The following is a 71,227-nucleotide window of genomic DNA, read 5'->3' on the forward strand; positions in this document are numbered from 1 at the left end:
TGTTTGTGCCTGGTACCTGCAGAAGACAGAAGATGGCATTGGAGCTCCTGAACTGGGGGTACATACAGACTGCTCTGAGCATTCATGTGGATCTGGGAACTGAACCCATGACCTCTAAAAAAATAGCTACTGCCCTTGACCACGAAGTCATTTTTCCAGATCAATGCTAGAGATATTAAAAGAAAAAAAAATGCTGGACTATGATAGCATATACCTTTAATCCCAGCACTCAGAGGCAGGTGGATGTCTGAGTTCAAGGCCTGCCTAGTCTATAGAGTAAGTTCCAGGACAGAGAGAAACCCTGCTTTAAAAAAAAAAAAAAGCAAACACATACACACACCCTTCACCTTATGTGATTTTCACACTTTGTGAAATGCTGTATTTTTGTGAACTCATAAAATAATGGCCTATGAGAACATTGTGCTTTAGATATTTACAATTGAAAGTTAATCAGCAGCAGAGACACTAATTTAGTTTCTCTGCACTAAAACTCAGTTCAATTCTGGACACTTGATCAACTTTCTGTATCAGCAGAGTTTACTAATAAACTGATTCTAAAAGCCAAGCAGAGTGTAATCGCAGCTGAGGTAGGAGGGTTACCTGTGCTGTTCTTTTGGAGACAAGGCCACGCATGCGCAGAAAATACAGCCTCTAAGTGGACTACGAATCCCAGCGGTACAATGGAAAGCCACACATGCGCAGGACATTTTCTCCCAGACACACCTGAACTCCCCCTTAAAAACGGGGGGACACCTTAACCCGTCCCTCTCTTTCCCCCTCTTTCCTTTCGTCTCTTCACCCCCGTCCCTTACCTGTTGTCCCCATTAAAGTTCGCCCACGTGGGACCCCGCGTGTCTCGTCTCTCCTTCCCGAACCCCGCATAAATAATAACAACCTGGAGTTTGAGGCTAGCTTGGGATATAGCATGAGTTCAAGACTTAAGATAAGCCTCTCAAAGGGTGTGTGTGTGTGTGTGTGTGTGTGTGTGTGTGATTCTAATGATTTCTTCAAATGTTAGACATTTTGTCCTATTTTTATTCTACAACACACAATTAATTAATTCCTTGAAAAATCACTTCAAAGTAAATGCTGTTCTCTGTTTATATTCAGGCAAAGATGATATACAACCAAATTTCACATCTCCTTTAAGGCAGATGTACCAGCCAGGTCCTCTATGATGGCAACATTCCATGGTGAGTAAGTTGTATGTACTTTGAAGCTGTAGCTGCTCAGTCAGCTGGTTCATTTTCTCAAGCAACAAAGACAAAGATCAGAAAACCAAGTAAAGAAAAGTGACAGAGAAGCATTTGCAAGACAGTTGATAAGAAGTTAACTTTTTATTACTTACGAGCTTTTATGATGAATAAGAAGACCAACATTCCCCAAATAAAACCACCAAACACTAGAGTGAACATTTTATATTACAAGGACTACAAAATAAGAAATACTGAAAAAGAAGCTTTGCTTTAGTCTTGACAAGGGAAAATAAAATTAACAGTGAAAATCCACTTTCACTGACCAGAAAAACAAAGACAGAAAGCTTGTTGAAAAAGTACAACGCTGGCGGTGATGTTGGCCTGTCAATCTTCCTAGAAAGCATCATTATAGTATCTACTAAAATTTGAAAGCATGAAGATTAAATGTGACATTTAGTTTTTCACTAATAACTGTCTCAGAAAGTCCAATTTCTTAGATTTCTAGCCTTATATTTTTTATAGTGTGATGCAATTTGTAATTAAACATTTTCAAGTTTGACCCCTGTTGATCATAAATTCTAAGGTGTTAGTGGCTAAGGCTAACTTACAGACTTCTCTACAGTACTTACAACACACAAAGCACTATTTTCCTCTTTACACAAGAAATATTTGTGCAGAGAAAATACCTTTCAATGCTGGTGCTCACAGCCGATACAAAGGAGTGACCATAACCCACTTCTGAAAGCCTCCCCAGTCCTTGCCCTTGCCTGGGTCCCCAGCCTGCTGTCTTTGCACCACTGCTCTCCTCAGACACAGGCCAGGGCCCAACCTGTCTTGTTGGGTTGAGTTCATTTCTATTGACTTTAAGCCAGAAGAGTTCCACGTGTCCAGAAACACATTTGATGGAAATTATAAAATCATTTGAAAATTAGATTTCTATGTATTGATACAAAACATAAGATGTACCGTTAAGTGAAAGAAGTGGTCCTTCCTGTATATAGTGAGGCGTAGTTTCCATAGATAGAATGTGCAGCTGTACAAGCACAGCTTTCACCAACTTCCTTCAACTTCCTTTGGTGTGACCTGAAACAAGTTACAGCTCTGAATGAAGGTATCCTTCCATACCATACTGCCCTTCCAGATTCTGGAACCCACTCCATGTTGTCAACTCTATAGGGCTTACTAACGTTTTGAGCCTTGTAAAGGAAGCTTTGGAAATGAGGTGAGTTAGTTTGGGTAGTGCTACAATATCGGTGTCAGTACATATCAATGTCCCTATGGACAACAAATGCCTGGCTGTAGATCATAATCGCAGCTCACTCTGAGGTCTTCCTTAGAAACAAAAGACCTCGTCATATGCTTTGCACAGTCTTATCCCCTGTATCTCCACAAATGTTCTTTCTTTCTAGGTGGTCCTAATCTATTCTTTGGAAGACTTCAGCACCCTGAATCTTAAGCCTTTCTATATTTATTTATGGATAAACCCTGTGTCCTTTTCAATCAGGAGTTGGCCAATAAAATCAAGCTTTTCTTTGTAAACTACCAGCACTTGTTATGAACACACACATTTTAAAATTCAAAACTGCAGCAGGCATTTGTTGATTGTCTATCTTCCCTGCCCAACATGGTATTTTCAGATAACCACGTCCTCCTTATGTGGCCTCCCTATTAATCATAGTGCGGTGCCCCAGAGTAAGCTATTCTGTTCATCAGGCAACAGCACTTATTCCAAGCAGATATGTAAACTATGCCAATCAACTAAGGCAAATCTTGTTAAGAATACCACGTCAGAAATATTCTTTCCTGGAAGTGACCTTGGAAACCCTACTAGTGTGGCCCTGTGGGGAGAAGAATGGACTACAGAGGCTATGGTGTGATCCCTGGGTACTGGTAGCTGAGGGCAGGTGCTCTTGAGAAACTATACACAGGACCCACACTTTCCTCACTGTGATGAAACAAATGGGGGAAAAGTGGTATTAAAACAGTCTGAAAAGGTAATTTTGCAGAGCAATTTCTGGGAGGTGTTTACTACAGTCTACCTGAAGTTGGAACATGATTGAAAAGATGGATTTGGTGCTTTGGAAAATGTGAGCTCTTCTCTCATCTATCATGAGAGGTAACTGTGTAGTTAATGAAGAACTTGCAGAAAACCAAGAGCATCTCAGCAGATCTTGTTTAAAATGCTTCACAAAACCGGACTCTCTGAACATGGCGGACAATGAGAGCTGATGAGAAGCCAAGGACAATGGCACTGGGTTTTGATCCTACTGCATGAACTGGTTTTGTGGGAGCCTAGGCAGTTTGGATGCTCACCTTCCTGGACCTGGATGGAGGGGGGAGGACCTTGGACTTCCCACAGGGCAGGGAATCCGGACTACTCTTCAGACTGGAGAGGGAGGGGGAATGGAGTGGGGGGGAGGGGGAGAAAAGTGGGGGAAGGGGGAGAGGAGTGGAAGGAGGGGGAGGGAAATGGGAGGCGGGGAGGAGGCGGAAATTTTTTCAATAAAAAATTAAAATATGGAAATACTAATTAAAAAAGAATAAAAAAATAAAAAAAGAAATATAACCCTTCAAGCTACAAAAAAAGTTAAAAAATAAAAAAAAAATAAAAATATGCTACACATAAAGATGATTCTAAATACTTCACTGGAAGAACTCAGTAAAGAAACATGAGAGATACACAAAAGTCTAGAAATAAATATGACATCGTAAACAAACTACTGTGAAACAACTTACTCCAATAAGATTGTCTTAAATTAATAGTGGATAAAACTTTCAGTAATGTAGTAACATACATGGAGAAGAAACTACTCTCAAGTACTGCTTCTGGGAGAAAATACCTCAGCTTCTTAATGACTGCAGGTAAACACAATATATATGAAGTAGATCTATATATCTACTTTCAGACTAAACTAGGCTCTGATGTTCAAAATTTATGAACTCATCTTTCAAAAAGTGGTTATAAAGGTTCTATCATATCAATAATTTAAGCAAGAGTACATATTAACAAATTACCAGAATATTGTTATCATTAGCCTTAAATACCATTGTAATTTGGTTATATGCATCCCATTTTGGCCAAACCCATGATCTTCCCTTTGGCAATAAGAGGGATCAGAGGAAAACTGGCACAGGGTCAGAGAAAGAGCAAGACTCTCCTAATTTTACAATGCACAAACAGCTGATGGTGCTACTTTCTTATTATGAAGAAACAGCATTGAATTAAAGTAAGAAAACAACCAAACACTTCAAAAGGAAATATTCTTTCAAGAGATTTGGCAGTTCTTTCTTTCTGTAAGGGAAACCACTCTAGAAAACGAGTCAAGGAAAAAGAGAAAAAGCCCAAATTCTATTAACATTATGCTGGAAACATAGGTCCTAGGCTTTTCTGTTACAAAACTCAGTTTCTTTTCACCAAGTCTGGTAACTACAGCCAGCAGAACACAGTCCACTGAATCCAGATAGGTCCAAATGGTTATTTTCTCGGGTATAGCTCTCAAGTTCTTTTTGTCTTTCCGGGGCAAATGACTCCAAAAGGTATACTCCTGGGGGAATCACAATAACAGATGGGGTGGGGCACTCTTCCGTTTAGTAGTACTAACTTTTGTTCTGCAAAATACCTTGCATATGCACAAAACCACAAAAGAATATGGAAGACAATTTGCTTGTGGAGAGGGGGGTGGGACTGGAGTGACATTCACCTTTTCACTCATTCCCTGAAATGTTTGTAAAACTTTCTAGTGAAGTCTCAAAAAGTGTTTCCCTAGGGTACTTAGAAGCATAGTGAGCGCAGTATCACTGGGGAACCGTAGAAGCATTTACTATTATTTTCGCCATACAAAACCTTTGTTGTTTAAAAGTCCCGCAGAGCAACAAGCAAGTTTTCACTTGTCATCTTTCCCTTTCGTCTTTCTGTATACCATTTCTCGAAAACTGGCTAGGATCTTACTCTCTCTCTTCCGCCTCTCTTCCTGGTTAAAGGATGCAAGGGCTCTTTTTTCATCAGCACTGTAAATCTGGTTCTCTTTCCGAAGCCTTACAGCCTCCATCCGGCGATGTCGGCTACCACTCATGACGTAACCCGAACCCTCAAAGGAGGCGATCTCTTCACTCGTCAACCCAATTTCACCCCTTCGTGGGATACGCTTTCCAGCTTTTACATATTCAGCCATGGCTGCGCCTTCACCTGGAAGCAGGGCGTGGCCATAATTCAAAGGTCTCTCATCCTGAGAGGTATGTATTACCGGTGCTTTGGGGCCTATTAAATCCAGGGCATCTGCACTCACTGACTGTTCCATCCACGCATCTTCTGGCAATTCCCTTTCTAAAGCTTCGCAGCGTATCTCGCTGGATTCTTTCCTAGTCCTCCTTTTCTTCTTGAGTTGTTTTGCCCGGTGTTTCTTTTTCTTCTCTTTCTTCCTGGCTTTCACTTTCCTTTTATCGCCCCCAGAGCTAGACTGAACATCAGAGTCTGAATTGCTGTCACTGTCACAATACTTTCTACGTTTCCTTTTGGAGGGCTTTTTCTTCTTTTTTCTCTTTGTTGAATGACCGGTCTTCGTGCTTTTTTCTTCACTGGCCACGTCTGAACCGCTGCTCTTCGGGTTCTTCACCTCCTCTTCAGCTGGTGTGTGTTCATCCGAATCTGGCTCAGGAAACTTGGGTGACAGTCCCCACACCTCGGGCGCGCCCAGCTCTCCTATCTTCTCTCTTTCCTTCAGCCTCCTTTGCCGATAGCTCTCCTCCTTTTCCTTCTCCTGGTCCTCGGCCCACAAACGCTCTCCCGCATAGTGGTGGTAGCGGTAGCCGCCAGAGACGGAAGAGGTGGACCAAGAGGCGGCAAACGTGCGGATCCCTGGCGGTGGCGGCCGCTCCCCAGACCTGGGGCCGGGTCTCTCTGGACCCCGCGGAGGCCAGAGCCCTTCGGACCCGCTGAGCTGAAGACCGAAACCGCCTCCCCGAGGGGATCGTCGAGTCTGTAACACCGACGGTGGGCTGTCCGAGGCACGCCGTCGTTTCTCAGAGCCCAGAGTGTCCTCATTAGGGCGGGATCGGGACACGGACGACATTGGCGAGGGCGGTTACTCCAGAAGCCGCGTCATGGAGAGCACTTGACTACCACACACGCCGGCGCGCTAGGAACTGCGCACGCGCACTAGGGACGGCGCACAAGGCTCAATTCTGCAGTGCGACCCAGGGAAGGGTTAGTACATTCCTGGTGCCAGTCTCTGATGGAAGGGAAAGCGGCCAGGGGTCTGCGCAAGAGCCCCTTGTCAGCCTCAAGGAAATAGACACTCACTCGTACCACATTTCACGATTTACATTCCCTACATTGAGCTCCTCGGGATAACAAATGGAATTATCATTAATAGTCTTTCTGCTGTATGTATGAATGCATGTATGTACTTTCTATCATCATTATTATTACTATTATTATTATTAATTTTTTTGAGACAGGGTTTCTCTGTGTTACAGTTCTGGCTGTCCTGGAACTCACTTTGTAGACCGGACAGTCCTCGAATTCGCAGAGATTCTCCTGCCTCTGCTTTCTGAGTGCTGGAATTAAAGACGTGCACCTCCACCACCACACTATTTCCTATTATTATTAAGTGGAGCATTTGCAGCCCAGCTGACTTGGAGCTTGCTAGGTAGAAAAGATGATCTTGAACTTCTGATCCTCCTGTTTCTACCAGGCAAGCACTAAAATTAAAGGTTTTCATCACCACACTTGTGATGGTTAAGAAAATTTACCTCTATATGAGTCATCTCTTTATTAGTGTTGTGCCCAGTCCATGGGGGCCCCAAAAGACCACTAGGGAGACCAACTCACCAAGATACAAAAGCAAGGTTTATTAATTGCAAGCCAGCAGGGACCTCTTCAGTGCATCAGTGAGAGGAGGTACCCCACCCTTCTAGAGAGCATTATTTAAAGGCAAACCCCAGGAAAGTTACAAATTAGCAGGGTTTGGGGTAAAGGGTTCAATCCTGATTGGCTCATATGTAGGGACTTTTCACAAATTTTCATTCTCAAACCTCGCCTGTTGCTTGTCAAGTTTTCTTATCGGCTGACCTTCAGACAGGGACATTCATCCGTACTTTTGAGACGGTTACCCTGTTACTTTTGCCCCTAGCCATTTCTGAGTACTGGAATGTTTTACGGGAAACAGCTTACACAAGACACAAGATGGAAGCAGAGGACAAAATGGAGGAACTTTAGTTCTTCAAATAGCTGTTGATCTTTGCCCTAAAATTCCCCTAGGTTCCTAGTGTTATGATCTGCTGGCCTGGGTACCCTGCCCCTTTAAGAAACAAGCCCGGCCCACTTCCAGTCCTCCCCTTCTGCAGAGGCAAGCTAATCTCCTGCCTTCTCCAGCCTGCTCTCTCTCTCTCTCTCTCTCTCTCTCTCTCTCTCTCTCTCTCTCTCTCTCTCTCTCTCTCTCTCCTCTCTCTCTCTCCTGAAGAGGTAACTTCTGCTCTCTCTCTCTCTCCCACATCATTTCCCCTCTCTCTAATTCTCTCATACTCTCTCTCTGCCTCTCTCTCTCTCTTCTTTCCCCTTCCCTTTCCCCTCCATAACCTACTAAGTAAACGCTATATCCAAATTCTCTCTCTGCATGATGATTTATCTCTCTGTCTCTCACCGACCATAGTCTCCTACCCACCAAGGTGGCCCACTGAGCCCTCAAGTCACCCATCGCTGCCCCTCATGGGACCTCTGCCCCTTGTGGGACCGACCCCCCCATCCTTATATCTTTATAAAAGAGTAACACCTAGCATAGCTGTCTGCATCCTCTGCAGAATGATGCTACTGCTGTGAGATAGGGATGAAAGAATGGTGTACTTGCTATGAGATAATTCACCACTTGCCTGGCTTATCCCTGTGGGAAAAGGAACAAAGCAGTTCTCTCTATCCCTGTATAATGGGAGTGAGAGACAGTTAAGGGGAGTAGAGCAACTTCCCACGCAGCTGTGGATTCCACAGAAGCAAGATAATTGTAATGGCCACCTTAAATATGCTTTCCTTAACCATCTATGGCTCTCGATTTGGTTATAAAATGCCCGTCCTTCCTGCTACTGTGGGACCCTCACCCCTTATTCTCAAAGGGGCAAGAAGAAATTTCCTAGCAGAATATTTTAAAATTAGAAACCCCAGGCTAGCTTCACACTCCCAGGAAGGGTAGTGGCCCCTCCCGACTCAGGAGACTACAAAGCCTAGAGTCAGGATGGGACCATCTGGTGATAAGGATGTCCTGACTCAGGAGCGGCGTGGCCTTGCTCCCTAACAAAGAAGGATGGAAAGAAGCAAAGACTTTGCACCCGTGCCAGACCCTCCCACCCCGAACGCCTAGAAGGGCTGCTTGTGATTCTTGCCTTTAGAATAAGCTAACCCCACAAAGGAACTTTTAACTCCTCTCTACCTCACTGCAGTGGGGTCAGAGATGGGTTCCAAACATGTTTGTATTATGCTAATTAAACCTTGCTTATTACAGTCTGGGCCTCTTTGGTGGTCTCTCTCTGGGAGTAATAATCTGGGCACAACACTACCAGTAAGAATAAATTCATCTGATTTTAATCTAAATTTAGATTAAGTCTTGTCTTTCCCAGTGGATTTGAACTCTCTAACACAACCGTCTCTTCTTTTGGGTTTTTGTGTTTTACCGCCACGTGGTTCACCATTCCACTTTCATTTCTGCCTCCACCTTTCTGCTTAGTGAAGGACTCCTGTTTACTCCTATCCCCTACTCCAAAGGCACTAGTAAGCCACCTCGTGTTGCAGGTCTGAAGCCTAGCAACTAAGAAAACTGCGGCAAGGTAATCGCTGGTTCAGGGTCTTATGGCAACTTGATGAGATTCTGCATCAAAAAGCAGAAGAGTGTTGCTTAGTAGCGGTGGAGTATGCCTAGTGTTTGTAAAGCCTAAGGCTCAGTTTCTGGTGACTCACCAAACAAGCCTGTTTGTCCCTATTGGAAGCAAAATCCAGATTACTTCTGGAACCAAAGTTCGAGCTTAAGTTTCTGATAATGGAAAATAAGTAAGTAAATAGGTAAAGGATAATTCCAGAGTCTTGTTTTCCTTAGTTTCACAGTCTTCTGCTCCAGAGATATAGATGCATTAGTCCGGAAGCTTCCTCTTTTTTCTAGGGATATTTCTTCAGAAACACAGTCATTTAGAAGTACCCCCTGAAGGCACTTTACATCCCAGAATCTGAAATGGCAAACTTTCATGGATGATATCATTCCCTAATCTGACAGTCATTGCAATCTAGTAGGCCGAGCTGAAAAATTCCCAAAGTAAGGTAAGTCAAAATCTAGGAATGATGCTTTGCTGAGGCTCTACCTGGTGTTTGTTTTTAAAAGGGGTTTTGTTTATGTGCGTGAGAGAGTATATACAACTGTAGTGCTGGCAGAGGTCAGAAAAGGATGCTGGGCCCCCAATAACTGCAGGTATGGGCAGCTTTGAACTGCCTTGTGTGGGTACTGGGAACCGAACTCAGGCCCTCTGCAAGAGCAACAAGCACTTTTAACAGCTGAACTATTTCCTCAGCCCTCTGTTCTTGCTAATTTTTTTTTTATTTGAGACAAAGTTTCACATAGCCTAGCCTGACTTACAGACTCAGTAGGTAGCTGAGGCTGACTTTGAATTCCAGATCTTCCAACCTCTACCTCTGAAGTGTTTGGATTATAAACATACGTCACCACACAGCTCTGATACTAGGACTCCTAAACAATAAAATAAAATTAAATTGAATAGAAATGGTACAGGGTATACTGTTCTAATAATATCCTTCAAATAAAAACATGTTTTAGGATCTAGAACCGGGCTGGAAAGATGTTCAGTGGATAAGCACGCTGGTTGCTCTTCCAGATGACCTGAGTTCAGTTCCCAGCTCTCACGTGGCAGTTCACAATAGTCTATTTCCAGTTCCAGGGAATCTGATGCCCTCTATTGGCCTCTCAGGCACCAGGTATGCACTTGGTACACAGACATATATGTAGGCAAAACACCCATGCGCATGAAATAATAATTGTAAAAATTGGAAACAATCGAGAATTCATTTAATGATTGTGGGTTGTATATAATCTCTTTAATCTATATTCTCTGCCAAATCTCCATAAATGGCTTGCATGTTTGTTCTTTCAAATTCATATGTTGAAACCTTATTACCAGTGTGTTGGTGTTAGGAAGTGGGGCCTCTGGAAATTATTAGCGTGAGGGCTTAGCCTTCATGTTTGGAGTCAGTGCTGTTAAAAAAGAAGTCTGAGAGAGCTGCCTTGCCCTTTCTCTAGATAGATGATGCCTTCAGTTGGGAACGAAAAGTTCCCGCAGCTTCTCATATTCCAGAATCATAAGAAATAAATTTCTGTTGTTTATAAGCCATTCAGGTTATGGTATTTAGTTATAGTAATCAAAAAAACTGAGATATATGAACCCTGCTCAGTTCTGGATACACTAGTTTTTGTCTCTGGAAGACTCCTGTTTCGTGTGTTGTGTATTGTGTGTGTGCGCGCACGCGTGCACACTTATGTGCATATGTTCTGTGTATCTGGTGTCTTAGTTTGCTTTCTTTTCCTGTGATAAAATGCCATGAACAAAAGTAACCTGGGAAGTAAAGCCAGAAGCCTGGAGGCAGAAACTGAAGCAGAGATCAAGGAGGAACACTGCTTGTTGGTTCGCTCCTCATGACTCACTTGGCTTGCATTTTTATACAACCCAGGGCCACCTCCTCAGAGACGGCACTGGCCCTAGTGGTACAGGCCTTCCCACATCAAGAATTAATGAAGAAAATGCCTTCACAGACTAGCTTACAGAGACTCTGAAGGAGGCACTTGCTCCACTCAGTTTCTCACTTCCCAGATGATCCTAGTTGATGTCAAATAGCTAAAAAACTAACCAGCACATCTGGATACCTATGTTTATTTCCAGAGGTTACTACAGGTAGTGAGACCTTGATTCACACTGACATCTCAATCCCAGTCTAATACTATAGGATGCATTTTGAGTTTTGCCAATATTTATAACTCCCAAGAGAGTAAAAAGGTACTAATATCTTTATCATTTGTTTGGCTAATTAATCTTGTTTATATCAGTTTCCACATTTTTTTTTCAGTTCTCTCATTGGGCTCAGTCCTTATATGTTATGACCGGTGTGGTAATTAACTTCATTAAATTAAGATGTGTGTGTGGTATGCATGTGTGTGTGTGTGTGTGTGTGGTGCTAGCACAACCCAGTCAGCAAAGTGCTTGCTGTGAAAGATGAGGACTTGAGTTTGATCTCTAGAACTCAGGTAAAAACTATTGTAATTCCAATGCAGAGGAGGTGGAGATGGGTGGATCCCCAAGGCTCATTGGGCAGCTAGCCCAGCCTACTTTGTGAACCCTGGATCAACAAAACTTAAACGCTTTTGTTTTTCTGTGGTCTCCACATTCGGAAACATGTGCGCAAGTGTGTGTAACACATACCTATTCCAAATAAGCAAATACCTGGTAGTACTAATTCAGAGTACCCTTGGTTGTGTCTGTTGTGCTGGCTTTTCCCGAAAGGACTGGCTGAGGAAGAAAGGACCACAAAGGCTGAGGAGTGGCACTGTCCCATAGGCTAGAATCCCAGATGAAATAAAATGAGAACTAGAAGAACAGCAGATGGACATCAGAATTCATCTTTTCCTGCTTCCCAATATTGATATGCCAAGATATAGACATGACTAAGTAGCTTCCTGCTGTTTCTGCTGCCATGGTCCTCCCATAATGGACTGCACCCTCAAGCTGAGAGCTCAAATACACTTTTCTTAAGTTGCTTCTTGTCGTCAGGTGTTTACCGCAGCTATGAGACAGTCACGAACAGCACTGGTATATTAGTTAACTATGTGAAAGCAGCTTGGGAAGAAAGATTTATTTTGGCTCATGGTTTTAGGTGGATTTCAGTCCCCTGAGGCAGAGAAGGAATGGTGGCAGTAGCATGAGGCAGGGGCTCTTCACATGTGTTGGCCAACTAGGAAGCAAAGAAAAAGAACACAGGAAGGAGCCAGAGAAAGACACAGCCCCTAAGGACAAAATCTCGAAGACCTTCCTACTCCAGTTAGGCTTTCCCTCCTGGTTACCACTTCCACCCAAATTACATCATCATGTAAGGAATCCATCAAGACATTGTACTGTTTGTGAGGTTGTAGCTTTCGTGGCCAATCTAGAAGGTGTGTGTATTATTGATCTCCTAGGTTCTTCTGAATCTACTCAAACCGACAAGACGAATATTAACTGGTTAAGCCAGAATGGATTTTCACTCTGGGATGAACTGCTATCTCCTTTCCCATCTCTTTTAGACTTACTTAATAGTTTTTGTACTTAACTATTCACTAATCAAGGAAGATAGGACTTTGTTTAATTAAAAAATTACTGTGGAAACATTTTTGTAACTCTATACAGAACATTACATTGGATCCCCATATGCCTCTCACCCAGCTTCAGCAATTACCATGATTGTGTCATTTGTTTCTTTCTTCCTTTTTTTGATAAGTATTTGCTTCAGCAAACCTCAGACATCATATTGTCTCATCCGTCTATACAGATATTTCAATATAAAATTCTAATGAATGATTTAAAAAATTATAGAGAGGCAGGAGAGATATCTCAGTAGTCAAGATCATTTGCTTTTCTTCCGGAGGACCTATGTTGGTTGGTTTTTGCCAATTTGACAAAACTAGCATCGTCTAAGAAGAGGGAATCTCAGTTGAAAACAACGCCCCTATCATATTGACCCATAGACAAGTCTGCGTGGCATTTTCCTGGCAGATGATTGATGTGAAAGAGCCGAACCATTGTGGGCTCTGCCATCCCTGGGCAGGGAGTCCTGAGTTGTATAAGAAAGCAAACCAAACGAACCAGGAGAGCAAACCAGTAAGGAACATTCTTCCACGGACTCAGCAGCATTCTTCTAAGGACTCTGCTTCAGTTCTCAGTGTTCTTGCCTTGAGTTTCTGCCCTGACTTCACGATGGATTATGATTAGAACTTGTAAGCCAAATAACCCCTTTCCTCCCCAAGTAGTTTTTGGTCATGGTGTTTATCACAGCAAAAGAAACCCTAACCATGACAGTGAAAGACCCCCGGAGTGGGGGACTCTTACTCAAGTGTCAAGACAACATGACTCTCCAGGAACTCACGAGAGATCATCCTTGCTGCAATCACACGAGGTTTATTGACAGGACAGGAACCAGCGCACTGTGGCTGAGACTCATATCCCACGAAGGGCAGAGGAGTTCGACCTCGAGTAACTGGGAGAGGGGGTATTTGGGGGAAGAAACTACAGCCCAAAGGAGGTAGGGAGGGCGTCATTGGTAAATTCTGAAAATACCAGTGATCATCACAAGGGGGTAACTCCCCATTTCTCAAGATTATTCTCAAGATTATAATCTAACTTTATGGTCAGCTAATTCCTGGAACAGAGTCACTGAACCGGCTAACCTAGATTTTTTGGTTCTTCTCTCCCTGCCAGATTTTTGGCTCTATTTTTCCTGCTAGATTTTGGGCCCTATTCTTTCTGCTAGAGGGGTCTGGATTTCTCCAGGTCTTTCAACAGGACCTGAGTTTGAGTCACAACTGCCTGCAGTTCTGACTGACCTGATATCCTCTTCTGGTTTTCACAAACATTAGCACACATATGGAATACACACATATGACAGACACACATAAATAAAAATAAATCTTGTAAAAATGATAGGATCATTCTAACAGTTAAATTGCCAATAAATGCTTAATATTACTGCCTTCTAGTTTTTCCCATTGTCTCAGCTGTATCTTTTTACAGTGATGGGAAGCTTACCAGACTTGGCCCCTCAGACACAGCCTATAGCCAATTGAAGTCTTTATTCAGCTGACTGGTACCACACCCAAGTGTTCAGGGGACCTAGGTGTGGTCTACTGTCCAGAACGTAAAAGTTTTTAAGGGTAGAGACCTCTTAGAGGCTTCCCCCAGGCAGCTGAATGGGGACTTTGCAGAGTAAACAGTTTGAAGCCATCAGTTTTAACAGAAGCTCAGATAAGAGGTTAGCCAATCTAAGGGGGACTCTGCACAAACAACCAAGATAAAGGGTTAGCTGGAGGCAGTTCCGCACAAACAAGCAATTTCAACAAAGGTTAGATAGAACATCCTGACCTTTGCTTCCCAGCAGAGAGTTGGGTAGTTTTCCATGAGATACCCCAAGCAGGTCAGAGTCTAGTTAAACCTGGCAACAGCCTCAGCAGGAATCTAAGATGGAGGAGCTTGTGCACCATCTTGCCCCATCACAACAATTGTTCTAATCAGGGTCGAAATAAAGTGTATTGCTTCTGGCTGACCTATGTATTGGGTTCCTTTTAATGGACGACCGTCTGGACTCTAGCTATTTGAGCAGGTGCCATAGCAGCGGCAGCACTTGTGCTTTACCGTTCCACAAAATGGTGGGCGGTGGGGACATGAGTCAGGGTGGGGATGATTTTCTCTCAGGTAGTTTGGCCCCGAGGGGGATGAAAGGGAGAGGCAGGAAGAGGGCGGGACCGGCGGCAGTCACAAAGTGAGTGTCCTGCTTCTTTCGTGGTTTCTAAGAGGTACCAAATTTCCTACCAGGTCCCATCTTTGTTTTTTGCAAAGTCTAATTCCCGGTTAAATTTTAATGTCAGCATTGTGACAACTATGAAGGTAAGCTTTAGATCGGAAAAGAATCAAAGATCCCCGGCAACTTATTTCTTGGGCTTAAATATCCACTCCAGTATGACCCGGGGGCTATAATCCTTCCCCCAACAATCCTCCCTTGAGTTGAGGTACTGATAGAGTCACTAATGAGTTAATTCGGATAGAACCACTGAGAAGAGCATCCTAGAGAGCCCAGGAAGTGGCTTGGGTTTCCACAATGTTTCCTGTGCTCCAGCCAGTGTCTGGATGTAGTTTATTTGACCCGGGCATTCATTGGGAATATTTGTTGTGGGGTTAGGTTGGAGTGCAAAGGAGGATTCCGCAAAGGCAAGGCTTGTCGAAGATATCCGTGCGGCTGTGCCTCTGTGTGTCCCGGGGAACGAGAGGAGGAGACAGGTCCATACTGAGTTCCCATCTTCAGAGGATCCTTTGAGGATCCGCAGCTTGCGTGAGCCAAGGCTTGGCTCAGAATGGCTAGAAAGCCACAGGCGAGCGCAGCCCTAATCGCTCCATCGGCAGAAGAGGGGGGTGGGCTTCTGGTGGTGAAGGTGGAACAGGAAGAGGTCTCCTCCTTGGCAGAGGAGGCCAGTTGGCTGGGCTTCCCAGCATCCGACCGCTCCCGCCAGCGCTTCCGCGCTTTCCGCTACCCAGAGGCTGCTGGACCCCGGCAGGCGCTGAGCCGGCTCCGAGAGCTCTGCAGACAATGGCTGCGGCCAGATATGCACAGCAAAGAGCAGATTCTGGAGCTGCTGGTGCTGGAGCAGTTCCTGACCATCCTGCCAGGGGAGCTGCAGGCCTGGGTGCGCGAGCAGCACCCCGACAGTGGGGAGGAGGTGGTGGCGCTGTTGGAGTACTTGGAGAGGCAGCTGGACGAGACGCCTCCACAGGTAGAAGGAACAGGTTTAGGGTCTGAGACCTATGCCCTGTGCCTTCCAGAAACCTCGAGCAAGATCCAAGGGAGGCATTGCTTAGAGCCTGCGAAGTCTCAGTCTGAACTGGGAACCTGAGGCAACAGCGAAGTGGCCTGGACCCCTCAGAATAGTTAAAAGCACAAAGAAAAGTACAAGGATTGGGGAGAACTCAGAGCTAGCGCAGCTCGGGTAGACTGTGTCGAGCAGAGTGGTGAGGGGTTAGATGTGAACTCGTAACTGGTGTGCTGAGTAAGACCCGAGGACAGGCTTGAGCACAGTGGCAGTGGGCACTAACGACTTGATAAGTTTTCTTGGCTTGCCACATGTGACGACATCTTCAGTGCTGTCGTACTTAGCCACCTTGCTTTGTTGTTTTCATTGACAATGGAGGGAAATTCCACAGTTTTCCTAGAATCTAGAAAGTTTTTTTCCTTTCCAAATTCATGGATCCCTTGTTTGATCCTCTGGTAGAAAATGGCCTGGTTTTAACTTCCATATTCTGGCCTAAAAAACCAATACCGATGTGTGTGTATGGGGGGGGGGGGGGAGAAGTCTGTATACATTAACTATGTGTCTCCATCATATCTCCCCCCCTTTATATAACCCTCCTCTTTGTAACCTACGACTCGCTGGAATGTTGACTGATGATGTTGTTTGCTCTTGTTCACACAGCTGCAGTGAGCTCCTGAGTCAGTAGCCATGTCTTTTTCAGAAAGTAGCATTTTGCAATACTCTTCCCCATCCCAGGTTCTTTTTGCCCTATCTTTCATGAGGTTCCCTGAGCCGTGAGAGGTAGGGGTTGGTGTACATGTCCTATTTAAGGATAAGCACTCAATAGCCATTTATTCTTAGCTCTTTGACCAGTTCTGAGTCTCCATGCTAACTGCTGCCAACTGTGTAGAAAAGCATCTCTTGATAAGGTTGGGGCAGCACTAATCTACACATGCAAATACATTTTGGCCTCTTTTAGGAGATTTCCTTTCTTCAGCCTCCAGTGTCCTTGCATCAGAGGACATGTGATTAGAACCTTCTAAGTAGTGATCAGGAGACCAAGATTCTGGCCTTAGAGCTGCTGTCCTGAGCTCTGTAACAGTGGACAGTCAGTTCAAGACTTTGTAAAAGATGTAAGAAATTCTGAGCATCATTTTACAATACGTGTCTGCAAGAAAACTAAACTTTAAAGAGGATTCACCACCTATTACATTCTGTCTTAGTTGGTGTCACATTCTGCAGTCAAATTTGTTTCTTAAAAGCCCTGTTTGGTGAAAATTACTGTGTTTATTTTTCAAACAGGATATTAATACTTCTATAGATTTTCCCATCAGCTTCATAAGGGTAGAGAGACAGAGCAAGGGAGCAAAGCAATGGTTAATTCATAGACTCTTTGGCTGTTCTGCCTTAGCTCCCATTGTTGCATTGCTACTTAGGAACTTGATGACATGGACAAGCTGCTGAAACTGGGCCTCAGTTTCAGCTACAAAATTCCAAACAATTCTGTATTTCATTGAATGGGGAGGGTCCCTGCAGCTGTCATACAGGAAAGTGAACCTCATGAAGAGATAAGAATAAAAACCTGATGCAAATTGATTTCGTCAGCCTGGATCAGACTTTGGGGAGTCTAATAGCAGGTTGTTTATTCCCAATGTATTGGAGCCCGGAATAGTTTAGAAAAGTTTGCTGGTGTGATACAATTCCCAGTGCACAGGGAAGCTTAATTACATTGAGACTCAACTCAGGGTACTTGTCATTTCTTCCAAGAGAATAGGCTCTAGAGATAGGCTACCTGCACTAACATAGTAAAATAATCTATAGCCTAAGGGTCTGGCCTGGTCTCAGTCGTACAGATACCATGGAGATCATTTGGGATATTAGTCATTGTGGGAACTTGGGGACTCTCTGGCTATAAGGGTCATGTAGATTACTAGCCACCTCCAGTCTTGGTTGCGAGAGTTTGATGTGGCCTGGCCCAGCAGATAACACAGATCACCAGGATTTTAATCACTTCCAGGTCTCAGCTTTCTGGTTGGAAGAACAGCCTTTTCCTCTTTCCCATTGGAAAGACAATTCTGTATGCTTAACATTTCTGGTTTCTCTGGAGATCTGTGGGTGCAAGGACCTTCTTGCTATGCTCCCAATACTTCACAGGGCTGTCTGTATTTCAGTGAGTTAACATTCATGAAATTCTTAGAATCAGTACATGGTAAGAAAAAGTCCTCACACAGAGTGCGAGGGGAAAGTTTGGTTGAATAAATAAAAGTAAATGAATGACTTTTAGGTCCCAAACGGTGAATGGAGTCGAGAACGTCTCTGCTGCAAGGGGGCATTGTTGAAGCCATCCCAGGATTCACAAAGTAGCCACTCCCAGCCAAGGAAGAGTCCGCTCAAGCATTCATCTCAGGAATCTTCAGAGCATTCACCCTTACAAAAAAGAGGTGAGAGAATGTTTGTGAGTGTGTGTGTGTGTGTGTGTGTGTGTGATGGGAGGGATCCAACCCAGCGCCTTATACATGCTAAGTGAACATGCTACCACTGAGGTACCACATTCCCAGTCCTACACTGTGTAAATTATCATAAAGACTTCATTTAGTTTCATTTAACGGTCACCTAAAAGATGGGTCCATTTGACAATTACTTTCTATGCCCACCACCCATTATTTCTAAGACTGACAAAGGGAAATAAAAAAGAAAAAAGAAAGCTTTCCTAACCAATCCTGTGAATCCTAAGTTGTAATTAAATTTGATATCTAGAAAGAATTAATTTAGTATTAGCAACTACTGATCTCAGTTTGGTGTGTATATGTTGTATATATGTATGTAGGTATGTAGGTAGGTATGTATATCTTTGGAGGCCTCTCTATCGTAGCATTGTTGTTTGGTACTGGGAATATAACCATCAGTAAAATTCAATTTTTGCTCTGATAGATTTATATTCTAGTGGTACAAGATAACAAAAAAGTCAATAGTGTGATTTTGGATATTTAAGAGTGCTACAAAGAAAACAAAGTACAATTTGTAAAGTCAGAATATACCGGTGTCTTGGTTACTTTTCTGTTGTTGTGAGAAGACACCACAACCAAGGCAACTTATAGAAGAAATAGTTTATTGGGGCTTGCTTACAATTTCAAAGGCTTAGAGTTCATGGCCATTATGGTGGGGGGCATGGCGGCCGGCATGCAGGCATGGCACTGGCATCGTAGCTGAGAGTTTGCATTTTGATCCATAAGCTTGAGGCAGAGAGAGCTACCTGGGAAGGTATAGGCTTTTGAAACTTCAAAGTCCACCCCAGTGACACACCTCTTCCAATAAAACTATACCTCCTAATCCTTCCCAGGCAGTTCCATCAACTGGGTACCAAGTATTCAAACCATTTGTGCCTATGGAAGCTGTTCTCATTCAGACCACCACAGCCAGCAATAGTAGAACTGCTCTAAAGAAAACCTACTGAACCTTGCAAGGCATGGAAGCTGAACCCCAGAGTGGACCTTATCCAGAGACTCCTTCTGTCTTAGTGATCCAGGTCCACAGGCCAGCTCAGGGGTGCAGGAGTAGGGAAGATTCCAGGCCCTCTCCACAGCCCCACGTGAGATTCTCGCTCCCTCTCCTGCTGTTTTTCTCAGAGCTTTCTCCCTTCCAGACTTAGTAAACACTTCCTGACAATTGTTTCAGGTCTGAAAATGAAGACTGAAACCAGAGGCTTGCCTCCAGTTGAGAAGTACACAGAACAAAAGCCCCAGCAGCCAGTGAGCGTCCTGGCTGGAGACACCGCTCAGATTCCTGCAGGCGCAGAGGCCAGTGAGCAGGAAGGCAAGTTACAGGCAACACAGAAGGGCGCCGCAAGGAACAGGCGACACTATTGCCATGAATGTGGGAAGAGTTTTGCTCAAAGTTCAGGCCTGACCAAACACAAGAGAATCCACACTGGAGAGAAGCCCTACGAGTGTGAAGACTGTGGGAAGACCTTCATTGGGAGCTCTGCCCTTGTCATTCATCAGCGGGTTCACACTGGTGAGAAGCCATATGAGTGTGAAGAATGTGGCAAGGTCTTCAGTCACAGCTCAAACCTCATCAAGCACCAGCGAACCCACACCGGGGAAAAGCCCTACGAGTGTGATGACTGTGGGAAGACCTTCACGCAGAGCTGCAGCCTCCTTGAGCATCACAAAATTCACACCGGGGAGAAGCCGTTCCAGTGCAACTTGTGTGGCAAAGCCTTTAGGCGTAGCTCACATCTCCTGAGACATCAGAGGATCCATGGGGATAAAACTGCTCCCAGGTCTTTGTGTAGAGAGGTTTGGAGAGGTCAGAGTAAGGTGGAAAGCCGGCGGGATGGTACTGAAGCTCCCGTGATTCACCAGTGCAATGAGTGTGAGAGAAGCTTCATTCAGAATCGAAGTCTTATCGAACATAAAAAAATCCACACTGGCGAGAAGCCCTACCAGTGTAACACATGTGGAAAAGGCTTTACCCGAACTTCATACCTTGTTCAACATCAGAGAAGCCACGTGGGGAAAAAGATTGCATCACAGTGACCTGTACCATCCCTGCCAGAGTTGGTACTCACTTGTCAGCGAGCTGAAGGCACTCTGGAGCCGTTGCTGACTGCAGAAGGGAGGATGTTGCCCATACACACCAGCTAGTGTTAGATGGTATAACCTGGCTGAGGTGAATTATCTTTTCTGTTCTGAAAGTAACTAGAATAAGACTTGCTAATAAGGAGACACGGGAGCGTTCTCTGGATGAGGGGGCACTGGAGTCTCTTGTTCCCACTCTGTGGATCTACAAGGTCTTCCAGAACAGTTGCCCTTAGCTAGCACATTTTTCTCCTGGATGGATGGTTCCAGATTTTGGGGGCAGACTCTTTGTACCATTTGCTTGTCAACATGACTCTTTGATGTTTTGGTCAGATTTCTGAGGTCCTGGCCCTCCTGTTGTGCCTTGTGTTAGTGGATATTTACTACAGAGACTGAGGAAATGACCATCAAATATCTGAAAATCTATGTCTAGATTGCTGAAGAAACTCTCACGGGATGTTTGTGTTTGCATCTAATTTCCTAAGGTTCTAGACTCTGAGTCAGTCCTACAGTTTTCATGCTAAGTACATAATATTACAGAATTTGACTTGGTGATGCCATATATCTTCATGGGGATAAAGAGTATAGTAAGAATGCTTCCAACATCTTCTGAAGGCACAGGGAGACTTCCCTGTCTGTAAAACTCCATTAGTGCACACTCATGAAGCATTTAGTTTTTCACTTTTTACAGTGAACGTTTTCAGTCAGGCAAATAAATAGCAATCCTATCTTCATAGGGCAAAATAGTTAGAATTTCCATTGCTGTGAAAGACACCATGGCAGAAAGCAACCTCGGGTGGGTGGCTGCCAGTTTATTTCAACTTAGAATCATTTGTTATTCTCCATCCCTGAAGGAAGTCAGGGCTGGGGCACTGAAGCAGAGACCATGGAAGAGTGCTGCCTGCTGTCTTGCTCCTAATGGCGTTCTCATGCTGCTGCATTTTAGTACCCAGGACCACCAGCCCTGTGGTGGCACCACCCACGGTGAGCTGGGCCTCTGACAGCAATCATCATTCAAGAAAATACCCCCTAGGCTTGCACTACAGGCCAGACCGGTAGCAGCATTTTATAGGTTGAGGTGCCTTTTTTCCAAATGTGTTGAGCTGACATAAAACCAGCCAGCCCTACGAATGATGATACAGTTGATGTCAGTTCTGTACTGCTCGATGTGTGTTACTTTTCTCAGGGCTGTGAGAAAAAACCTGAGAAAAACAATTTAAGGAGGAAATGACTTATTTGGGTTCATGGTTTGAACGGATACAATATGGTGAAGTAGGCATGAGAGCAGAAACGTGAATACAGCTGGTCGCACTCTGACTGAAGACAGGAAGCAGAGATCAATACCGATGTTCTGCTGTCTTCCACTTTTCCCCTTTTAATTCATTTCTGGACCTCGGGCCTGGAGATGGTGCTGCCCACATTCAGGCTGGGTCTTCTCTCCTGGATGAAAGCTCTCTGGATTTGCTCTCACAGACTTGCCTGAGCTGTGTCTCCTAGGGGATTTAAAATCCAGTCAAGTTAACAATGAAAATAGATGATCACACTCAACATCTTGTTTCCATACCTTGAGCCTAGCCAATTTTAGCACACATTGGGTATCCCTCTCCTCTTTGTATCAAACTCACTCAAGACTTGTGCCAGCTAACCAAACTTCCGCCAGGTCAGAAGCTTCAAATCAAATAGTCATCATTATTATTTATGCCTTCAAAACTGCCCTATGGGTTGAAAGTAGAAGAACAGTAAGTGATGGGTGAGGTGTATTAACCCCAGTGGAGAAAACATGTCTGCTAGGAAGCAGGTTGAGAATCTTGGATGGAAAGTGCTCACAGGCAAACCTGGGCAGTCAGGGCTCAGTGCAGTGAGTTGATCATAAGAAGTAAGTTTCTTTTAAATGATAACTCAAATAGTTCAGTCCAATCATCTGTGGTTTTCTTCTTATACCTCAGAAGACGGTGTCAGTCATTTGTGAAATGACATCAGACTTTAGTAAGTTATCAGCATGCTGTTCTTGTTTGCTCAAAAACAGTACCTGTTTTTGAATTTCTGCTTTGAAGTCTCTGGCTTCAAAACTTAAAGACTCTCCCTTTAATAATTCCCTATAATCTTCCATTGCCTTCATTTCTGTCTTATTAAAATTAACTTAGCCTTCCAAACCTTTTTAGACTTATCCATGGAATCTTCTAGCATTTAATTTTCTTACTTATACTAGCTTCATGAAGCTACTAGGCAGTTTCTCTTCTCCTTCAATATTTTTCCAGGTCCACCTGTTTAAAGCCAAGTTGAGACATGATATAAAAGTCAAGCAGATTTAAATAAGTTATGTGACAATAAAATACTTTTAAAAATATTTGCTTATAGCCCTGAAACTTCAAAATTCTTTATGGGCTTCTTGGCTTACTTTTCTTTGGTCTTTAATTTGCTTGGCTATTGCTTGAATGTTTGTGAAGGCCTTTTACAAATCAGGAAACTATGTGACTTCCATTAACAAAGAAGCCCTTTGCTTCTTTGAGGCATTTGACCCCAAAGCCTTTCTGCCGAAGAGGGAGATATAGAAAAGTGTTTTTAGAGCCCACTATTCCAGACACTGGAATGGACTTATAAAGCACACAAACACAAAAAAATGCTACTTTGCATGTTTTACTAAATAATTTTTAGGAATTTTGTGTTGACTAGTTGACTCTTCCAACTGAAGTGAGACAACCTATCTATTTTCTTCTGTTCCTTTCTTTCTCTATTTATTTATTTATTTATTCATTCATTCATTTATTTATTATCTGTTTGTCTGTCTGTTTGTTTGTTTACTTATTTATCCATTCATTCATTTATTTATTATCGGTTTGTCTGTCTGTTTGTTTACTTATTTATTTATCCATTTATTCATTTATTTATTATCTGTTTGTCTGTCTGTTTGTTTGTTTACTTATTTAGAATCTGGTCCTTTCGTGTGGCCCTGGCTAGCCAGGAACTCACTATGTAGACCAGACTGGCATTGAACTTACCGAGATCTGAGTACTTGGATTAAATGAATGTACTTCAATGCCTGAATGTGTAGCAAGCTTTCTTGTTGAACTATCTTTGGATTGCCAGCTCCCAAATAACAACGTGGAGACTTATCATTAATTATAAAAGCTTGGCCTTTACCTTAGGCTTGTTTCCAACTAGCTCTTGTAACAACTTATATTTTTTAGTATATAGTCTGCCGTGTAGGAGAGTTACCTCTCCTTGGTATGGTCTGATGTGGTCCCAGTCTGCAGGCAAAATCTATGCACCTGGATTTTTCCTCTTTTCTCTCTCCCTGGAAATCCTGCCTATCCTCTCCTGCTACCTATGGCCACTCAGCTCCTTAAAAAAATCAATGAGAAGGCACCTTGGCAAAGTCATATCTTCACAGTGTACAAAAAGATTATCCCACAACATGAACTAACTTATCCATTTTTCTGTCTCCTATTTGAGTAAGAAATTGGCTATGGGCCGGGCGGTGGTGGCGCACGCCTTTAATCCCAACACTCGGGAGGCAGAGGCAGGCGGATCTCTGGGAGTTCGAGGCCAGCCTGGTCTACAAGAGCTAGTTCCAGGAGAGGCTCCAAAGCTACAGAGAAACCCTGTCTCAAAAATCAAAAAAAAAAAAAAGAAAGAAAGAAATTGGTTATGGTACTTTCCCTACTCAGGTAGAATGGTAAAAACTTTCAGTGAGTGGCCCTTCTAAATTTCTTCTTTTTCTCATTTAAAATTGTTTTCTAGTGCTGGGATTTAGCCAAGGAACATAAGTATCTGAAGTGTTCTACTACTGAGCTGTCCTCATGTCTCTTTTTGCTTTTTATTTTGACGTTAGACCACACTTCTTATCAAGTTGGCCAGGCAGGCCTTGAATTGGCTCCTATAGCCCACGCTGGCCTTGAACTCACTTTGTATCTCAGGTTGGCCTTGAACTATTGATCCACCTTCCTCAACCTCTGTAGCTGGAATTGTAGATTGAATTGATATCACCAGGCCCAGCTAGATTTCTTCTTTATCTTGGCAAGGAATGGGTATTACTGTAAAAGGTTTTCTCTGCCTCTTCCTTTACTGGAAAATAGAAATAGGGTTCATAATTTACCTCTTAAGATTGTGAGCATATGCTTATATGAGCAAGAAGTGTTATGTGAATACTCTGGAAATGCATACAGGAGATTAAACATTTTGTTATCTAAAATCTCAACGAGAAGTTTGTTAATTGTAAAGATTGTGTTTATAGGTTTCTTACAGTTTTGGGATGTGTTGCTCTCCTTCAATCCAATCTGTGCCATCATCTTTCTAAAGATCAATAAGGACTTCATCCACCAAGAAACTTAGGCAACGACTTTGTCTTTTAATTCATCTTTGTTTTCTCATGACAGTCAAAAGTAAATTCAACAGATTCATCTGAGCAAAGTTTTTTTTTTTAGTCAGCTTTATGTTTTGTCTGCACATTTCAATAATTTCTACCACAGAAACTTGTTCCAGATGACTTGTTTTATTGTGAGTTTTATGTGTCTGTGATAGAATACTCTGACTAAAGCAGCTTATGGAAGAAAAGGTTTGTCTGGCTTTCAATTAATTCCAGGCTACAGCTTGTCATTGTGGAGAGCTCAGGGTGGCGGGAACTTGAAGCAGCTGGTCATATCACATTCACAGTCAGGAGCAGAGAGCAAAGAATCAGTGCATGCCTGCCAGTTCTCAGCTAGAGTTCTTCACTCTAAGACTTCAGAATTCCCTTCCTAGGGGATAGTGCCACCCACAAAGGGTGAGTCTTCCCACCGTGATTAACACAACCCAGATTATTCCCTGTAGATAAACCCACAGGCGAACCTAATCTAGATAATCCCTCCTTGAGTCTCCTGGATTCTAGTATCAAGTTGATAAATAAAACTAAGTGGCACACTGACCATAGGAAGATGTTTTTTCCAGCCGGGCAGTGGTTGGCTCACACCTTTAATTCCAGCACTCTGGAGGCAGAGGCAGGCAGATCTCTGTGAGTTCCAGGAGGCAGGCAGATCTTTGTGAGTTAGCGGTCAGCCTGATCTACAAGCAAATTCCAGGACAGGTTCCAAAGCTACAGAGAAACCCTGTCTTGAAAAACAAAACAAAAACAAACAAACAAACAAAAACCCAAAAAATGTTTTTGCATTTGTATCTACTCATACTTTTTGCATGGTTTCTGGGGTTAGTGATTACTCCTTGTTTAGAACACAAGTCAATCCAAGATGCTGGAGTCTGAATGCAGCAAGTTTCTGTCTTCTTTCTCGATTAAGAGTTGAACACAGAAAAGTCAGGTGTGGTATTACAGAACTGTGTTCTCAGTGTTTCTGAGGGGGAGGCAAGAGCTCAGCTAAGTCTGAAGTTAGTCTAGGATACACAAGAGCTTGTCTCAAAAACCAAGAGTTTGGGTAATTATCTAAAAATTATATATGTTTTCCAAATCCTTGAGGTATCCATTTTCTCATTTGTTGCTCTTGAGAAACCAGTCCACACAAATGCTTAGACAGCTGTTACATCCACACAAAGGAAGTGCACTGCCTTGCCCTACTAAGACTACAAACCGCCCCCCCCCCCACTTCCTCATGTTGCTTTTCAGATTCTTCTTCCTCAGGAACTCACTATATGAGGAACCAGCATGGGACAATGATGTGGGACCTGGTGCTGTTACCTGGGCGTGGTGGGAATGAAGGCTTGGGGAGGAGGCTACTTGGCCAGTTTTCATGAGTGGACCCAACTGAGAAACACACGGTCAGATTAGGACTACCAGTCTCAGTGTTCTTCCTCTTCCTGGTCACAAAGAAACCAGCTTGGGCTTTCCTGGCATCCAGTTCCTGAAAGTAATGCATCTCATAATCTGAATTTCATTAATATATACAATACATATGAACTTTAAGCCAAAGCACTGATAAGACAAATACCATTAACTATTGAAAAATGCCTATTTTAAATTTAAAACCACATTAAAAAACGCAGTCTTTATGGTTCAAAAAACTCTGGACAGTGCCAAAATCAATAAAATCAAAGTCAGAATATCCCCATCCCTCGTCAGTCCTGTCATCTGTGGGAGCTGCTGCCACTGTTAGGTTGGATTTTTGTGTTTATCTTTCTGACATTTTGTTACTTAGCTTTTCCTCCCACCTCATGTTAATGCTTTCACTTCATGTACTGTGTCTTAGACATCTTTAATCCTTCATACATCTTACATTTATTGGTGGAATTAAGAGTTCATATGGCCTGTGCATGATGTTCTCATCATCATCCTTTCTTCTCAGTTTCCCCTCCCACCTCTGTTCCTTTCTTTCTCTCGTTGTGCTGCAAAAATCATCAGGGTCCTTAGGAACTCTACTAAACCAAGGCAAAACCAATTAAATAAACACTATTTCATGAAAACATAATTACTGTTACTCATAACTTTATTGTGCCAACCGGAGTAGTGGCATTGGATAGGGTAAACAGTGTTTTCTTTGAGCAGAATCCCGTTGTTTATTGCTGTGGACACGTTCTGATATGCATGACCACCCTAGTCTCATCCAGGGACAAGGCTGCTTCTGCTTCAAAGCAGACTGGCCTCGGAGTAAGGCCCCTGCTGCCTCCGAGGACCAGAAAGAGTTAATTTTAAACTCTGGCTGCTTTTCTGTCATGAAATTCAGACAAGCACTATAGAGAGAGAATGCCACTGTTGATTTTGAGTAGGCTCAGATCTTTGGAAGTCTGACCCCTACTGGCCCCAGTACCTTGCATAGCCAGCCTGGGCCATCGGGTAACAACCACATTGTAAAACTCATTCCTTAGCAAAATAATGGGGGGTGCCTGCCTGACCACCCGCATATGAACCTCACCCATGTAAGTGTCTCAGGCAATAAGATAGAACAACTGTTTTTAAAAAAACTCCTGTAGGAAGGACTTTCCCTCCCAGTGGTGTGATCACTTTTCCCAGAACTGATCCACCAAGGCTTTGCCGCATCTTTTAAAAACCTTCTTTTCTATCTCTGGCCTTTGGTGAATTTTTTCACAGCAGAAACATCAACTAGCCTGTCCCTGTTGTTCCCAACATGGTAATTTCAACCGTGAGAAGGCACTTCGTGTACTGGTGGAGGTTCCATGTTGTATTTTAACACTACTTAAAAACCTCGAGCTCTATACATTTTTTTTTAGCTATTCTCTCTAACCTACTCTTCCAAGGGTGTTAAATAGGCCCATACTTTCCTTCATTTTCTTCCACATATGTAGGCAGCCATTAAGAGCACTAGCTAAGTCCTCACTGCTTTCTGCAACACGCCATGCTCACTCGCAAAACCTCATTACAAACTTCTTGACGACTGTGTAACGGGAATAGGTACCCAATCACCGTTAGACCAGAGATGGTAGGGAACACGTCATCCTCTTCCAATCTGGACATGTATTTGTAACAAGTAAGCATGATTTTCATACTTGTGGGAAACTTCTCAAATGTCTCACTGACGGTTGGGCTCTGTAGGTAGCGTATGTGTGTTCATTAGGTAGGTTAACTACAGAGCTCAGGCAGGTGTCACCCTAGAGTTAAGTGGGCAGCACATTGGCCTTGAGGTAAAAACATGCACACAGAGATGTTCATTTCCTTTTCGTGGATGTATAATATTCGTTAAGCAGATTTATTTAGCATAATTCTACATCTGGGCAACTAGGAGAGTTCAGCCTTTTTCATATTTGGAAACATGCTGAACTAAGTAGTTTCAAGCATTTATCATGCTACACACATGTGAATTCATCTCTAGGATACTACCGAAGAAATGAAAGATTATATGCGTTCATAAAATTTCTATGTACTGCTAACTCGACTTTCAATGAAGTTGTGTAAGCGTGCTCTGTTAGAAACATAGATACATACTTCAGGTGTTTTCTCACTTACAAGTCCCTCTCTTCCCACTTAGCTCTAGCTTGTGTCAAGTTGACATAAAAGTAATCAGGACACCCAGAGAACAGGAGGAAGGGAAAACAGAGGAATTAGATCTGTAGCAAAAATGATAGCGTGATTTCTGAGGTGGCAGGATCTGCTGCAGGTGCGGAGCACTACCTGTACTGGCACCAGCTGGATTTGCACCAGTCTGCTGCCCATCTCCACCAGCCAGAAAGCTAGCGGGTCTTTGCAGTTAGGGTTCTATCTTTTAGCTATTTTATAGTGTGTGTGTGTGTTTATATGTGTATGTATGTGTGTATGTGTATAAGCCAGAGGTCACATCAGGTGTCTTCCTCAGTCACTCTTCCCCTTGTTTTATGAGACAAAATATCTTACTGAACCTTGATCGGCTGTCCAGCAAGCCCCGAGGTCCTGTTTTTAAAGCACTGGGATTCCATAGGTTCTGGGTGTCCTTTGTCAACTCAGGTACAGCAAGCATCTACTCAGCCTTTATCTTTCTTTCATCCTGAGTCTGAGGCTCTGTGCTGGCCAGGCTGGGGTCAGTATCCTGTCAGTTAAGCCTTGCACTCTTACACTCACCTGATTTCTGCTAACTCCAGCATCAGCCATTTACAGTTTCAGTCTCTCTTTATTTTTATTTTATTGATGTGCCAAATTTCCCCCAAAGAGACAGTCTTTCTCTCTCCCACTAGGCATGCTTGACAACGACTTTACAGCTTCCCCTCATTTATTTTTTGGCTTTTCCCTGCCTAAATTCCTGTTCTCTGATCTCCATTTCCTTGACTGAATTGTGTGAATGCAGTACTTGCCCAAAATAGAAATAATAAAATAAAAATGTGAGGACACAGGCTATTCATTTTCTCTTTGAAGATTAGCTAAGAGTAAGCCACAGGTAGAAACTGTGTAGTGCTGATATTCTTTGATTTTCTTCAGGAAGAAATCTTCAGTATTAACAGGGACTGTTAAATAGAAGAGGCTTTTCTGTTTGTGATATTTCTAAGAGAAACACACAAGAAACATGTTCTTGTCAAAGGCAGGGTCTGTGTACAAAGATGGTAGCAAAGAGTTAGCAACGTTAGCAAAGAGTCAGGTATCCAGATTCAGCGTTGACGAAGATCTTGTAAGTCAGCAGTTCAAAGCCAGCCTGTGCAACATTGTGAGATCCTGTGAAAAAAATAACTAAATATAAAGTTATCATAAAATATAATTACCAAAAAGTGTAGCAATGAGATTGGCTTGATTTTTGTATACATGTACACAGTTTCTGTTATCATTTGTATGTGAGGCTGAGTCTTTCTATGTTTCTGAGGCTGACCTGGAAGTCACTAGGTAGCCTCAGGCTGGCCTTGAACCTGTAGTTCTAGCTCCTCTACATTAAAGGTTTTTGTCACCATGCACAGCTGAGACATATTTTCACGAATATAACCCTGTAGATGATTTTTTTTAAAGCTCATTTAGGTTGTTATGCAGTATTTTCCTATGGTCTTCAAATCATTTTATTCTTTTCTTAGTGGGAAATAAAAATTTGGTGGAGTTGTGAGGAATAAATCAAGTAAGTCGCCTGACAAAACCGAGTTCGGAGCAGCGATAAAGATCAAGTGTGGTAACAGAGGATGGAAAGACTGGAGGGAATTACTTAACTGGTGATGAAGAAAGAATGTTATCAAACGAGAATATCCATAATCTGTCAGGGCCCACAGATGTGAGTTCTTCCACCTTGACCAGAGGTCAGAGAGTTGGAGCTTGTTTTGCTCTTTCAAAGTTGTTGACCACAAGTGGCTATAAACAAAACAAGAGGTCCCAATGTAGAGTGGTTAATTAGTGTTTTGAGTATAGAGGTGCATCAGCTCCATCTTGACCAAAGGGCAGAGCTGCTCTGTTTATTCCTTTGATCATGTTGATGAAGTCTGTTGCCTCCCCACTGTCCTTTTGGAGTGGGGTATTATAGAAAACACCTGTGGAAAATAAAGGGCGGTTCAGCACTCACTGAAAGTCCTTCCCAATGCTATTCTGTGTTTCATCTCTTAATTCTTATCTCTGTTTCTTTTTGCTTAATAATTCCAGTCCTCACACTCCTACCCTGGAACATGTGAATCCGTTTAAGGCTGGTCCTCAACAATTATCTAAGATTCCCTCTAATGTCCGAAACAAATTTAAACCCCAATGTAAAAACAAAACCCTCAAACACTTGGCAGTTGGAATTTATGAAAAAGAACCATTTGGTAGTTCTCGATGAGGATGGGATTCGAACCCATGCGTGCAGAGCACAATGGATTAGCAGTCCATCGCCTTAACCACTCGGCCACCTCATCCTACGAGATGCTATTCCTTATAATTTCTTCTCACATGAAGGAGTCCCAGGAACTTTTGTATGACTGTTTTAATAGCCTTCCTCTAGCTAAATCTCCAAAATTGTCTGAGTCATAAAAGAAATTTAAAGCCACAACAAAAGGAGAAGCAAGCTTATTTGGCACATATTTGATGGGTTGAACCAGTGCCTGGCACACAGGACTGGACAGGCAAGGCAATGGTCTTGGCCTGGTTCCATTCAGTCCTGGCTGGAGTTTGTATTCAAGAAAAGGAACGTTCTAGCCTTTCGTACAAAACCTCTCCCAATTCCGTTTCTGGTTAACCTGACTCTTTGATTCCTTTTCCTTTGCTTTCCCCCACCATTACCCATCCCCACTTTATGGTCCCTGGATTTGGTGTTGATCACCCTATGGTGGGTCAGTGTGAACTTCTTTTAAAAAGCAGTGGTGAACTGCAAGCTGCCCTGGCTAGAACTGTTAGACAGAGAAACCCTGTCTCTAAAAACCAAAAAAAGGCATAAAATTATGATAAATGTTAAATGTGCTATCAGCAAAAGTGCTCAGAAAGTTAGAGAGCACATGATTACCATTGTGCAGGCCGTTTGGTGTGAGGGTGGTGTTGATCACCTAAACTAACGGTACAGATAAAATACTAATCAAGTACTTGCAATTATGTCTATTAAAAAATTTAATAAAGAAAAGGTTTTTCTGTCAGTAAATGTTCATGTATTTGTTAAACTACTCATCTCTTTGAATGTATTATTTTTCTTCCCTGGTCAGTCCACAAAAATCTGGTATATTTATGCCTCAATTTTAACCTCAGCTAGGTGAAACAACGCAACTGTAACCTAATCCACGGGGTTGGAGAAGAAGGTCAAGGAGTCATGTGCAAGCCTTGCTCCACTAGGAGGGTGAGGTCAGCATCCACTCCACACACTGGTTAATCCTCCCCAGGTAGAGACAGCAGTTGGTGGTACAAAGGGGAGCTGCAGGCAGGAGATGAAGCAATATCCTTCCATCAGGTTCTCATAATTCCGGATCAGAGGTTTAACGCCTAATGAGTAATACCTCCCTAGCTTTGGACTGTGCTGGGCTCCCTTCTACAGGATACCTTCTGCAAATCATGGAATCCCCGAGCCTTCGCTGTAAGATACCACCTTTCATTTTCTATTTGCCCAGGGCCACACAGGAATAGGAATAGACTGTGTCTGCCTGCTCAGCCCAAATTCTTGCTGAATTTTAAGTATCAGATGAACACTGAAACATCAGTTACTAGAATTTGAAATGCATCCCCTGCCAAAGTTCAAGAAGGACATAAGCAAGTTAGAATGGTTTAACGCTTGGTGAAATCCTTAAGGATCCAGTGCAATCTTCGGCATTCCTAAATTTTGGAGAAAGTTTTCAAACAGTTCATGCCTTTAATCCCTAGAAGTACTAGTGAGGCAGAGGCAGGAAGACCACCCTGGCTATTAAGTGGGACTGTCACAAAAACCCTCCGAACAAGTGAATAAAGTAAAACAGAGGAGAAAGGGCCAGTAGGCACTTAGAACAGCGCTGTATCATAAACCCCAAACTAGAATAGCACCTACCCACACCAGTACATGGTGGGTGGCTTTTTTAGGGTGTCACCCTAGGCTTGAGTTCTCAGGGCTTCCTCTAGGTCCATTCCCCTCCAAGTCAGTTGTAAGAGACAGGTTTTTCCCACTTGAAAGTTTCAAGTATGGAGGTGGGGATGAATCTGGTCCATTTTCATCAGAAAGAATAGCTAATGAACCACAGGAATTTAGGCATGGGTGGCTGTGGGGGTGTCACCCTTTGCTGCTCCAATGCATGGTGCACCCAGACTTTTCTCCAGGTACTAGTTTATGTAAGACCCCAGGAGAGCACTGGGATGCTCTCCTATTCTTCCCCAAGGTAAAGTTAAAGGAATTGAGGATTGTGGTGTGTACCAAGTTTTAGGGCCTTCAGGAGCTGACATGGTTATGTTGAACTGCTCTTGTCTGTTCTCCAAGAACTGAATAGAGATAAATCTGATGGAAATCTTAGCTATATTCACTCATGCAGAAATGCAAATCAGCTGGATCCAGGGTGCAGCTTCCAGGGTGCCAGTCGGTGCTTGGAGGCTTCCAGCTGGTCAGCCTTGCCATTAGGCCTTCATGGTTGCCAAGCTTTGCACTCAGAGCATAAGGAATATTGCATTCTTAAATCAATGAGCCAATGTTCACGGGTTATTTGGACTATGTTTATTTTTAGTGTTGCGGTTGACTTATTTTGTACAAGAAATTATAAACATGTTTAGAAGTCTCCCTTAACATCACTTTTAGGAGAAGAAAAACCACTCATATGAGAGACCTGTTCATTTGTCCTTAATGAGACTCTAGTACCAACCATAAGATTGTACTGTTTATAGCTCAGGCTGTTTCCCACTCCTGCACACCTCACTATGGTAGGTCTAAAATGTGTGCTCCTCCTGCCATAGCCTCTGTGGGTACTGAGATCACAGGGGTTTACCTGGCTATGTGTTTTCCTTATGAAAGTTTGCTTGCTAACCTTGTGCTGAAGCTGGAAACAGCATTTCCACTGAGGTAAGAATCTCCCATAAGAAATTAAGTAAACAAATGTACCATTCTTTTGCTTAGTGCTTGAAGACATTTCCCAGAGAAAAATGTCATCACATGAATGAATCGTGGAAGAAACACACTTTCTCCCTACTGTCAGCATCCATCTTGTCTACTAGGCTCTTCCATCTCCTTTTAAAACGTTGCTTTTGGAGGACTCACATGCAAGGCTTTGAGAGCTTGAATGGCTCTTTGAAGGTAGACATTGCCTATGTTTTCCCAACCTCCAGAGTTCTGGTTAAACTTTTTTTTCTTTTTTTAGATTTCAGGGTCTCATTATTCTTGACTGGCTTCGAACATCTAGTGAGTAATTATTTAGTGGGGGGTGGTTATGAATTTCTAATCCTCCTGTCTCTACCTTCTAAGTGTTGGAATCATAGTTGTGGTCTGGGTTATGTCCTGAGATGGGAAGGAGCTTCAGTGCAAAGAAAAGAATTATCTGACTACAAGACGAGTTTGAAACAAGCGGCTGGCTCTGAATAGCGCCAGCTGTCTTTATTTATACATCAAAAACAAGCAGGTTTTTCCATACTAACAAACACATTTTTCCTATCCTCCAACATTAACCGTAAAATTATGTAAAATATGTTTCCCAACTTTTACATCAACACATCTTTAAACCCAAAACAACACTTAGCATCTTGCTAGCCTGGCCTCATATTGAGCCAGATACATACTGTCTTTACAAAATTAAAAGGTGATTGACATGTTCCTTTCTCATTAGCGTTAAGAAAATTCAAGGGTAATAAAACATTATGCAATCTATTTCTGGGATTGTTTTCCATCCCTTCCTTTTTTAACATATTATTTATAGTTTTATTTGATCTTGAACTGTCTGACCTGTAGGATTGTTTGGTATACCTATAATATGCTTTATATTAAGCAAAAAAATGGTTTCATTTTCTTAGATACATATGCTGGACCATTATCTGTCTTTATTTGTGCAGGTATACCCATGATGGCCATAATGTCTAACAAATGCATGATCACTGAATCAGCCTTTTTTGAGCTCAAAGCAGTTGTCCATTGAAAACCTGCATAAGTATCAATGGTGTGGTATACATAATTTAATTATCCAAAATCTGCAAAATGAAACACATCCATCTCCCAGATTTCATTCCTTTGAGTATCCTGTGGGTTACTCCTTGCAGGTAGAGGTGTTTGGTTATAGAAAGAGCAAACAGGACATCTCTTTATAATTTCCTTAGCTTGTTGCCATATAACAGAAAACTCTTTAAACCTTCACTATTGACATGATGTTTCTTATGAAATTCTGAGGCCTTCAGCACACTTCTAATCAATAATTGGTCAATTTCTGCATTATCTTGTGCTAGAGGACCTGGCAGGCCTGTATGAGATTGGATGTGTATTATGTATATGGGACAAAGCCTATTCCTGATTATATCTTGAACCTGAATGAATAATGAAGTCAATTCTGTATCATCTGGTATAAATTCAGCACTTTCAATATGCAAGACAACTCTTTCTGCGTATTGAGAATCAGTAACTATATCAAGTTCTTTAAAATTCCTTAGTACTATGAAAATAGCATATAGCTCTGTCTTTTGGACAGAATTATAAGGGCTTTTTCCACCTTACTTAAATCTTCTGATTTGTAACCTGCCTTTTCTGATTAATTTTCATTAGTAAAAAAAATGTATGGGCTCCAGTTATTGGCACATCACATACAATTTGGGGAAGAATCCTAGTTTTCTTTATAAGGTTAATTCTATCACTTTTAGGATAACTGTTATTAATCTCTCCCAAACAATTAGCACAAGCAATTTGCCAGGATCATTGTCTTCCCATAATTTTTTATATTTTATCAGTAGTAAAAGACACTATAATTTCTGCTTGGCCTATTTCTGCTAGTTGATGAAGTTGCAATTTTCCTTTTAAAATTAATTCAGAAGTCCTCATTGTCCATTATGTTCAGCGAGACCGGTTTTGTCCCATGCTTTTTCAGACCCCGGCCAGCTGGCCTTGGTGAGTTCCCGATAGAACATCCCCATTGCCTCAGTGTGTGGGTGCACCCCTCGCGGTCCTGAGTTCCTTGCTCGTGCTCACTCTCCTTCTGCTCCTGATTTGAATCGTGAGACTTCAGCCCAGTGCTCCAATGTTGGTCTCTGTCTCTGTCTTCTTTCATCGCCTGATGAAGGTTAATATTCAGGGGGATACAATGGCAATGGGTTCTTGATCCTATTGCACGTAATGGCTTTGTGGGAGCCCAGGTAGTTTGGATGCTCACCTTAACAGACCTGGATGGAGGTGGGTGGTCCTTGGACCTCCCACAGGGCAGAGAAACCTGCTTGCTCTTTGGGCTGAGGAGGAAGGAAGACTTGATTGGGGGAGGGGGAGGGAATGGGAGATGGTGGCGGGGAAGAGGCAGAAATCTTTAATAATTAAATAAATTAATTAATAAAAAAATAAAATAAAATTAATTCAGAGACCTTTTCCACATGAGTTTTTAATTACTTTGTTGACAGCTCTTAGATATGTCACCATTGTCCATTTTCCAGATTTCCTTTTAACAACAAATACAGGAGAATTCCAAGGGCTGGTTGATTCTTCAATGTTTCTCCTGTACCAGCTGTTCTGAAGCCTGCAGTTTCTCTTCTGTTGATGGCCATTGTTTAACCCATATTGGTTTCTCAGTTAACCATTTTAAAGGTAGGAGTGCAGGTACCTCTAAAGGTCTGCTAGTTGCTTTGTGTTCTTGTACAGCGTGAATGGCTGGTGACCTTTGTATATAGTGCCTTAAAATATCCTTCCCAGAAACATGAGTTTCTGGGACTGTAGGAATGTTAATCTGGGTATTGCATTGCTGCAGCAGGTCATGATCCCATAAACTCACTGCAATATTAGCCACATATGGCCTCAGCCTTCCTCTCTGTCCTTCTGGCCCTATGCAGTCAACTCATCTCATTCTTTGTTTCACTTGAGATAGGGTTCCAATTCCTAGGAATTGAACATTTGCCTCTTGAAGAGGCCAATTTGGATGTCAAGACTCTGGAGTAATGATAGTCATGGACACTAAAAAATCTCACGCTAGCTCAGAATTGAGTATAATAAAGGACTATTTATTTAGGGCTAGACTCACAGATCACAGTCCTCTGCATGAATGGGGATCAGGAGCCAAATACAGCAGCTGGAAGAGAGGAAGTATGTATTTTATGTCAGCATTTATAGTACAAGAGGCCATGCCCAAGTGGGCTGTTATCTTAAAGGCTACTGGCTGAAGGAGTTCTTCCAGCAAAGGACGACCCCAGAGGAGAGACAAAAATCAAGCCTCTATGTGCCTACCCCTCCAGAAATTCAGTGTCCACCAGACACAGCTAGTCCCTCCAGACTGTGGCCCAACCCGGCACTGGCCTTGCCTGGACCTCACCAAGGGGGTAGCCCACTTTGCTTGTGCTGAGGAGGGGGAGGGGAAAGGTGAGGGGACCATGTGAGAAGAGGGGGGCTGGAGGAGGAGCAGGAAAAGAACAAGTTTGTCTTCTGCAAAGTCCTGAGGATGACCCGGAGGAGCAAATGAACTCACTGGGAAACCAACTGACTCAGAAGGCCAGCTGCCAGGCTAGAGAGGCCAGCTTGGTCCACTTGCATCCAGATGCTTGGTGCTCTCTAGGACACTGGAGGTTTTCTTTTCTGCAGTCAGTAACCTTGGTCAGCTGGGTGTGAAGGAAGGAGGTGATGATTACTCAGAATGTCACCGTCAACATTTTATTTCATTAATCACTTAGAGAAGACAATACAATACAATTCCCAGCAATGACATAAGTTCTAAGAGAGCAAACACACATCCCTTTCTGTACTGTCTGGGTTCATCCAACTTCTCTAAGTTCATACAGTTTACCCCTTTCTTAAAGGCAATCAGACTCTCCATGCCACCTCTCCTGTAGTTCTGCTTCCTTTCCCATTATTGGTGTTCTTCAGGCTGTAGAAGCCAGGTCAGAGTGTTGCTCTCAAGTTATTTTATTAATAGGATCACTGGGACCATTGAAATCAGTTTTTCTGTAACATGCTGTCACATAGTGTCTGTCATTGGAGAGCAATTCACTGATTCCTTTTAAGAGATCCTCAAGACTTCACTAAAAGAAAAAAAAAGGATTATTTTGTTAAAATAATACAGGCTGCCAGAACTGTTACCATAACTACAAGGTATCATCGGAGAAAAATGTACAATGTCAAATACAGGGCAAGTTTGCTAAGGGCAATTAGTAACTTTCTGGGGGACAGGTGGGGACTGGTACCTCCCTACCATGTCTTTGCCTTCAATGCTGCTGCAGAAGATGGAGAAGCATCAATAGATCTGCTTCAGTTGCTGGAAGGTGAGTCTGGTGTGAGTGAAGGTAGCTGCTACAGCAAATGGTGACCTATTACAAGCAAGCTGAAAGAAACAGGTCTATTCTTCATTCAGAAGGAAATAGCATGATCAATATAAGCATAGGTGAGAGAGGAAGCAAGCATCAACTAAATTCAGAGCACCTGGTATTATTTCCCATTATTTACACACTCCTTGCCCTGTGCACTTTTGTTTGGGAAAGTAACTGATGGATAGTGTGATATCTACCACCTGTGTCAGGAGCACACTTGCAGTTCAGACCCACTGATGATGGCAAGAAAAATTACTATTCTGGTCCCAAGAGGAAAGCAACTCCAACTCATGGCAAAACTGAATATTGAGAAAACCTTTTTCCTTAAGAGGATGCATTTGGGTGCAGTCTCTGTAGCTCTTGCTTTCTGGGGATTGTGCTTATGACTTACACATCTGAGATACATATAGGAAACTGCCTCCCAATTCAGCAGGGAACCGTCTGGCACCTGCCATGTCTTCTGGAGAGACTGAAATTTCTGTTCTTCTTAGGAGGGGCCAGGTGCCTCAAAAGCTCTGGGTAAGGCCAGACTTTGCCCTCATTAGCTTAGACTGTAGTTTCTTTTTCCTTGCTCTGTGTTTGCTGTCTAAATTTGGTTCTGCTTCATAACCCTTTTGCTCCTGGTCATCAAGACTCTGATTTCCTATTTTACCTTCGAAGAAAGTAAATTTTGTTTCCTTTTTACTGAGGCACAAACACCATCGAATCTTGGGATTTAAAGTCATTACAATTGTGAAACATCTCTAGTGGGGTTTCATTATGGCCATAGGAGCAATGATCTTAGCAGTGACTCTATGTGCTCTTTTAATGACTAGAAACCAGTCACAACAGATTTCTGAAAGGTTGGTTTACTGCAAAATTTCTCAGGCCATTCATCTAAGAAATTCACCTAAACCAGGCACGGTGGAGCACGCCTTTAATCAGAGCACTTGGGAGGCAGAGGCAGGTGGATCTTTGAGAGCTCAAGGCCAGTCTGGTCTACAAAGTGGGTTCAGAAGCCAGGGCTGTTACACAGAGAAACTCTCAAGACAAAAAAAAAAATTAGCTTAAGGCATTCTAGCCAATATGATGGTTTGGACATATGAGCTGATTAAAAAGAATTAATTGTTAAAAATGAAATACTTAGGTGGAGTCTTAGGTGAAGTCATTCATCTGATGGCAGAGCATGGATTAAAAACATACAGTACACCTATCAAGTGATAGTGTCTCCGGCCCTTCAATGTCAGAATGAGTTGACAAGCTAAGTGACACAACACCATTCTTTAGACGTTGACTACTTCAACACAACAGAGCAACGCCACTCTTTGGTAAGTTACACATCAGCTGACTTGCTAACTCTGGAGTTGATTCTTTCTTACCTTGTTGACGGATGCACCACTGAACTGCAAACGGAGACTATGGTGTTTTCAAATGCTGGTTTAGCTACTCAATTTAGTGAATCACATTTCCTTAGAAACCCGTCTTATAAGTAGGATTAACACAAAGTATATAAAACCTTAGGACTGAGTTCTACTTACAAACAGAACATTCTAGTTCATGGTTTTCTTGGACAAATGGCAGCAAAATTGATCTAGAGGCCAACAAAGAGTGTGTTTGTTGCCATGTTGTTCCCAAGCTGAAGCTCTGATAGACTGCAGCTTCTTTGCTTTTCTTAATAGCTAGCCTCCAGTATTTTATCTCTGATGGGACAGTACGGTAATGAGTCAGCACATGAAAGCTGGACTTGTGCTCTCACCTGCACTCAGCAGAGGCTGCAGGCAGACCTAATGTTGAAAACAACCACGAAACATAACAGGTACAAGTGTACATATATAGTTTTCTTGTTTCTTTTGAAGTGCTGGTCACCAAATGTAATGCAGCTGGCTTTACTTATTACTGAGCTATATCTTCAGCCTTGAAACTTGTGTTCTATAGAACTGAAGGTTCTATATAACTGCAGTTGAGAAAAATTGGCTGCATGTTTAAAAATAGCACTTGCAAGACACACACACACAAAATAAAACTCGCAACAGATATGACAGACATCCTAATTTGACCACTAGGCACTGTACATATTCCAATGCTGTTACCCCAAGAGTTACTACATGCCAATTAAAGAGAAAGTACTAAAAAATTTAACCAAAATTTTAATGGTACTGTGAATCTCATATATTAAGGCTTTAACCACAAAATAAAATACACCCCCAACATTCCGTTACAGAGGATAACTTCAAGGATGCTTCGTAGCATCTTTGTACTCTCTTCACTAGATGCTAGCATTCCAGTTGCCCACCAATTGTATAATCCCCAATGTCTCCAGACACAGCTAAACTTCCAAACTACTAAGAAAACAGCAGATGCAAACCCTACTTTCCAGCTCCTTTTACAGTTGTGCTTTTATCAGAATAAGTTTGTGTGTGTGCTATCTATTTTCTTTTCTCTTTGATTTTGAAAACAAGGCATCAGGTAGTCTAAGTTGCTGCGACACTCCTTATGTAGCAAGGGTAGAGCTGAACTTCTGATTGTCCTGCCTTCGCTACCTAAGTGCTGGGAATCTTGACTTGTGGAACTCACATGGCTTGTTTTCTATTTTCTTCTTTTTTAAATTCAATAACTTTGGCCACGAGTTTTTTTTAAACTTCATTTCTCCTCTTCTTCCTCCCCCACCCATTTTTTACATAGACCCTCCCAGAATTCAGGACTTCACTCCTTGATAAAGGCTAACTTTGGTATACTATAGTACTTTATGGAGAAAGGTTTTTTTTTTTTTTTTTTGTTTTGTTTTGTTTTTGATACAGGGTTTCTCTGTGTAGCCCTGGCCACTCTGGAACTAACTCAGTAGATCAGACTGGTCTCCAACTCAGAGACTGGCCTGCCTCTGCCTCCTAAATGCAGGGATTAATGGTATGCACCACCACCACCCCACCAGTTTTGTACTTTTTCAGTGCACAAAACAAGACACATCATGAAAACCCTTAAAAATTTCAATATCACAAAAACCCACACAATAATTCAACAAGCATTTATTAAACACCTACTGTGTGCTCAGCACTGTACTAGGCACTAAGAGTGTGCAGTGATACAAACGTTACAGTTATTATCCCTGCCCTCAAGGAGCTTACAATTTAATTTCGGAAATAAATACAAATGTGAAACTACTATACATACTTCTAGAAATAATTACAGAGCAAGGTATTAGTAACTTGAAAGTTAACTGCTCAGGCAGCTCAGACTAAGGGAAGATCTTGATGTGAGGTGAACTCAATTAGGAGGTGCTCACTCAAAGACATACAGGAAGTGAGTTTAAAGAGTGAACAGGAGTTACGGCCAAAGAGTAATCAAAGAGGGAAAACCATGAGAAAGGCACTGAGGCAAAGGTCTGTAAGACAACAGCAGAGAGCTGGAGGACGTTTGAATGTGCTGTATGAAGGTGAACAAGCTAGAGAGTGATGAAAGCTGAGGCAGATTCAGAATGGAGGGTAAAGTCATAGAACACTGTCACTCTGGTGAGAATTATCTGCTGGAGGAGGAGTAAAACATGATACCATGAAAATGGAGTTTGAGGATCATTTTTTCAAGTGTTTTATAAGCTGAATATTCTAAAAGGAAGTATGGAAACCTGAGCCCACGTGATGTAGACCTAATTGGAAGACTGTAACGGTATAGCAGAAAAAAACAAAACCTAAGTGATAATGAAAATGAGCCCCAAGAAGAAAAGAACTGAGATAAACAAGTTTCTAGACTTGGAGAGGGGAAGGCAGAAAAAGATGGAATGATAACTTCAAGGGTGAGATGAGAAATACAAAGGGCAGCGATTCTATTTAGGGTACAGGGTTTGCTGAAAAGAAATACAAATTGAAGGAGAATGGTGAATTTCAATTATCAGGTTGTGCAGATACCTGAGGAAAATACCGTAAGCAGAGATGACATACAAAGTGGGAAATATGAAGTCAAATACAAAGCACAACAAAACAGATAAACAGGAAAAGAGACAGAAAAAGTGAGCAAAAGTATGATATAGGATTATTTTAGTATAAAGGAGAAAAAAAGACTAATAAAGAAAAGCCAGATGTTAGAGAAAAATGACCCAAAAAGATGCCATAAAACAAAGAAAGGAAAACAGAATTCTTGAAGTATGGTTATTAGTCAAAGGTTCTCTAGAGAACAGAGCTTATAGAATGAATACACACACACGCGCACACACGCACGCACGCACACATACCCACACATGGAGAGAATGGATTTCATTAGTGGTTTATAAGCTGTGGTCCAGCAATGGCTGTCTATCAATGGGAAGTCCAAGAATGGACCAGCTGTTTACTCTACCAGGCTGGATGTCTCAGCTGGTCTTCATTATAAACCAGAATCCTGAAGAAGTAGGGTCTAACTCCAGTGAAGGAATGGACTTGCCAGCAAAAAGCAAGGAAGCAAGAGCAAAAGTTTCTTTCTTGCATATCCTCATAGACGCTGCCATCAGAAGGTTTGGTGCAGATTAAAGGTGGATACTCCCACCTCAAAAGATCCAGATTAAAAGTGGGTCTTTCCTCTTGAAATGATTTAAAATAAATCCCTGACATGTATACCCAGCAATCTAGTTTTAGTTAATTCCAGATGTAGTCAAGTTGACAGCTAAGAGTAGCCATCACAAATCCACCCACCCCTTGTCAACTTGACACACAATCTTATCTCCTTACATCATGCTTAATTTCCAAGTGAAAATAATAATCAGGTCATAATTATACCTAAGGTGATATAAATATCACACATATAATTGCAAATGTATTATATATTTAACAAGGTCATAATTATACCTACATGATATAACTATCCCTTATACAACCACAAGCCCATTATAAATTTTAAAATAGACGGCAATGTCCCTTGAGGGACATTCTTTTGGTATCTCAAAACTTAATATGATAATTACAGATATTCTCATGTTACATTACTGATAAAGAAACTGAGGAAAGAAACACAGATATCTGAACAAACACATTCTTTTTTTTTTTTTTTTTTTGGTTTTTCGAGACAGGGTTTCTCTGTGGTTTTGGAGCCTGTCCTGGAACTAGCTCTTGTAGACCAGGCTGGTCTCGAACTCACAGAGATCCGCCTGCCTCTGCCTCCCGAGTGCTGGGATTAAAGGCGTGCGCCACCACCGCCCGGCAACAAACACATTCTTAACAAAATATGACAGAAACAGTCATGTCAATTATAATCCTCATTTCTGCAACTGGTTCCATGAGCATAGATGGTATTTAGAGCTACCTTTTTCTACTACCCATTCTGTAGTTCCTCAAAGCAGAAAAGGCAATATTTAAGGGGTGGGAGTACATCTTCTGCTGAGGGCAGAGAGACTATTCCCTCAGGTGAGATAAGGCCCTGAGAAGTGGAGGGTAGAATCAACAGGGTCTTCCCACACATCTCCATCCCACATTTCAGGATCCAATTCTTTACTAATTAATGCTCTAACCTGAACCACTGATACCCTTTGAGGTTGGGACTTGATTTTTTATTTCTTAGGTAATTCGGCCAACCTTAGAATGAGGGCTTTGGTTTGATTTTCCACAATCTGAGCTGTGGCTGCTGAAGAGAAGATTCTCTTCCAGTGCACATGCACTTAGAAACCTCTAGGCTGTTTATGTATATCCAGAGTCAGCCAGTTTTATCACTGAGCACATTATTGTTCTTCATTATATTTTGATATGCTAGAAGCTGGTTAATTCTATCAAGGAGTTCATTCTTTTCCTTTGTCAATTTATCTAGAGATGCTGGGAGCAATGAACCACTGCCATCATTTTCCTTATTTTTCTACAAATTGTCAGAGTTTTATATACAGAGTCACCAAATCTCTTACCTCCCACAACTGGTGAATCAGGACAATCAAATGCACTTGTCTCTTAAGTCTGTAAAATAGTTCACACTATGGGCTTTTAATAAACCCTGAGTTTCTGAGAGGAAAGCCTATGGCCAGATACTTAAAAAATTTTATCCTTATACTTCTATTGCTCTAGAACCACTTCTGGTACAAAATTCTGTATTACTCAGGGTTCTCTAGTAGAATAGAACTTATAGAATGAGTGTATGTATACACACACACACACACACACACACACAAAGAGGAATTATTAGAATGGCTTACCCGCTGTGGTCTAGTTAGTTCAACAATGGCTGCCTATCAACAAAAGACCCAAGAATCCAGTAATACTCAAAATGACAACCAAGATTAGCCATCACATATGGCAAAATTCAACATTATGAATATAAAAGTGATTAAGGAAGACAACAACAACAATATACAGCCTTAATTTACACACTGGTCATTCTACATTCATTTTAGTGGAATGTTGACTGTGACAGCCAGTAAGGAAATGTTTTTAAGAGCTAAGGCAGAAATTGGTTAAAATGAGAAACATATTTGAAAAATCAAGGAAAACACAAGACACACAAAATGGTGATTGGAAATGGGCAAGAAGCTTGAAGGTTTTCTCTGTAGGCTATGGATAAACATACTGCTGCCATCTTAACTGCCCATCTGCCCAACCTGGAATCTACTCACTTCTTTCTCCCTTCGGCAGTCTACAGAGAAATGTTTCTGTTTTACCCTCCTAGTTACTCCTTTATGCAGTCTACTGACAAAATTTACCTTTTTTATACTGAAAATCAAGACTATCGACGTCTAAAGATGTTCTTACCCCAAATAGTATTTTAAGCCAATTTGCCAGTAATTGCAATGGATCCATACTATACTATTGTCCACTGTCTACCTAGTATCTCTTAAGACCAGGGGTACATGGCTTCATTTGGCAGGCCAGAGTTTAGTCAGTGTTGGTAGCGTAGCACAGTAGCCATCACAGGCTCTAGCACCAGGCTGTACGGGTTAGAATCTTGTCATTTGCTGGCTATGTGATGTTGGCTAGTTCTCTAAGCTCTTATTTTTATCGTTTATAAATGGGGTATGTAGTGATACTAGCTTTTAAGTGGATAAATGTTTAACTTAGGGTTTGGCTCACAACAATTGTTCAAAACAAAACAAAAAAAGTCAGCTATCACTCTGGAGAAGCAGAAACAAGAGCAAGGTTATACTGGCCCATGTTGGGATCAATCACCACATTCTTGAATACCTATCTGGTCTCATGGAGAAATTCTTTGAAACCTCAGAGGTTTCTCCCAGTGGTATGTTGATGGCAAGTGAGTTAGGGAAGAACCACTCTACCATGCCAGATCCTAAGATGAGCAGCTGAGGACGGTAGAAGAAAGTATTGGTAGACAATTCATTTCAGATTGAAAGAAAAAATTGACTCTATAGGATAAAAGTCTAATGAATGCCACGGATAGCTGACACCTCTAGATAATGTAATATGGATTAATTAATGCTTGGTAGATTCAAGACTAAAAATGACTTCTATGTTCTTCTTCAAAGGCTCCAGTCTTTTCCATTACCATATGCTATAACATTTGGCCTTTTCTATACATGTGCTAAATCAGCTTTGATAGTTGATTAAAATTTTATTATTTGTAACTATGTAATGTCTGTGTGTACCTGTGTGCAGGGCCTGCGTAGGCCAGATATGTTGGATCCCCGGGGCTGGAGTTACAGGAAGTTACAAGCCACCCAACATGGGTGCTAGGAACGGAACTCAATGGTTCTCTGCAAGAACAGTCCACATTCTCAACCGCTAAGCCATTTTCCAGTCCCAAATTACCTTTTTGGGTTCTTTTGAGACTGGCCTCACTATATTCAAGGCTGGCTTTGAACTTGCTATACAGACTTGGCTGGCCTATGAATGCTATGACTAAAGGTGTGCCTCACCAACAATGGATCCAATAACTCATTTTTAAATGACAACGTTTTTCATGTTCATGCCAGTGTAACATTAATCTTTCCAATCATATTATTTTCTTCCAGTTGCTGAGTAGCTCTTAGCAGTCTGAGACTGAAGTGATCTGTACACATTACTCTGGATACAAATGCTAAAGGGCAATTTATTGGAAACAAGGCAGGTACTCACACATATATGTACACACGCAGACTTCTAACTTCACCGACAATGTACTCATTCTATGTAACTTTTGCACACAAGGTAGCACTGACCTACATAGAAATCCTGTCATCTAGAGACGGTAAGGCACAACTCATGCAATTGGGGCAGGAGAGGTGGCTCAGTGGTTTAGAGTTTTAGAGAAGTGTTAGGAATGATAATCTATATTAAACTGGAAGGAAGCAAACAGAAAGGAGGGTAAGAAAATAAAGAATAATGAAAAGGACTGGTCTCAGAGAGTTAGCCAAAAAACTAAGATGATCCATTTTAGGACAGTCACAATGTAAAATTGTTTTCCTGGAGATTTCATCAGAACCTACTCAGAACCTGTCTTCTGAGTAAGACTAATGGAGTAATTTTAAGTGGAGGATTAAAGTTAAAGCAAAAGTTATTCAGCTTCAAGCTCACTAATCAAATGGCCAAACATGAAATATAATTAATAGTAACAGATGGTTTTCTTGCTCTTCATTAAATGAGAATTCTAAGAATGTCCCCAATACCTGGAGGACTAGCAGCACTACGAGAATAAGAAAGAAGTATAATTACTCCTCTGAAAGGACACTATATTTTAGGTGCACAAGATCTGATGTGTTATTTTAAAATAGTCTCATTACTTTACACAATATCCTATGTTATGCTGAAAGTTTTAGAGGTGAAATACAGGGCCTGGTGACAATGAGTGTAATAGTCTATCTTTGTTGTTAGATGACTGAGGGAGTGTGCCAGAATTCAGAATAAGGAATCAGAGATAAGATATTTGATAGATTACCACTGTGGATACTGAAGATATGCAAATGGAAGGAAACAGATAACGATGGAGCTGCAGAGGCCATCTGAGAAGGTCAGTCCAGGCTGACCATGTACTCAGGGAGTTTACATAGACAGGAACCTGAGAGCTGCACTATAATGGGCCAAAAGGAATGATGTACACTCTTTGTAAGGATTTTTAATGTCTTTTTCTAGCACCTCTGTTTCCTATTTGGTGCCAAAGCTTTGATAGTGCAAATATGTTTTGAACCACAGTGTACAGTGGGAAGGTGAAGGAGAGTCAGAAGTCATCCTGAGGTACACTCTGTCCATGCTCAAGAGTAGCCAGGCTGAGTCTCCACTCACCTCTTTCTTGGCATCACTCCCACCATCATCACTAAAGCAGCCACTTCCTTTGTTGACACAGGTACTGAGACTGGGGGTGGTGAAGGATGTGAGGTCAGGGATTCATTGGAGTCAGTAAAAGTGCTAAATGAAGAAAAATGCTACAGTGCTGTTAAAAATATAGCATTGAATTTGTAGAGGATTATGGGTTTATATCATCTAAGAGTACTAGAATAATACGTTAAATGTTCAACCATTTCCCTCTAACTAGGGTATTAGAAAGCTAAATACAAATCTTAGTCTCACTGAGGTTGCCTTGGACTCAAGCGGCTTCTCAGATTAGGATTTACTAGGGCATCTTTAGAGGGGGATGGCAGAAAGGGACCACAGAAATGGGGAGAAGCTTAGAGGAGTGGTCCCTCTCAAACTTATAGCTACTCTTGGGAAAGACAAAATATAGTGTTTCAAGTCACAGTAAGCAATCTGCTGTTATTTTAAAGTTCTGAAGAATATATAAAGCTGCCGGGGCTCTGCTTCACCAGATGCCTCCAAAGACAGTCAAGCCAATCAATCGGTACCGGGGACTGTGCTCAAACTACTGAAGTGCTGTTCTTAACTTTGTCACCACCACCACCACCACCAATTCTGCCCTTTTCACCAGCCTCTACACTACTACATGGTTTCTCTAATGCTGAATAATGCTCAGACAACAACCAAAGCTTTTCCTAAACTCCTGTGGTTTCAGGCTTTTCTCCAGTGTGGATTCTCTGATGTCGAATGAGGCTCGATCTCTGAATAAAGGCTTTCCCACACTCACTGCATTGATAGGGCTTCTCCCCTGTATGTATTCTCAGATGCTGAATGAGACCAGTGTTCCCATTGAAAGCTTTCCCACATTCTTTACACTTGTACGGTCTTTCTCCAGTATGGATTCTCTGATGTTCAATCAGGCCTGATTTCTGACTGAAGGCCCTCCCACACTCATTGCATTTGTAAGGTTTCTCCCCAGTGTGGCTTCTTTGATGGCCAATAAGATGGGAGCTGCGTCTGAATGTTTTCCCACACTCATCACACTCATAGGGTTTCTCCCCAGTGTGGATTCTCTGGTGTCCAATGAGGTGTGAACTATGACTGAAAGCTTTTCCACATTCATTACATTCATACGGTCTCTCCCCACTGTGGATTCTCTGGTGCAAAATAAGGCCTGCGCTCTGACTAAAGGCCTTACCACACTGATTACACTGATAGGGCTTCTCCCCGGTGTGGATTCTCTGGTGCAGGATCAGGCCTGTGTTCTGACTGAAGGCCTTACCACATTCTTTACAGTGATAGCGCTTCACTTTGTTGTGGATGTCCTGATGGGAAAGAAGGGCTGACCTATAGCTGAAGGCTTTACTGCAGACATTACATTGATAGGGTTTCTCTCCAGTGTGGATTCTCCAGTGTCGAACAAGGCCTGAGTTCTGAGCAAAGCTTTTCCCACATTCATCACATTTATGCCGTCTCTCTTGTGTGGGATTTCCCTGCTGCCTCTCTAATCTGTCTTGGGTTTCTCCATGCGCAAGACCCACGATAACATCCCCGTTGCACTTGGCAGTTGTTTGTCCATGAGGCTGGATTCCGGTTGATATTACCTGTTTTGAAAAGAATTCCTTGTTCTCACTCCTGGTCTCACCATCTGAAATAAACACACAGTAAGCAATCATTCTCAAAGTCACTCTACTTTCTATACAGAAGGGGGAAGTGAAGTTGTAATGGAAGCTACAAGCAAATATAAGCTTCTCTACTCAAAACATGGAGAGATACATGCAAGCTCATCAAGTAAAAGTACCAAATGCCAAGTGGGAAAGATATGTCAGGAAAAAAGGGTTTTCTGATACGTGAGTAGTGTTGGAAGGGATTAACCGAGAAGTGTAGGTTGGGGAGTAGGAAGAGATAAACTGAGTGGGACAGAATGCACCAAACAGTCCTGAAAAGGGTAGAAGTACAACTGGCTCATATGACAGAAACACTCTACTATCCACTATCATGATGGTCCAAGGGGACCTGAAGAAAGGTGTGAATGCAGGGAGTACTACAAACACGCCACTTTCTAACTGGCAAAAAGAACAGTCTTCACTACATAGATACAAACTGAAAGGACTTTTGGGTTGGAGAACAAAATGTTTAATTTCATATCTCAGCAATCTCAATCTAATACTTATTTCTTAAATTCTGAGTTTCTTTTCTTTGCAATTCATTAAAAAAATTTAAAGCAAATTTATATCTATGCATGTCACATGTGTAAGGTATCTGCAGAGCCTAGTAGAAGGCATCTTAGCCCCCAGAGTTGGAGTTTCTGGTGGTTATACGGTACCTGATGTGGATGCTGGGAAAAGAACTCCAGTCCTCCGGAAGAGCAGGAAGCACTCTTAACCATTGAGCCATCTCTACAGCCCTGAATCCTGAGTTTAAGTTCAACTAAGTCCTCCAGAAACCTTATAAAGATACCAGAAACACAGCAGAGAAAGTTCTTAAATTATAATAACTACAGCTCTCCTTACCCAGGGAGAACATGTTTCTGTATTTCTCGGGCCTGTTATCTCTATTCAGATCCTTCTGTGATGGATCAAGAAGCCACTCTTCTCGAATAAGAGACACAGCCATGTCTTCAATCTTTTCCAAAGTCTGAAACAAAAGAAGACCCTCATTTGGGGCCTAGAAAGGTTCCATAGCTCAAAACCAGTGTTTGCGATAACTACAGGTTAGGAGAGGTGAAGAAGCAGGAGTGTGCTAACCAAAGGGATGTGAACAGCTGGGAGGAAGAGGAAAGTGCACTGGATTTATTGCGGAAAATTAAAGGCTAGTTTGTTACTAAGTAAAAAGGGTTCAGAGGAAGTTCTTAAACAGGCAGCACTAGAGACAGATTTGCCACAACATTGTCAGAGATATGGGCTTTTAGTGAGAAGGAGCACAACTCACCTGGAACCCTGCAGTGAGAAGTCTAGCTGTCACCTGATCTCCAGAACTTCTTTTCTGGGAAGGAGTACGACTCTGAGAAGCAGACATGGCTGAGAGGAGAAAGGAGCTATGAATTGACTAGTCTTGTTGTATGGTTGTGGGAGCCAGCATTCACTATCCACAATTACTTTTATTTCAGAATACATATGCCAAGGATTTTGCACATAAAGTGCCGACATCTTGGACTCTGGCCCATATTCATGGATGTCCACAGAACATCTGTACTTTAATGTACCTGAACTTACATATTTAAATAAACAAAGTATACTGATTTCCTAATAGGGGCTGCTCTCTAATTTATTCTCTACCCAAAGTACTATCTCTGTATAGCATTCCTTCAGAACCTGAAATCCTAGAAAACTGAACATGAGAACCAATCAAACTGTTACCTTTCTAGTAACTGCTGTGGCCACAGTGACTACTTTTCATGGTTAGTGAACATCTTATCACCAAAAACAACCTCATAATTAAGCAAAACATGTTTTGAACAACAAGATTTAGGACTTCAGATAAGAATTATATAATTAACAAAAATGAATTTATTTCTGTGCTACTTCTTAGAAAAATTAAAAATTCTTAGCCTTTTGACTAAGTTAAAGTGCAGGAATATTAAAAATTCACTTATATGCTGGGGTGGCAAATGCCTACAGTCACAGCACTTATTGGCAGGAGGACCATCACAACTTTGAGGCCAGGCTTATCTACATAGCGAGTTCTAGGCTAGGCAAGACTACAAAGATCCTGTTTCAAAAAGCAAAAAAAAAAAAAAAAAAAAAAAAAAATTCACTTATAGAAAACAAAGCATTATAAATCCATACATAGGGAAAAGCACATAAACATACCCAAAACACCCTACAAAGATGAATAGCCTAGAATAGGCTGTTCTGTATAAAATAGGGCAATTCTCAATATACAACAGAAAAATGTCACCCCTCTTTCCCCCCCCTCCCAAAAACAAGACAAAAAGAAACAAACCAGGGAAACCAGATTTAAGGGGCATCATCTGGTCCAAAGAATTTACATGTCCATGGGTAAACAATAATAATAATGATAATAAAATGGAAGGGTTGAGGACATAGCTCAATTAGAAGAGTGCTTGCCTTGGATGATTAAAGCCCTGGGTTAGTACTGAGCACTGCCCAAAACAACACAAGACACACCCACCCTCCACACACACTCAGGACTGGAATGATGGCTCAGTGGTAAAGTGCTTGCTATGGAAGTAAGAGGACAGAAGTTCATAATCCCATCACCCACATAAAAGCCTCATGCCTTGAGTCTCAGTGTTAGCGGCTGGAAGAGAACAAGGACAGGCAGATCTGTAGAACCTGCAGGTCAGGTAGTCTAGCTGAAATGGTAGACCTACATGTTTAGGGAAAGATTTCATCTCAAAAAATAAGGTGGAGGGGACAAGGGGAGCTTGGGGGGTAAAAGTGCTTCCTATATAATCCTGAGGACTCAAGTTCAATTCTTGGAATCCATGGTGGATGGACAGAAACAGCTCTTGAAGAAAGTTGTTCTCTGACCTCCAGGTGTATGTCTAGTATATACACTACTGCTACTACTAGTAACAACAACAACAACAATAATAGTAAGGTAGGGGGAATTAGCCTAGCAAGATTACTCTTAAGTCATCAAAGATAACATCACAATAGGTCAAATTTCTGAAATGTTCTTTCTAAATATACACAAGTAGAACCTAAATATGAGACAATACCAAAGCAAACCTAATCTGCAGCCATTCCAATTCTAATCTATGTTCTTTAAAACTGGTAAGGTCGTGAAAGACTAAAGAAATCACGCCCAAAAGGTGTAATTAAAGGAGACTGAAGAGATTTATGACTAAATGCAGTGTGGTCATAGGGTAGACCCTGGACCAGAAAAGACACTGAGACAACTGGAACCTGAGTATGAGATGAGGGCTGGATCAGGACCACTGCTGCACCGTAGCTCCTGGCTATGCCATCCTACTGTGGTCATCAAAATGCTCTCATTAAAAGAAAGGCATATTGAAGTAACTGTAAATAAAATGTTATGATACTAGAAAAATCTAAATAAAATGTCTGCTGTAAATGTACTGGGGTAACAAAGTTCTTTTTTCTTTGCTCATGTCCTCTGGGCATGCCATGGCCATTGCCCTCCTGAACTCTTAGCCGCTGTGGCTATATGCATAAGACCTGCAAAAGACTGGGCCCATTAACTTTTGCCACAGAGTGGGGAAAGGATCACAAGCCCCCCACCCCCATTCCCATATAGGCAATTAAATGGTGCTAAGAGATTTCTCTAGTGGTGTGGCGGCTCCTAAGCTACCTACGTTTCTATAAAAAAAAAATCCTTTATCCTACTCCTAATTAAACTCATTGGCTCACAAGTTAGTCTTCAAAAAACTTGTTTCTTTGGTGTGTCCTTGGTGCCCCATTTGGGGGTGAACAGTTGTTTATGCCCACAGGAAAAGTCCACATACTACTTCTATAAACATTCAAAACCAGAAGATGGAGACTACTCAAACACTGATGCCACTTCCTGACTGAGACAGGAGCCCCAAACATAAGTCTCTTTCCTTTCCACTTTCCTCACCCTTAGAAGTGAAATCTGGCCTCTCTCCTCTGTCCTGTGGCTTTTGGGGCGCTGCAGGTTTATGTTTGGTTGCCATGGGTCGGAACTGAGTACTTGGAGGTTCTGGTGCAGATTCTGAAGGTACGACTTCCTCCCAGAGAACTCTGTGCCCATGTGTATGAGCTGAGACCTAGAAACAATGGGACAGCTGAGTTATGAAGAATTCCTTTGAGAAAGGAAGTGAAGGTAGTAGCAGAACCAATACTCATATTAGGAAAAGCAAGCAGTATAATTGCATTTACTTCTTAGGGCAACAAGAAACACCACGTTAGCACAGAAAGAAAGGATTCGTTCTGCTCAGTTCTAAAAAGATTTCTGTTCTTGTTCCTCTATTACATCTAGCACCAATATTTGTCCTTCAACTCTAGGACAGAGAATGAGTAACAGAAAACTAAAACAGGGCCATACAATACTAAGACACTCTTCTGACGAGGAACTAGGAAGCCTGTATTCTAGTAAGCAGTCATCTCTAATTATGTAGGCAAAGCTAGCTGACACAGAAAATAGTTTAGCGAGCTGGGCTTTACTTGATCTGTACTAAGCACCCTCCGCCCACAATGCACCTAGCTCCTGTTAGCAACCTAGGACTCACACCTGCATTAAGCTGTGCCCACACCTTACTCTGAACAATGAAATAAATTTCTCTTTTTCTTAACAACCGTGAAACCTAGACAGCTTGTACTAAGTCATAGTCCTGTTATATCTGGGTAAGGAAGGTGAGGGGGCCAAGCAGACCCAGGCTGACGTTGGGTACATGAGCAGTAAGGCAAACTGTCCTTTGAGAAAACAAAAAACACCCTCATCATGCCTGTTGGCAAACTCTTTTTACTCTCAAACTTCAGAAAAAGAAGCTCCAAATAAAAGTGGCCTAGCACTGTATTTCTTCCTTTGTACTCTTGTTCTGTCATTGAGAAAAGTTTCCTTCCTACTTGTACAATTTGTGTGGGTCTTTAACTCCTTGAATAGGACGTAAAAAATGTGGAAACACTTGGCCCAAACCCTGACCACTGGTACCATGGGTACCCCAGAAGAAAATTAATTTAAGCTCCTTGTGTATCATGGTCCCATTAAGCAAGCAAGGGAAATCTTATGAGGGGAAAAAATGGTTTCTATCCTTTACAAAACTACAAGTGTAACACATAGTGCTTTAAATAATATCCATCCGCATCCAACAGAAACCAATGCATAGAATTTTTTCCTCAATGTGAAGCCAGTGTGTGGTGATACTGTTTGTGCTCTAATAAAGCTTGCCTGAAGATCAGAGGGTGGAGCTGGTCACCAGTTAACCACAGAGGCCAGGCAGTGGAGGCACACACCTTTAATCCCTGCACTTTGGAGGTGGAAGCAGGAAGATCAGGAGTTCAGTGCCCCACTGGGTTGGTTACAGGAGATTTAACCAGTCTAAAAGAAAAACAGAGCTCACACCTTTGATCCCAACACTTGGGATCTCACGCCTTTAATCCTAGCACTAGGGAGGTGGAGACACGAAGTGATATGGCTGGGCAGAGAGGAATATAAGGCAGGAGAAAGCTCAGCCCCTTCAGTCTGAGGATTTGGTGGAGGTAAGAAGTCTCTCTGGTGGCTGGCTCCTTTACTTCTCTGATCTTTCAGCATTTATCTCAATATGTGATTCCAGGTTTGTATTATTAAGACCAATAAGAATTTATCTACACCAAAGTCTCTCTACTCAGCTTCCAGGAATTCAGTCCCAGCATGCACAGCTACTTACTGGTTGTCCTAGGATATTAATCTGCCTTTGCAAGTCCTCCAACAGGGTCACTACCTCCTCTCCATTTTCTAACTGGTGTTCCTTCACCAGAGTCTGCAGCTCCCCTGGCAGGATGGTCAGGAACTGCTCCAGCACCAGCAGCTCCAGGATCTGCTCCTTGCTGTTCAAGTCTGGCCGCAGCCACTGATGGCAAAGTGCTCGTAGCTGGATCAGAGCTTCCCGGGGTCCTAGAGTCTCCTGGTAGCATAGCTGCCTGAAACGTAGGCGAAACAGTTCTTGGCCAGCAGTACTATTTTCATGCATGCTAGATTCCTCATCCCAACCATGATCCTCCTCTATCTTGACAATTACAAGATCCTCTTCAGGAGTCTGGTCTGGTGGAGATGGGGCCGAAGAAGGCTTTCTTGATTCTGCAGCCATTTAGGGCCAGAGAAGCTTAAAAGGCCCCTTTCCTCTACCTTCTGAATCTTCTTAAGTCTTCCGAGGACCTCCAGGGTACTTGTTTTAGAACAGAAAATGATAAATATGTTAATGTAAGGCAAAAGTCATAGTAAATTACCAAGATACTTCAACAAGCGCCCCTAAACAATCAGCCACACCAAATCTACCCAGGTACAAACCCTTCCAGTTTCCTGTTTAGGGTTGTCGGGGATGGAGACTCAGCCTAACTGAAATTCTGCATTTATTAGCAGGTAAGTCTCAGTACCTCACTGAGCTCCGCATAGCACCTTGTACACCTCCCACTCTCAACTGGATTTTGTACTTCAGCTCTCAGCCTTGAGCTCATTCTCAACAGATGAGGTCATTTCTCTATCCTAAATTCAAGAACCCGGCTAACCCTTTCCTCCTTACTACCTAAGATTCTGCATTCTACTACGGCTCCCCTTCTTCCCTCCAGTCTCAGGGCTAATTCTTGAACCCCTCCTCTTACTCCTAAAAATCTACTTGGAGCAGTGGATCTGCAAAGAGCCAGGATGTCTTATCAACATCTACAATGCCCAAACCTAAGCCCACACACCAATGACCTTCCAGAATGTTTCAGAATAAAATGTAGTGTTTGAGTTTGACAACTTTCACTTAGGAGAAGACACCTGATATTAATCAATGTTGTGTCTGTTTATTCTTATACAAATAAATATTTATCTACTCCCCACCAGGTGAGTTGTTTCTTGAGCAGATTAGGAATAAAACCACTATGATTGTGTGCACACAAGTTCTTGTCTGAACAGTTTTTAATTTTGTGAGGTAAAACCCAGAAGAATTGCTGAGTTTTAAGTGTAGTATCTAAAAAATTGCTGAACTGTTTTTCAAAGTGGCCGCAATATTTTGTATTCCATTAGCGCTTGACATCATATCTTAAAAATTTAAATAATAGGTATATAGTAATGTGTCATAGTTCTAACTTGTTTTTCTAACGAACAATATTGAATACATCTATATTTTAGTGAAGTATCAATTTAAAAATTTTGGCTTATCTTCCTTTTTTTGACAAGTCTCAATCAAAGAACATTGAACTTGTGATTTTCCCATCTCCGCTTTCCAAGTGCTGTGACTGTAGGTGTGCACCACCATGCTCAGTTTTATTATTTAACTTATTTAGACTGTTGAGATCTTATCATGTAGCTGGTCTAGTCTGGAACCCAATGTGTGGCCCAGGATGATCTTTAACTTGTGATCGTCTTGCCTCCATCTCTCACGTACTGGGATTACATGCATGTGTCATTATGCTTTGCCCAGTATTATTTTGTAATTGAGGTTTTATATTGTTTGTGTGTTTAAGATTTGAGAACTCCTTATATATTCTGGATATAAGAGATACATGATTTACAAATATTGACGCACTTCTGCTTTATCTTCCTTTCCCTCTACATTACTACTCTTCTTATAACTGTACATTACTGGTTGCAAAAAGGTTTTGCTCTCTTCATTTCATAATCCTCATGAAAATTTTATCTTATTGATAAAATTAAAGAATAGCAGAGGGATAAATTTACAACACAACACAACGCAGAACTGTCTAGATTTGCTGTAAGAGCGAAGGTTACAGCTAGAACTCCAGGCCCAAAGAGCTCACTTGGATGGTTCTGTTTCTTTGTGGGGTATATGTACATTAATGGTCTCTGTACTTGTGTAGACACCACCCTTGCTAAGGCTGCAGTGGTGACTTCTCCTTGACTTTGGTTATACTTCTCTTTCATTTGTGCTCTACAATGCTACTAGCTCTGTCTTCAAAAAAGATGCCCTAGGTAGTACCTATGAATGCAACCACATTTGCAAATAGCAGGTAGATAGAATCAAATTCACATGAAGTTACAACTGGAACAAGATGGGTCCTTAATTCAGCATGACTGGTCTGTTAGAGACACGGGGTCTGCAGGACAGCTTAAGAGGTAAAGGCACCTACTGCCAAGCCTGACAGCCTAGATTTCGATTCCCAGGCTCCACAGAGTGGAGGGAGGGGACTGACTCCTGCAAGTTGTCCTCTGATCTCCACTAGGGCACTGTGGCATGAGTGGACCTTCTTGGTCCTCCCCAAACAATATATTACTCTATACCTCAGGCTGGTTTCACACTGGTGATTCCCCAACCTCACTTTCCTGAGTACTGCAGGCAATTAAAGATGTGCATCAATATACATTCTTTTTAATGACTAATGTTAATCTTTTAAAAATCTCTTCCTATCTAATAATTGTGTGTATACAAATTGCAGTGTTGGTAAGCACATATAAACACCGCTCCTTACATATGATCCTTAAAGAACATCCGGTCAGGCTTACTGACTGATTAATGTAAATGTAATAATCTTCTTCTCGATCTAAAATGTCAACTTCAACAATCCTGGCTTTTCACCATTTGTAGAAGATGTATTTTCCCCTTTGGATTAAGTTTAACTTGAGAAATGTCTTGGTATTGAGTGCAAACCAGGAAAAGACACAAGGAAAAGTAAACGAGACAAACACTGTGCTTTGTAGTTATCTCAAATTGCACTCACTGAATATTTTTCTTTCAGATATTCCTAAAGTTATTTCAATACAGGCTTAAGCATGGAGGTTAGGAGAAATGACACTCAGGAGGGGGCCAGGCACACAAGTGTGGGCGTGAGCTCCTCAGGGGTGTTGCTTTGATGAATGCATTTAAGATTTACCACATTCTTATATTTAACTACAAGAGAAACTCAAAACTTGCACATTCGCTAAAAGAATGACTGCCACATAACTACGCTTCAGAAAATTTGTCAGAAGTCTGTTGTCAAGTGGTGGTCATCATCTTAGATGTCTGACAAAGATTACTCATGGCTGACTTGAGAATCGGAAATGGGATCCTACAAAGTTTTCAAGTACCTATTTCAGTTAGCTTTAATAAATTAAGTAGGCAACGTATTCTGAATTCGGTTTAATTTTGTTAACCCGGAATTACTGAAAGCATATCTTTTGCACAGGTCTAGCCATCACATCAACCATTTTCTGTGCAGAAAAAAAAAAAAAAAGGAGTAACCAAAAAAAAAAAAATCAGGTTTCCATGAGTAGCAGAGACTTTAAATAAAAAAAAAAAAAAGTATCTTCAAAAAATGAATTTTGAGATCGAAAGGCAAAATCTCTTGAGTAAGAACAGCTGATACACGGGCCGGCTTTACAAGTAAGAGCGACTGCAAAGTAACACAGGGAGACTGGCGGTGAAAAGAGGGGCCCCGTGGGAAGTTGGGGCCGATGTCGGCCTGCTGGGCTGGCGCAGGCCCTCCGCCGACCCGCTCCCCGCGCTCCGGCCTCCGCAGCCCGCGCACCCCTGCTCGGCCGAGCGAACTCACCGAGAGCTCCGCACGATGCCCGAGGGCGGGAGGCGGCACAGCGCGGACCGGGAAGCGCGCGAGGAGACGCGACGGACGCCGAAACCGGGCGGGACCCTCCAGTCGCTAACTTCCAAAGCCTCGGAGCCGCAGAACCGGCCAGCATGCATCTTGCCCCACAGCCACTTCCGGAAGCTCTCTAGGCAGCCCGGAGGTCTGACAGCTCTATGGTCGGCCCGCGTAGGGACAGAGCGCCGCGCCTTCTGGCTGTCAGCGGCGCCAGGTGGATGTCTAGGCTGCTGCCGGGGATTGTGGACATCCTTTGGAATGCCATACCTTTATGTCACCCAAGCTTTTTGCCTGGCCAGCTTTGGGCTTCAGTTGGCAAGGGTGAGGGTTAGGTGGCCAATCGCAGATCTCAGCTGGGCTCAGGAGCGAGCTTAATATGCCTAAAGAATTTCTCCTTATTCCTCTTAGATAACCTGTGCTTTCTGTTAATGCTTCATGAATTACTCCAGATTTCCAACATACACTTCAGATTGAGGAATTTAACCCTTTATAGTACCTGGGAAGTGTAGCACATCTTATACAGTTCCAACGAGCCACTGCTTTCCCTTTGACTGGGATGTGTGGTCAGCCTTCCAACACTTGATGCTTTATCACTGAAAGCAACAAAAGTTCCACAAAATAACCACAACCACCTCTTAAGCTCTAAAGAGGATATTTAGGCTATTAGTAATGGTGGGAAACAGTGAACACCGGTTTACTTTTTAATTTCGAAGATGACTTTTTAATCTATTTTAAGTTGTCAAAACAGAGTTGGTGGTGGGTCTCAGTTCTTTATGTAGGGGAAGTGAGGCAGAGGAATTTTTGAACGTCTTACCTAGCGTCGTATATTGAACGGCCAAGTGAAAACCTAGACCAGACGGTGGAAGTCATGTTCAGCCAGGAACCCTCAAGCTTGGGTCGCACGTGCACAGTGAAGAGGCTTGTCTTTTTAGAGACAGAGTCTCTTTGTAGTCCTAGTTGGCCTCAAATTCGGGGCAAATCTCCTGCCTTCCCTTCCTAAGTGTTGGGATTATAAACATAAGCCAACACACCAGCTTAAAGCCGTCTTTGGTAACAGCTGACTCTTCTCTCAAAACTGAACTAAATTAGAAACGAGGGACAATTTTGCTCATATTCTTTGGTTAGAGTTTTTAAAATGATGAAAAATTTTGCCCATATTAAGAACACCTGTGGACTGACTCTAAGGTAGACCTGAGCATTAAGAAACTTTTGGTACTTTTACCTTTTTAGTAAAGTTTCTTTACTATATGAGTTCTGTGATGTCTAACAAGAGCTGAACTTACGCATGGGTCTTCCACACTCACTGCGCCCACAGTGTTTTCAGCTGTGTGGATTCTTTGATATTGAAAAATACCTTTGGGTTCACTGAGATCTTTCCCCCTCTCTCTACATTTATAGGGATTCATTCCATGTACTCTATAATGTCCAACAAGACGTGAGAGTTGAAGGTTTTTTCACATTTATTACACTTATAGGACTTCTCCCCGGTGTGAGTTCTCCTCTGAGCTAAGTTTTCATCACACCCTCCTCATTTGCATTGTCTTATTTCCCTTTGTCACCATTTTCATCACCTTCCACTTTCAAAAGCACCTTTGGATTCAGAGCACTGAGAGATCGTTGCTAAGTCTATTAATAAACCCAAGGAATTCTATATCTGTGGATATATCTTCCTTCTGGTTTGACTCTTCATTCTAAGTCCTGGTTTTATCACCACTAACAAAGAGTACATAAACAGATCCTCTTCTAGGTTTGAGAAATAAAAGTTTAATGGAAAAAATGTATAAATATAATATAATAAAAAGTAATATATTGTCACATATTTGGTACTATTTTGGTTTGGATAATATTCTAGCATTCTGTCTCAGTATAGAAAAGAAATATCAAGAAAGTTGAAAGGGAAATAACAGCAGGAAAATTTGAGAATTTTTTGAGAGGAAAAAATAAAAATGTGAATCAAGGGATTATCTAGCAATGCTACACTGTGGGAAATGAAGAGAAATGCCAAGAATATGGAGAGACAGCCAGGCCAGATGCTAAGACAGAGAGACCTCTGGACAGAGAATAATGGGGGACAGAAAGATCAAAGGATAATGAAGCAAACTGTAGAAAGAAAAGATAAAGACATAGAGTGTCTTTAATGTTTTTCAGAATTGATCATTATTTTGATTTTATAATTTATAACACTAAGAATGCCACTTTACAAAAGCATATAGCACAAAATATGACGAATGTGGCTGCGGCCATTTCAGAAATTATTGGGAATTCTGTCTTTATCAGAAGTCAAAATTCATTTAATGAATTTGTTTTTCTTTTTGACACAGTTTCATTATAATTCAGGTTGACTTCAAAGTATGTATTTGAGGATGATCTTGAACTCTTGATATCCTGTCTCTGCCCACCAAGTGCTGGGATTGCGGGTGTGCTTCACCATTCCTAATCCACACAACAATTTTCTTTCTTTTTTTTTAAAAAAATGAAACTCAACTCAGCAACTCAAACAGAAATGTTAAAAATCAAACATTCTAACATGATACAAGCAAAGATATAATAGTGTCCTTAATTGGATACATGCTGAGAAACAAGGGTGGGAATGTAAATAAGTACTTTGTTTTTCATAATTAAATTACATTTCTATAAAAGTAGAAACCTTTGTATGTATAGTATAAATTCTGAGTTCTATAAGAAATAATAGTCTTATTTTTGAGCTTAGGTATTTTAGGTAGTATTTGTTGTCATCGTATGACTTGATGGCATGCACGGTATGAAGTGCTCATGTTGTGTGTTCAGAAACACATCTGTAGTGAAATCGTGTGTGACAACACAGGCAAATGCTGCCAGAAATGTCTGGGACTCATTAGCTGTTTGACTTTGAATTCTCACTTGTTGCATGTTCGTAAGTCTTTGGGATTATAATACTGGAGCTTGAATGCAGACGCTTGTATTCTGGTGAGAATTTTGCTTTTTGAGACAGTGTCATTTTTGGTGTTGCCCACACTGGTTCACAACTCATGATCTCCTTGCCTTATCTATCAGTATGCTACAATTTCAGGTTGGGTTTACCATGCTCACCCATTTGTACTTTTATTAGTGCAAGTCACTCATCACAAAATCCACTGGCAATGTTCTTGTCAACTCAGTGTTAAATATTTTTTCTTTGCCAATCCAATAGTTGAAAAAAGTCCTAATTTTGTCTTCCCTTTCTAATGTCTGCTGCAATTATTCTTCAATGTCTTCTACGCCAGACACTATCCTGAAGAGTAGAACTAGATTTGAGCAGAACAATGTGTGCTTAGTTTTATGAAATTTATAATGTGTGTGTGTAGTGGACATGCTTTTATTACTACCTTCCTTCCATAAGGGAGTATTATTGGGCCTAATCTTGTGATGGTCTCTGTTTGGATTATTTATTTATTTATTTATTTTGTAAGTACCCAATAAAAGGAGCCATTATTCACAAATTAGATAAATGCACAAGGACATGCGGGTGCCTCGCTCTTCCTGATCTGGGGCCAAAATGGCTATTATTACACAGACTGGATTTACATTTTAATTAATTAATTAATTAATTAATTTTTATTTTTATTTATTTATTTATTAAAGATTTCTGCCTTCTCCCCGCCACCACCTCCCATTTCCCTCTCCCTCCCCCATCAAGTCCCCCTCCCTCATCATCCCTAAGAGTAATCCTGGTTCCCTGCCCTGTGGGAAGTCCAAGGACCACCCACCTCCATCCAGGTCTAGTAAGGTGAGCATCCAAACTGCCTAGGCTCCCACAAAGCCAGTACGTGCAGTAGGATCAAAAAGAAAGTAGACCGTAAAGGGCTAATCAACCCAATTAAAAAATGGGGCACTAAGCTGAACAGAGAATTCTCAACAGAAGAAGTTCGAATGCCAAAAGACATTTAAGGTCATGCTCAACTTCCCTAGCGATCAGGGAAATGCAAATCAAGACAACTTTAAGATACCATCTTACACCTGTCAGAATGGCTAAAATAAAAAACACCAATGATAGCCTTTGCTGGAGAGGTTGTGGAGAAAGGGGTACACTCATCCATTGCTGGTGGGAATTTATTTATTTATTAAAGATTTCTGCCTCCTCCCCACCACCACCTCCCATTTCCCTCCCCCTCCCCCAACCAAGTCCCCCTCCCTCGTCAGCCTGAAGAGCAATCAGGGTTCCCTGCCCTGTGGGAAGTCCAAGGACCACCCACCTCCATTCCGGTCTAGTAAGGTGAGCATCCAAACTGCCTAGGCTCCCACAAAGCCAGTAGGATCAAAAACCCATTGCCATTGTTCTTGAGTTCTCAGTAGTCCTCATACCCAGCCAATTCTGTTTGGATTATTATAGCTTCTCTAATTTCAAAGTCCACCTGCATCTGCCTCCTGAGTGCTGGGATTAAGGGCATGTGCTACCACTGCCTGGTCCAACCAACTCTCTTACAGAATGTTGCTCTAATTTGTCCCCCCATTGCTCAGGTTTAAACAATACTATTTATGAATATTTCTTCAATCATTGGTATGAAAGATTTATTAATTTTTCCAATAAAATGGGTATGATACATTATTGTGATTACTAATGAAACTAGATATTTAAAAATATTTCTTGATAGTGGGCTGTGGTGTACATGTCTTTAATCTCAGCACTCAGGAGATAGAAGTAGGTAGACCTCTGTGAGTTTGAAGTCACATGGTCTGCATAGAGAGTTCCAGGTCAGCCAGGGTTATGGAGTTAGAATCTGTCTTAAAATATTTTTTCTTCCTATATATTTTCTTTACCGTGGTATAACTATTCATATCTTTTGTTCATTTTTTTCTATTTCTTTGAACTCTACACAATGAGTTGCATCAATATCTATTTCATTTATTTATTTGACATAGGGTCTCACTCTGTAGCCCAGGCCTGCCTTAAACTCCTGTTGCTCCTGCCTCACCCTCTCTAGTATTGACTTTACAGACATGAGTCAATATATGTATGTATATATTTGTGTATGTACATATATATACCAGAGTGGTCTTGAACTCACAGATATCCTCCTGCCTCTGTCTCCTAAGTGCAGGGGCAGGTGAAACCCTGGCAAAAATCTTGCATGTTTACTCAAGAGAATGAAACAGTTATAAAAAATGTGTGCAACATCACCCCAAAATGTAACTATTAAGTACCCTAATGACTATCTAATAACCATTTTCACCAATATCTTAGGTGGTCTTTCACTCCATACAGGTTAATTTATTCAACATCTTTACTTTTAAATGCCATGCTCCTACCTACACATCTTTCCTACATGCTTAGACTATTCTCATCATTCCCATGTAAAGTTTGCTACCACGAATATACATTATAGATGCTAGTTTTGTTGGTTTCGCAGATTTTGAATATTTTCTGCCAATGTATAATACATATAATTCCTTCTTGCCTTCTTCATGATTCAGATTAAGTGCTGTATCTTGCAACTTCACCTGATTTCTTTGGCCTCACCCATCTCTTCATCCATTAACCTCATATTGTCATTCCAGTATGAGTCTTTCATAATAGTGTCTTTATTTGTTAATTTTTTATGCGTGACAATGTGGTTACATACTTTTGTCACTTCTGTCAGTTATAAGAGGCATTCAGTCCTGGGGAAATGAGTCATTCTGTATTCTCTGTGGCATAGACCCCTATTAATTTGGACTGTTAGTTGTCTTTCTTTCTTTCTTTCTTTCTTTCTTTCTTTCTTTCTTTCTTTCTTTCTTTCTTTCTTTCTTCCTTCCTTCCTTCCTTCCTTCCTTCCTTCCTTCCTTCCTTCCTTTCTTCTTCCTTCCTTCCTTTTTTTGAGACAATATCTCATTATACAGCCTGGCCTAGAACTTGATATATAGACCAGGCTGGCTTCAAATTCTTAACAATCCTTCTGCTTCTGTCACCTGAGTTCTGGGATTACAGGTGTGCACCACTACACCTGGTAATTTGGGCTGTCTTAATGATACATTCAAATGTTGATTTCATATTTTATTGTGATTTTTCAGGGATTTAAGATCTATGCATTTGTCTACAGCAATAAAACAGCATGGTGCTCCAGTTGATAAAAACCGTGGTTATGTCAGCTTTAGAATGTGTGCAAATTGAGGTTGATGACAAACTTCACGAGGTACTTAATGATAGCTTTTAAACTGACAATAAAAATAACGATATCATCAGGCTTTCCTGGTGAACTCCTCTCAGAGCAATATAAGTCACTGGAAAAGCCTCTTACTCCCGCCAAGAGTCTTTCTAAAAGTCCCCTTTAGCTCATTGTTCCTTAAGCTGTAAATGAAGGGATTCAGTACAGGGGCTACAACCATGAAAATTACTGATGCAGCTGAATCTTTTTCAGTTGAATGGTTGGATGAAGGGCTCATATAGATTCCTGCGATGGCACCATAAAAAAGAATAACCAAGGCAAGGTGAGATCCGCAAGTTGAGAATGCCTTGAGTTTTCCTTGAATAGAAGTAATTTTCATCACAGCCGAGACAATGCGACCATAAGATGCTAAGATACACACTGATGGTACCACAAAGATCAGTCCCACCACAAACAGAACCATGAGTTGATTGAGACTGGTGTCAGAACAGGAGAGAGGGAGGAGAGAGTTGATGTCACAGAAGAAATGGTGGATTATGTTTTCAGAGCAGAAATGCAGTCGGGCCATCATGAGGGTATGCAAGAGAGGATTCAAAGTGGCAATGACCCAAGAAAGAGCCACCAGGGAGGTGCAGAGGTGTGGGGTCATAAGGGTGGAATAGTGTAAAGGGTGGCAGATGGCCACATAACGGTCATATGCCATCACAGTGAGAAGGAAATTGTCCATATTAGCAAACATCATACAGAAATACATTTGAGCCAGGCATCCAGGGTAGGAGATGGATTGAGACTGGGTTTGGATGTTCAGTAGCATCTTGGGCACTGTGGCTGAAGGAAGGCAGAGGTCTACCAGGGACAAATTGGCAAGAAAAAAATACATGGGTGTGTGTAGATGATTGTTTGAGCCAATGGCTAGCAAGATGAGTAGGTTTCCAAATAGTCCTGTTAAATAGAGACATAGGAAGAGTGCAAAGAGGAGCCCTGGCTGCCTTGGCCAACTTGAGAAGCCCAGGAGGAGAAACTCAGAGATGCTGGTTTGGTTTTCCGTTTCCATTGGATGAACTTGTATGAAGAACTGTAGAGAGAAATAAAGTTTTGGTTGGTAAAACACGTCTCCTCTTGGTATTTTTTCTGTATGTATTTACCTGGTCTTAGTCTCATTTACCAAACGATCTTTTAGGTCACCCTGTCTCTTCTCTGAGGTTCTCTGCCACACTTCAGTGGACCCTGAGTGTGCCTCTCCATCTCATCTGTTATCTTCACGCCTGTCTTCTTTTGTTTTAAACTCACATCATCAGAGAGCTCTATGGGGCCTTCATCTCTCTCTGTTCAGTAGGCAGAGATTCCTTTACTGCTCATTTTTTTTATTAGTGTGTATTAGTTGCATAAAGTAAGATGATTCATTATGACATTTCTGTTCATACCTTGTTTGCTTATACTCACTGCATTACCCTATCTTACTTCTCTTCCCCTCCCCCTGTAAATATTAAATTGTGCTCTGTTGGCAGAGGTTTCTGTCCCTCCCGGTCCCATAATAAACATACAGAAACTATGTTATTTGCAATACTGTTTGGCCAATAGCTCAAGCGTATTTCTGGCTAACTCTTAGATCTTAAATTTTTTTCTTTTTTTTTTTATTAAAAATTTCCGCCTCCTTCCCGCCTCCCTCTTATATCTTAAATTAACCCATTTCTATTATTTTATATAGTGCTCTCTTTATGTTTTACAACCATTTCTTCCCCTAAACTCCTTTTATATATTCAGGACTGTATGTGGCTGCCCGACTATCTGCTGTGTTGAAATACATCATATGTCTGACATGATTAATGGCTCTTTGCCCAACACTGATATTTGAGTGAGATTCTCTTCCCAAGATATTTGTCCACCACCATGAAAAACAGGCAGATACCTTTCATTTAGAATATGTAAGATGAGGTTTAAAGCAGCTTATATCCTTAAAAGTCAAAGTAAAAATAAATTTATTTTTTCAACAAATGTGCGAAGTTAAGCCTCCAAAGACAATTTGCTTGAACCACAAACATAAAAAATTCAAAGAAGTCTAAAGGTTACATAACACATGTGGCTGTACAGTGGGCATAGATAAAGCTAATGGTGAACATGGGGGTAAAGATATCCTTTAAATGGTTTATGATATTTTAGCTATAAGTTCATGTACACCTTCATAGTACTACTTCAGTTACTGCATTTCTTGGAGTTGTAGAAAACCACATGGTAATACCAGAGATTTTCACCAAAGACAATTGTACTAAGGATACATTTTTATAGCGGAGATGAAATACTATCAGAACAGATGACCTTCTAAGAGCTGGAAAGATGCTAGAAAGTGGGCTTGTTCGGTCAGTGTTGAAACCAGACTCCATAATTTCTGGGTTCCAGTCACCTGAGGGCCCCATCACCCATGGGCCCCAACCAACTGTGGGCTGCATGTCCAATTAGACTCACTGTCTCTGCCCTGGATGGCTGAAATCAAATTCGGATCAGCCTTCCTTCCGGTCGTCTTCCTGCTGAGTATCGCTTCCTTTCCTCCTGGAGGATTATCCTTCAAACTGAAGCAAAGATTTGCCTATTTTTTTCTAAAACTAGTCTGCTTTTTAAAATTAAATTTTTGGTTACTCTGTAACATTTCATACATATATCATTATACTTTGTTCTTTTTTTAAATATTTATTTATTTATTATGTGTACAGCATTCCTTCCATGTATGCCCGCAAGTCAGAAGGGGGCGCCAGGTCTCATTATAGATGGCTGTGAGCCACCATGTGGTTGCTGGGAATTGAACTCAGGACCTCTGGAAGAGCAGTCAGTGCTCTTAACCACTGAGCCATCTCTCCAGCCCCATTATACTTTGTTCTTATTCGCCTCCTCACTGCCTTGCTCGGTTTCTCTTCTCCCTTTCTTGCTGGTCTCACAAATAATGTCCCCTCTGCTTTCATGACATTACTTTCTCTTGTCCCCCTCCCTTTAAACACCCCTCTCCCCTCATAGTCCAATTTCTACTTGGGAGAAAACCTACAGTGTTTATTTGTATTTCTGAGTCTGGCTTAATTTGCTTAACATGGTTACCACTAGCTCATCCATTTTCCTCCACCAGCTCATCTATTTTCCTGTGAATATCATGATTTCACCTTTCAAGATCTTATCTAGGAAAAATCCAAGAGCTGAGAAACAGGATCAAATGAAAACAAACAAACAAAAACTTCTGATATTTTCAATTCAATTAAATTCAAATTACAAATTCTGTTTCACAACCCAAAGTGTTCTTCAGGGCCTTCTTTACCTCTTGAGCCTTATGTCTTCATATAGTCATTTTTATTTGCTCTTAGAATTTTCTGGCACACACTGAAATTGTATCTCTTCCATGACTTCTTCCATCTTGCAAGTCTCTGACTACCCTATTCTAAAAATTTCCTAAATTATGATGTTGTCTTCATATAACTCTGTTATCTGAAATATTCTTATTTATTTTTATTTGAATCTACTCCGGTAAAATGTAAAGTTCATATGCACAGAAAAAATTTAAACTACTAGCACCTGGCATAGGTCTTCAGTATGCATTTGTTGAATAAACAAATGAATCTTATTGAATAATCAGGAGCCTTTTCTGCTATTATTAGATAGACATATGTTCCCCTACCATACAGCAGAATATACACTTTCTCTCTAGCCATGTACTAGTACTGTACAGTTGTTTTGTTTTCATTGTGGTGGATTTTAGAAAGCATAAAAACTGAATCTCACTCATCCTTCTAGAGACATTCAGTTTCATAAGTAATTTATATTTGCTTATCAAGTCAAAGTAAGCTTTTCTTTTGAGGAATGAACTGTATGAAGCTTTTTTTGCTGGATTATGGCTTGATACCCCTGTCCACTGGCTTGTGTGTGTCTGAGGGAGAGAGTTAAAGAATCTAGTTGTGAAAACTGAGAAAAATGAAGGGTCTCTCCCAGATCGCTTTTAATTGGCTGAATTGTAAGATGGGACTCCCTCCCTCCCCCTCCTTCCCTCCTTTCTTTTCTTTTCTTTTCTTTTCTTTTCTTTTCTTTTCTTTTCTTTTCTCTTCTTCCTCCCTGCTTCTTTTCTTCCTTGTATTCTTTCCTTCTTTTCTTCCCTCCCTCCTCTTTTTCCTTATTTTTACAGTTCTTGGGACTGGACTCAGGCCTCACACATGCTAAACAAGCTCATTGACTTTAACCTACTATTCTCACAGTCTCTGATAGAGAACTTCTTGATCTAAAATCTAGTCCATTTTTTTAGCATGTTTCTAATAATCATGAATTTCATATCTTTAGAGGTATGCACCCACTATTGGATTAACAAATTAACAAATCATCTACAGATGATTATTAGTTACATACTACAGATTAGGCAAGGCCTGAGCTACAGTCTGAACTTGTCTTGTTTGTTTATGAAATGACGTATTTTCTCTCTGATTTTTCAGATTTGCTCACTTCCCCTGTCTACTTCCCATGCTCATTTCCAACACTCACTTACCAGGTACTCATATGATTTTCTTCAGTGAACTAACCTGCAAGTCTTACTTGGAAGTAATGAAAAAAAAAGTGAGACTTTGTCCTTTCCTTCGAATGCACACAGTCAAGGGAAGGGACAGTTTTTAAGCAGGTAACAAATGGTGTAGTGTAGATGACAATGACCAAAGGACTTCTCCACATTAAAGCTCACAGCTTCTTTGAGCCCTGTGGGGGCTCCAATCTCGACAAAATCCCCAAACTCCAGCAATAATTACTTCATCTCCTTTGTGGCTTTCCCAATTGTAACTGTCGGGACAATACCATGGAAGATGACTCTCCAGGGAGACTCAGAGAAAACATCTAGAGATTGTTTGTATGCTTTCAAGAGGGTTGTAGCTTGTCTCCCTTCCCACTCCCAGGACACAAACGGCATACATGACAACTGTTTGCTTCATGCATGCTAGGCACATACTTTATCAGCAGAGCAACATGCCCAGCAACAATGCATTCTTTATATAAACATACCATGTCTTATACATACACGTAGTATACATATTATATGTATATGTATATGTGGAATGAATTGTAGCAATGATACAAGGGACAGGAAGGAGGAATTAGGAATATTTTGTTGTTATAAGATACCTATTATATAACTGTGAAGTAGTACTTTGAAAACATATTTAAATTACATGTAGATGAATAATGCAAACTTTAGGGCATCTGCCCAAAATTATGAAATATTTCAACCATAAAATTATTATTATAATTCAGAAAAAGCATCATGATATATAAAATGTTCAATTAAAAATAGAAAGCAAAATGACAGTAGAAAACAAATATAATAACAAAGGACCAGAAAAGTAAAGATAAAACATTATCAAATATGGTAGATATTCACCCAATTGTGTTATCACTAATGATAAACTAATGATATAATAAACTCCAATAATATAAATATACTACTGGAAATATAGATGATGCTTAGGTGTATCAAAAGTTTAGGCCCAACTATCTATTGTCTGTAAATATTCCACAATGATTGTGAATATATACATTGAAACATCTTGCTTTCATGACTATATTAATTTCAGAGAGAGGAGACATCATAGCATAAAAGTTACCATCGATAATGAGGGATGTGGTCAAATGATACAAGGGTTAAATACCGAAGAATCCCTAACAATCCTTGGCATGTACACACCTAAAAGCAAAGTTTTATAAAGCACAAAACAAGCATAGTTCAAACCGTAAGAAGTCAGTGAATCCACCATTATAATCAGATAATTCAGAGTCGCTTTATCACTGATGAATATCCATCTGTATAAAGGTCTTTTGGATGAGCAGAGCCAACAGAATATATGTAATTATGAGAGAGGATTTATTAGATTGATTCATAGGATTAGAGACCGGCAAGTCCCACAATGACTACCTGAAAGGGAGGGGTGAGAATAGGTAGAGACCCAGGGGGACTCATGATGTAATCCTAACTTGAAGAGGAAGACCTGGAAGTATCGTGGAGATTCGCTAGTGCAAGTCTGCATTCAGAGGTTGAAGATGCTGGAATCAGACATCCATGGAGTCTGTGGCTGCAGGTCAAAAAGTAGCAGCTGAAGGGCCAAGCGTGCTTGAGTGTGAGGTCTTCCCTTCTGTTTCCGTGATTCACCCAGGCCCCTAGCCTACTGGATAGAGCTGCCCACAGCAGAATGGCTCTTTACTGACTGATACGTCAGTCTTCTCTGAGAGTATCCTCATAGTCATACCCTGAAGTTTATTTTACCCATTTTCTAAGTGTCTCTCGATATAGTCAAGATGACAAAAAAGATTAATTACAATATCGATATCATGGAAGACAGCTCTAGAAGGCAGACTATCAGTTAAGACAGAGCTGAATTCAACAGCACTATCAATTAACTGTACCACACTGATTGCTATAGTGTGATTGCTGATTGCTTTACTGAAGAATGTTGTGGGGGCCCAAAAATGTGAGCCAGTTTCCACGTTGACCAAAAGTCAGAGAGTTGGAACTTACCTCTATTCCTCCAAGGTTATTGTGATTCTACCTCAAACAAAGGTTCCACCTAGATTTAGGTCCCAGAGTTCTGCTCTCTCAAGGTTATTGTCAACAGGTGTGGCTAATAGCCAGACCTTGTATTTCAGAATTAGAGAAGTAGATACATTTCTACCTCAAACAAAAGTCAAAGAATCCAACTAAGTCCCACTTCCCTTAAGGAGAAAGCAATGAATTCCACCCAGGGAGCAGTTTTGGTCTAGGGTGTGAGTGTGACTTGTTTTGTACTAGCAACAGAATGTTTAACTATGGACGTAGACCACCACCTTCAACCGGTTGTTCATTTCCTTGTATCATGTTAATGCAGTTTTTTTTTTTTTTAAATCTTACTCCTATCTTTTGTGGTCAGGGGTATTTTAAGCAATTGGAAATTAAACATGGGTGGACTTCAGTATTCACTGGAACTCCCTCCCGATACTATCCCATTTCTGCCTTATTATTTTCACATTTTTGCAGTCTTCACTATATTTCTAAATCCCTACTCCCCTATCCTGGCAAGAGGTGTTTTTGTTGAGGCTGGTCCCCGACAGAATGTGAGAGCATGCATTTTGTTCAAGTTCATATGGGTAAGCATGGAGATAATTCATACTCTCATCTATAAACATATCTTCATAAATTAAAGAAAGAGAAGTAGTATAATGTGAACTCTGCCATCACAGGCAAACAAGTGTAAGCTAGAAGCTACTAAGAGAAAGATAACTGAAAGAGCCCCACATGGT

The 71,227-nt window shown here is 41.5% G+C and overlaps 4 protein-coding genes and 1 non-coding gene across 8 annotated transcripts; 1 reads left to right on the forward strand and 4 right to left on the reverse strand.

The window, feature by feature from the left end:
- Nucleotides 1-1,352: 1,352 nt before the first annotated feature.
- Nkapl (NFKB activating protein like) lies at nucleotides 1,353-6,265 on the reverse strand. The gene has a single exon (XM_057788216.1). The coding sequence runs from the start codon at nucleotides 6,263-6,265 to the stop codon at nucleotides 5,081-5,083; it is 1,185 nt and encodes a 394-aa protein (XP_057644199.1). The 3' UTR covers nucleotides 1,353-5,080.
- An 8,890-nt stretch (nucleotides 6,266-15,155) lies between these two features.
- On the forward strand, nucleotides 15,156-24,958 carry LOC130885904 (zinc finger protein with KRAB and SCAN domains 3-like). Its single transcript, XM_057787749.1, is given in 4 exon segments — nucleotides 15,156-15,748; nucleotides 18,048-18,204; nucleotides 19,439-20,284; nucleotides 20,287-24,958. Coding segments are annotated over 4 exon segments (1,482 nt in total). The 5' UTR covers nucleotides 15,156-15,331; the 3' UTR covers nucleotides 20,349-24,958.
- Nucleotides 24,959-30,467: 5,509 nt separating this feature from the next.
- On the reverse strand, nucleotides 30,468-30,549 carry Trnas-gcu (transfer RNA serine (anticodon GCU)). Its single transcript has one exon. It is a non-coding gene; the product is annotated as a tRNA-Ser (tRNA).
- A 5,519-nt stretch (nucleotides 30,550-36,068) lies between these two features.
- On the reverse strand, nucleotides 36,069-57,941 carry Zkscan8 (zinc finger with KRAB and SCAN domains 8). Of its 4 annotated transcripts, XR_009058204.1 has the most exons (8): nucleotides 57,801-57,941; nucleotides 53,996-54,493; nucleotides 52,228-52,396; nucleotides 49,612-49,700; nucleotides 49,194-49,317; nucleotides 46,672-48,328; nucleotides 36,706-37,255; nucleotides 36,069-36,312 (listed from the first exon to the last, which is right to left on the reverse strand). XR_009058204.1 is itself a non-coding variant. In XM_057787748.1 (6 exons), exons 2-6 carry the CDS (start codon nucleotides 54,413-54,415, stop codon nucleotides 47,376-47,378), a joined length of 1,755 nt encoding a protein of 584 aa, XP_057643731.1. In that variant the 5' UTR covers nucleotides 54,416-54,493; nucleotides 57,801-57,941; the 3' UTR covers nucleotides 36,069-47,375. The 4 variants fall into 4 exon arrangements, 1 of the variants encoding a protein (XP_057643731.1); XR_009058203.1 differs by having other exon boundaries at nucleotides 36,706-48,328; XM_057787748.1 differs by having other exon boundaries at nucleotides 36,069-48,328.
- Nucleotides 57,942-64,061: 6,120 nt separating this feature from the next.
- Nucleotides 64,062-65,039, reverse strand: LOC130885930 (putative olfactory receptor 1F12P). Its single transcript, XM_057787774.1, has one exon. It carries the CDS (start codon nucleotides 65,001-65,003, stop codon nucleotides 64,062-64,064), a length of 942 nt encoding a protein of 313 aa, XP_057643757.1. The 5' UTR covers nucleotides 65,004-65,039.
- Between the last annotated feature and the right edge of the window lie 6,188 nt (nucleotides 65,040-71,227).

This window comes from Chionomys nivalis, chromosome 13, assembly GCF_950005125.1.
Source record: "Chionomys nivalis chromosome 13, mChiNiv1.1, whole genome shotgun sequence".
Lineage (NCBI taxonomy): Eukaryota > Metazoa > Chordata > Mammalia > Rodentia > Cricetidae > Chionomys > Chionomys nivalis.

Bases quoted from the DNA above. Each gene is read 5' to 3' on its own strand.
- LOC130885930 (XM_057787774.1), bottom strand. From the start codon at position 65,003: ATGGAAACGGAAAACCAAACCAGCATCTCTGAGTTTCTCCTCCTGGGC.
- Zkscan8 (XM_057787748.1), bottom strand. From the start codon at position 54,415: ATGGCTGCAGAATCAAGAAAGCCTTCTTCGGCCCCATCTCCACCAGAC. The intron at 49,701-52,227 runs GTGAGGAAAGTG...TTCTCCTCTCAG, and splicing joins GCCAGATTTCACTTCTAAGG to CCATGTCTGCTTCTCAGAGT. The intron at 49,318-49,611 runs GTGAGTTGTGCT...CTTTTGTTTCAG, and splicing joins TTCTCACTGCAGGGTTCCAG to ACTTTGGAAAAGATTGAAGA.
- Nkapl (XM_057788216.1), bottom strand. From the start codon at position 6,265: ATGTCGTCCGTGTCCCGATCCCGCCCTAATGAGGACACTCTGGGCTCT.